The 72,089-nt window shown below is 43.4% G+C and overlaps 2 protein-coding genes across 7 annotated transcripts in view; both read right to left on the minus strand.

Moving 5' to 3' along the window:
* Positions 1 to 12,412: 12,412 nt before the first annotated feature.
* RIPK4 (receptor interacting serine/threonine kinase 4) lies at positions 12,413 to 55,827 on the minus strand. Of its 3 annotated transcripts, XM_056559716.1 has the most exons (9): positions 55,810 to 55,827; positions 53,332 to 53,572; positions 34,480 to 34,771; positions 23,195 to 23,343; positions 22,422 to 22,471; positions 20,339 to 20,497; positions 15,791 to 15,897; positions 14,780 to 15,032; positions 12,413 to 14,587 (listed from the first exon to the last, which is right to left on the minus strand). In XM_056559716.1, the coding sequence occupies exons 2-9, from the start codon at positions 53,511 to 53,513 to the stop codon at positions 13,656 to 13,658; spliced, it is 2,124 nt and encodes a 707-aa protein (XP_056415691.1). In that variant the 5' UTR covers positions 53,514 to 53,572; positions 55,810 to 55,827; the 3' UTR covers positions 12,413 to 13,655. The 3 variants fall into 3 exon arrangements, with proteins under 3 accessions (XP_056415691.1, XP_056415690.1, XP_056415692.1); XM_056559715.1 differs by lacking the exon at positions 55,810 to 55,827 and having other exon boundaries at positions 53,332 to 53,816; XM_056559717.1 differs by lacking the exons at positions 53,332 to 53,572; positions 55,810 to 55,827 and adding an exon at positions 37,993 to 38,104.
* Positions 55,828 to 66,635: 10,808 nt separating this feature from the next.
* Positions 66,636 to 72,089, minus strand: part of PRDM15 (PR/SET domain 15) — a 57,510-nt gene continuing 52,056 nt past the window's right edge. For 2 of the 4 annotated variants that reach the window (XM_056559720.1, XM_056559718.1), the window contains exons 24-25: positions 69,241 to 69,438; positions 66,638 to 67,624 (exon numbers count right to left, since the gene is read on the minus strand). In XM_056559720.1, coding sequence (XP_056415695.1) covers positions 67,112 to 67,624; positions 69,241 to 69,438 — 711 coding nt within the window. In that variant the 3' untranslated portion in view covers positions 66,638 to 67,111. Of the gene's footprint in view, positions 67,625 to 69,240; positions 69,439 to 72,089 lie in introns of all 4 variants that reach the window. The other 2 variants (XM_056559721.1, XM_056559719.1) reach the window with 2 other exon arrangements.

Here is a 72,089-nt window from a genome sequence, read left to right on the forward strand (position 1 = left end):
GTTTTAGTGTAGGTGTTTTCCGTTGTTTTCTGTAGTGTATTTATTATATTTTGGATATTTTCTGTGATTTTTGTATATATTGTGTTTTGTATTTATATTGTTTTATATTATATAGTGTATAGTGGCAGTCGGGCCAGTAGTAAAGTGGTGTCATATGTGTTTATGTATATATATGTGTGCGTTTATGTGTATATACATGTGTATGTATATATATATATGTATGTGTATGCTTGTGTATATGCATGTATACATGTTTGTGTATAAAAAATGTTATACATTTTTTTCCCTCCTTGGGGGGGCTGCTCCCCTCCGGTGTCTCTGCTCTCCTCGCCTCCGGCTTCGCGGTCTCGCTTTTCGGCGGTGTTGTCCTTTTCTTCGGTTCTGGCTTGCTCTTTTTGGGTCCGACGCAGGGGCGGTGCGTGGGGCTGGGCTCTTTGGGCCCTCTCTCCGGCCGCATCTCCGCGCTGCTTTTCCTTGCCCTTCTTTCACCTGTGGATCTCTGGCTGGGAGGCAGAGGGTTGTTTTTTTAGCAAGTTGTGCTGAGCTATTTTTTTTTTCTTTTTTTCTCCCCTGGGTAAGGGTAATTTTTATGTTATAGCCAAGTTGTGCTACTTTTATGTTCCTTTTCTTTTGGTTTGTTTTTATAGCCAAGTTGTGCTGAATTTTATGTTTATATATTTTTTATAAGCCAAGTTGGGCTTTTTTTATGTTCATTTTTTGGAATGCGTGTTTGTGTGTGTTATTTTGGTATGGGGAAAAAAGTAAAAGTATATTTTAGTAAATTTGGGCTGGCCGGTTAGGCAGAGTTTGTTTTTGTAATTTTATTTTTGTTATATTTGTTATAGCTGGTTAAGCTTGTTTTTGTTTTATGTTTTGTATTGGATGTGTTTTGTATTTTTATAATAAAAAGAGTTACAGGATATAACTCAGGGTCAGTACAGGATAATTAATGTAATGTATGTACACAGTGACCCCACCAGCAGAATAGTGAGTGCAGCTCTGGAGTATTATACAGGATATAACTCAGGGTCAGTACAGGATAAGTAATGTAATGTATGTACACAGTGACCTCACCAGCAGAATAGTGAGTACAGCTCTGGAGTATTATACAGGATATAACTCAGGGTCAGTACAGGATAAGTAATGTAATGTATGTACACAGTGATCTCACCAGCAGAATAGTGAGTACAGCTCTGGAGTATAATACAGGATATAACTCAGTATCAGTACAGGATAAGTAATGTAATGTATGTAAACAGTGATCTCACCAGCAGAATAGTGAGTACAGCTCTGGAGAATTATAAAGGATATAACTCAGGATCAGTACAGGAAAAGTAATATAATGTATGTACACAGTGACCTTACCAGCAGAATAGTGAGTACAGCTCTGGAGTATAATAAAGGATATAACTCAGGATCAGTACAGGATAAGTAATGTAATGTATGTACACAGTGACCTCACCAGCAGAATAGTGAGTACAGCTCTGGAGTATAATAAAGTATATAACTCAGGATCAGTACAGGATAAGTAATGTAATGTATGTAAACAGTGATCTCACCAGCAGAATAGTGAGTACAGCTCTGGAGTATAATAAAGGATATAACTCAGGATCAGTACAGGATAAGTAATGTAATGTATGTACACAGTGACCCCACCAGCAGAATAGTGAGTACAGCTCTGGAGTATAATACAGGATATAACTCAGGGTCAGTACAGGATAAGTAATGTAATGTATGTGCACAGTGACCCCACTTTTTTGTAGGGTAATCCTACACATATATCCCCGTTCTCCAGGTGAATTGCACATTTAATTATAATGTTATTTTTAGGTCAGGGCTCAATAGACAATAATGAGTCAGACAATCGTGGATGGTTGTACCTGGTAATTAGTTAATATGGAGATGTCCACATGAGAGGGTTGTTGGCGTCTGTACGCACAGCGCCCGGGCAGGAGTCACATTGCGCATATGTAAATAATTGCAGCTTTAGAGGAGCGGCTGCAGCAATGTAAACATTCTGTGACTGCTTAGTCACATCACCACAGGCCGGAGCTGGGGGTGACATCACCCACGAGTGTCAAATAGTCGTGACTCTGTACTAAGAAGCTTGAATAACCGAGAGGAAAGGGTCCAAATATGTGCAAATGGCAGCACTTGGCTATTGTCTACCATAGATGGAGGCTGTACAGCTGCTGTGTGACCCATGGAGAGAGGGACTGAACCCTGGTCGGTCCAATACCCTTGATACTCAGAGTAGGGTCGCCACCTTTCTTGCAAAAAAAAAAACCGGCCATGCTAATTTGCATAAATAATTATATATGCGTGACATCACAGGATACACATATGCTGGGGAAATTTTGTCCTATTCTGACCCCTATAACTTTTTCTTTTCTCCTTATACAGGGCCTGTATGGGGGCTCATTTTTTGCACCCCGATCTGTAGTTTTTTTTAACAGGACCGTTTTTGTTTTGATTTGACTTTTTGATCGTTTATTTTTTTTTTTTCAATTTAATTCGGGAGTTGCAATGAGTTACTAACTACAACTCCCAGCATGTCCTGATACAGCCTGTGGCTCAGCAGCTGCCCAAAATGAAAATTACAACTCCCAGCATGTTGGACTATATAGTAGTATATAGTATAGGTCAGTGTTTCCCAACCAGGGGTGCCTCCAGCTGTTGCAAAACTACAACTCCTAGCATGTTGTACTATATATTAGTATATAGTATAGGTCACGGTTTCTCAACCAGGGGTGCCTACAGCTGTTGCAAAACTACAACTTCCAGCATGTTGGACAATATTGTAGCATATAGTATAGGTCAGTGTTTCCCAACCAGGGGTGCCTCCAGCTGTTGCAAAACCACAACTCCCAGCATGTTGAACTATACAATAGTATATAGTTTAGGTCAGTGTTTCCCAACCAGGGGTGCCTCCAGCTGTTGCAAAACTACAACTAAGAGGATGTTGGACTAAATAATAGTATATAGTATAGGTCAGTGTTTACCAACCAGGGGTGCCTCCAGCTGTTGCAAAACTACAACTTCCAGCATGTTGGACTATATTGTAGCATATAGTATAGGTCAGTGTTTCCCAACCAGGGGTGCCTCCAGCTGTTGCAAAACCACAACTCCCAGCATGTTGAACTATACAGTAGTATATAGTATAAGTCAGTGTTTCCCAACCAGGGGTGCCTCCAGCTGTTGCACAACTACAACTCTCAGCATGTTGAACTATACAGTAGTATATAGTATAAGTCAGTGTTTCCCAACCAGGGGTGCCTCCAGCTGTTGCAAAACCACAACTCCCAGCATGTTGAACTATACAGTAGTATATAGTATAAGTCAGTGTTTCCCAACCAGGGGTGCCTCCAGCTGTTGCACAACTACAACTCTCAGCATGCCTGGAGAGTAGAGCCGGTGGCCGGTAGAGCCGGTTCAGAAGACCATGTTCTCCTCTCGTTGTGCTTCAGACTCAGGGAAGGTGCAGGGCTCTAATTCTATTAGGAATTCTACTTAGTGAAGGGAAGACCTGTCCTACGATGTATTGTATGTTAAAGGGATAATTCCTATAATATCTGATAAGTGGTGGGGTCCAAACCCTGGGAGTAGTGGAGGAACAGTGGTCTTCTCCTACCTATAGAGCCTGTGGTGGCCACATCCAGAAGACTAGATGAAGAGGTCTCCACGCAGAAGAGCCCATTGAAGCCTATAGTGAAATAAAGCAGCTGCAAATCTATTTTGGGGAGGGGGCTCACGTCATTCATTGGTTCAGGGTCTACAAGAGCCAACGCTGTGTGTATTATGATGTTCTGCAGCAGCTGGGTGTGTATTACAGAGTTCTGCAGCAGCTGGGGTGTGTATTATAAAGTTCTACAGCAGCTGGAGTGTTATGATGTTCTGCAGCAGCTGGGTTATGTATTAGAAAGATCTGCAGCAGCTGGGGTGTGTATTATAAAGTTCTACAGCAGCTGGAGTGTTATGATGTTCTGCAGCAGATGAGGTATTATAAAGTTCTGCCGCAGCTGAGGTGGGAATTATTAAGTTCTGCAGCAGCTGGGGTGTGTATTATAAAGTTCTGTAGCAGCTGAGGTGTGTATTATGAAGTTCTGCAGCAGCTAAGATGTGTATTATAAAGTTTTGCAGTAGCTGGGGTGTGTATTATGAAGTTCTGCAGCAGCTAAGATGTGTATTATAAAGTCCTGCAGCAGCTGGGGTGTGTATTATAAAGTTCTGCAGCAGCTGGGGTGGAAATTATAAAGTTCTGCAGCAGCTGAGGTGTGTATTATAAAGTTCTGCAGCAGCTGGGGTGTGTATTATAAAGTTCTGCAGCAGCTGGGGTGGAAATTATAAAGTTCTGCAGCAGCTGAGGTGTGTATTATAAAGTTCTGCAGCAGCTGGGGTGGAAATTATAAAGTTCTGCAGCAGCTGGGGTGTGTATTATAAAGTTCTGCAGCAGCTGGGGTGTGTATTATAAAGTTCTGCAGCAGCTGGGGTGTGTATTATGAGGTTCTGCAGAAGCTAAGATGTGTATTATAAGGTTCTGCAGCAGCTGTGGTGTGTATTATGATGTTCTGCAGCAGCTAAGATGTGTATTATAAGGTTCAACAGCAGATGTGGTGTGTATTATGATGTTTTGCAGCAGCTGAGGTGTGTATTATGATTTTCTGCAGCACCTAAGATGTGTATTATAAAGTTCTGCAGCAGCTGGGGTGTGTATTATAAAGTTCTGCAACACCTAAGATGTGTATTATAAAGTTCTGCAGCAGCTGGGGTGTGTATTTTAAAGTTCTGTAGCAGCTGGGGTGTGCATTATAAAGTTCTGTAGCAGCTGAGGTGTGTATTATGATGTTCTGCAGCAGCTGGGGTGCGCATTATAATGATCTGCAGCTGGGGTGGGTATTAAAATGCTCTTCAGCAGCTAGGGTATGTATTATAATATTCTGCAGCAGCTGAGGAATAGTCCTGTATAATATCTACCACAGTTGCTGCAGAAGCTCTTTGAAGAAAACAAGATGTCCCTGTCCGTCATTTCTTTTTTCTACAGCTGCATCAACACTGAACACCAGCTGCTGCAGCAATTGTGTCCCATAATGCCCTCGAAACACTGCCACCTACAGGACAGCACCTGAAAAATTGCACCGTACACAGACAATACCATCCATACTGCATCCATAAGAATACCTTTTCTATGCCCCCCTCCCATCTGTTGAAGGAGAGATAAGCGGCGCCCGCCTCCTAGGTGACTTCTCTTTATCGTCATTTAATGGTCTGTCAGTGTAATGCAAAGACGAGCTTGGTTCTCCAGACGGGGTGGGGTAATCTAGGATTAGAGGAACAGTGCCACTGTTGTCCTCAGGTTGTATGTGGCATTGCAGCTCAGTCCCATTGAGGTAAATGGAGCAAAGTTGTCATACCACACAACCTGGGGACAGGTGATGTTTTTAGAAGAAATTTGCTCAGTTTTTTTTTTTCTATTCTTGGATAACCCCATTAATTATTATCCAGGGAAAGATATTTAAGATTAAGGGAATTCCCCTGAGGGAAATTACCAGCCAAGGAAAACTGCAAACAAGTCAAAGGTCTCCTTCCTGTCCTGCACTTTACCCTCTGATGTTTTGTTTCCCAACCAGGGTGCCTCCGGATATGCTGGGAATGGTAGTTTTGCACCAGCCGGACACACCCTGCTCTGGTGACATCTCTCTTATACCTATCCCTATCTTATATGAAGGATAGCCTTATGCCTATCTCTCTCTTATATGAAGGATAGCCTTATGCCTATCTCTCTCTTATATGAAGGATAGCCTTATACCTATCCCTATCTTATATGAAGGATAGCCTTATGCTTATCCCTATCTTATATGAAGGATAGCCTTATGCTTATCCCTATCTTATATGAAGGATAACCTTATGCCTATCCCTATCTTATATAAAGGATAGCCTTATGCCTATCCCTATCTTATATAAAGGATAGCCTTATGCTTATCCGTATCTTATATGAAGGATAACCTTATGCCTATCCCTATCTTATATGAAGGATAGCCTTATGCCTATCCCTATCTTATATAAAGGATAGCCTTATGCTTATCCGTATCTTATATGAAGGATAACCTTATGCCTATCCCTATCTTATATAAAAGATATCCTTATGCCTATCCCTATCTTATATGAAGGATAGCCTTATACTGTTCTCTATCTTATATGAAGGATAGCCTTATACCTATCTATATCTTATATGAAGGATAGCCTCATGCCTATTCCTATCTTATATGAAGGATAGCCTTATGCCTATCCCTATCTTATATGAAGGATAGCCTTATACCTATCTCTATCCTATATGAAGGATAGCCTTATGCCTATCTCTATGTTATATGAAGGATAGCCTTATGCCTATCCCTATCTTATATGAAGGATAGCCTTATGCCTATCTCTATGTTATATGAAGGATAGCCTTATGCCTATCCCTATCTTATATGAAGGATAGCCTTATACCTATCTCTATGTTATATGAAGGATAGCCTTATGCCTATCCCTATCTTATATGAAGGATAGCCTTATGCCTATCTCTATGTTATATGAAGGATAGCCTTATGCCTATCCCTATCTTATATGAAGGATAGCCTTATACCTATCTCTATGTTATATGAAGGATAGCCTTATGCCTATCCCTATCTTATATGAAGGATAGCCTTATACCTATCTCTATGTTATATGAAGGATAGCCTTATACTGTTCTCTATCTTATATGAAGGATAGCCTTATACCTATCTATATCTTATATGAAGGATAGCCTTATGCCTATTCCTATCTTATATGAAGGATAGCCTTATGCCTATCCCTATCTTATATGAAGAATAGCCTTATGCCTATCCCTATCTTATATGAAGGATAGCCTTATGCCTATCTCTATGTTATATGAAGGATAGCCTTATGCCTATCTCTATGTTATATGAAGGATAGCCTTATGCCTATCTCTATGTTATATGAAGGATAGCCTTATGCCTATCCCTATCTTATATGAAGGATAGCCTTATGCCTATCTCTAAGTTATATGAAGGATAGCCTTATGCCTATCCCTATCTTATATGAAGGATAGCCTTATGCCTATCTCTATGTTATATGAAGGATAGCCTTATGCCTATCCCTATCTTATATGAAGGATAGCCTTATGCCTATCTCTATGTTATATGAAGGATAGCCTTATGCCTATCTCTATGTTATATGAAGGATAGCCTTATGCCTATCCCTATCTTATATGAAGGATAGCCTTATGCCTATCCCTATCTTATATGAAGGATAGCCTTATACCTATCTCTATGTTATATGAAGGATAGCCTTATGCCTATCCCTATCTTATATGAAGGATAGCCTTATGCCTATCTCTATGTTATATGAAGGATAGCCTTATGCCTATCCCATACATGCTTAAACTTCTTCATACAAACAGTATTACCAGGAAGGGGACAAAAGAAGACAAAATATGAGAGGGCATGAAGAACACGAGGGCGTCATAGCCGGGTGAAGCCTCCATGAAGTTCCAGCCCAGATGGAGTAGAAGAGATGAAGCAAACAAGTCCCATCACAGAAGCCACGGACGGCTCCAGAAATGCCTATTGTGCAGCCCTTTGTAAATGCACGAGAACATTGTGAAGACATGGTGACTGTTCCTGGACAAGCCCTTCTTTTTTCCTGGGTGGTTATAATCCGCTGACTTGCTCCGACTTGCAGCGTAGCAGGTGTTGCTGACTAAACCCATCGAGAACTCTCCCACAGCCGTAATAACCGGGGATATGCCAAAGCTGCCCGTCCTGCTGCCATTCACCAGCAATGTAGCTGAGCATAGGAAGGGCAAGGAGCGTCTCATTAACATAAACACGCCTCCTCCAGGATGAGTCCCGCCTCTCATGTGCAGACCTACCAGAGGATACAGTATGTCTCACCCATTAGCATTAGAGAATCAATCCTTGGATTCTGCACTTAAAAGGGGTACTCCGCTGGAAAACATTTTCTTTTAAATCAACTGGTGCCAGAAAGTTAGAGAGATTTGTAAATTACTTCTATTAAAAAATCTTAATCCTTCCAGTACTTAACAGCTGCTGCATACTACAGAGGAAGTTTTGTAGTTCTTTCCTTTCTGACCACATTGCTCTCAGCTGACACCTCTGTCCATGTCAGGAACTGTCCAGAGCAGGAGAGGTTTGCTATGGGGATTTGCTCCTACTCTGGACAGTTCCTGACATAATCAGAGGTGTCAGCAGAGAGCACTGTGGTCAGACAGAAAGGAAATAAATAAAAAAAAGAACTTCCTCTGTAGTATACAGCAGCTGATAAGTACTGGAAGGACAAAAGATTTTTCTTTTATAGAAGTAATTTACAAATCTGTCAAACCTTCTGGCTCCATTTGATTAAAAAATTTTTTTTCCAGTGGAGTACCCCTTTAAGCGTCATACAGAGTGACCAGGGACTACTTGGGCCACCGTACAAGGTCTACAGCAGTTTTGTTTTTTTCAAACAGAGTGCCTCCAGCTGTTGCAAAACTACAACTCCCAGCATGCCCGGACAGCCTTTGGCTGCACCCACCCCGACCATGGTCGTCTTGCACCCTTGCTTTCCCAACCAACTTTTGTTACTTAACGCTATATAAGAAGGAATTGCAACATGACTGACATTTGGGACTGTGGGTACCAAGGGGGGTGTTGGGACATAACTTAATCACCCACCCTCTATGATTAAGGGTTACAAATCATCCCTTTGTGTTGTAACACATATGTGGCTTTGGCCCATTGTATTCATACTGTGTGCAGAGTCTGCATACTCCCCTGAGGACGCCACACTGTGACAGAAACACGTCGAGAGTGACGCATAGGAATAGCACAGAAGAGATAGAGACATGATGTTTTGGTGAATTTTAATATCGATTAATAAAAGGTTATTTTTATTAGGCACTTCCTCCTGTACTTGTCATTTAGACTCCATAAGTACTTTTATACTTTATAGTATTGTTTTTATTGTTTAGGGCAATGATCTAGATTTTCCCACAGCCACCTGCTGCTGTTATCAGCCCCGGCGTCTATAAATACACTTCACCTTCGCCTGCTGACAAGGCTTTTCGCTCGCTCCTCTGTCCCAGTGGAATAAGAACGGGTATGGGAACACGTGAGGAGGCAGCGCAGGCGTGCAATGACTTGCGAAAGCGTCAAAGACTTCCAGCATCTAAATGAGCAACAGCAGACAAGCAGCTACACCTCCCTGAATAAATATCTCCAGAATAGCCTCCACATAGGATTTATTGCTGCTTTGTAAGATCGCCTGCGGACATTTGGTGTTCACGTGGCAAGCGACGGAGACTTGTACTGCAAATACAGAGACGAATAGAAAAAACCCATAGGAAGGTGTAGGATCAGTCATAGGTCTACGCCATATAGTTTACTCTCCAAACCCATCCTCATCCTTGATCTTTCACATCCTTTTGGGATGCCCTCATTTTGTTAGCCATAGTGCCCCATTGATGTTCCAATAGGGCAGTGGTCGCAAACTGTGGCCCAACAGATGTTGCCAAAATTCAACTCTCAGCATGCCCGGACAGCCGTTGGCTGTCCGGGCATGCTGGGAGTTGAAGTTTGGCAACATCTGATGGGCCACAGTTTGAGACCAAAGCTATAGAGGGGTGCAGAAGATGCAGTTGAACCCATGGCCTTAAAGGGGTACTCCGCCGCTAGACATCTTATCCCCTATCCAAAGACGCAACCCCCGTAATCTCCATGCTGCGCCCAGTGTTCGCTTAGAGCGTCGGGTGCAGCTCCAGAGGCTCGTGACGCCATGACTGCGCCCCCTCAATGCAAGTCCCCCCCCCCCCCTCGAATGAGTGAATTATCCGCCGCAGCACGCTGTCCCCATATCGGGAAACTAATCATATGTGACCCGCGAGCGCTGTTCTGCTTTTCTTCCACTCCCCAATGAATCAGCTGCACTGTCCCCACGTCATGTCACCCGCAAACCTTCCCCTGTTGGTCCTAATTCCACCCATCACAGGCCTCACTTGCTTCCTGGGGATGGGAACGTCACAAAGCCGTCAGCCTATCATTGGCCGCAGCGATGTCCCGCCTCGGCCGCTGATAGGCTGAGCGCACCGTCATGTAAGGAGGCCGGCTCCTTACATGACAGTGCGCTCAGCCTATCACCGGCCGAGGCGGGACATCGCTGCGGCCGATGATAGGCTGGCGTCTCTGACTTTCCGGTCCCAAGTAAACAGCAAGAGGATCGCAGCGCAGGACAGTGAAGACGGTACCATAGCAACGGGGGAACGTAGGCAGGTTAAAGTTTATTTTATTTATTTTTGCAGCCCGGGAAACTTTCCTTGTAGTACAGTACAGATTTCTAGCGCCGACAGCCCACAAATCTTAGGAGGATGAGCAGAGGAGCGCTTGCGGGTGACATGACGTGAGGACAGATGTGTTGGGAGAGAAGCGGCGCCCAGGTCATATGAATGGGGGGGGGGGTATGGGGAGGAATACCGTTAAATACCGTGATACACGTTTTTGATCATACCGCCCAGGTCACAAGCGGGCGTGACTGTAACGTCACAACCCTCCGCCCCGCATCGCCGGTCATCCGGCACGGAGCCGAGTTTGCTCCATGCACCGGATGTCTGAGGTGCCGCAGCAGGAATCGTGGGCGTCCCCAGCGGCAGGACCCCCTCAATCAGACATCTTATCCCCTATCTTTTAGATAGGGGATAAGATGTCTAGGGGCGGAGTACCCCTTTAAGCTTTAAAGGGCCCAGAGGTCCCATTATCCCATAGGAGACTATAATAGAGTACTCAGGTGAAAATTAACTTCTCCCCTATCCACAGGATAGGGGATAAGTTGCTAATAGCGGGGGGTCTGAATGCTGGGGCCCCCTGCTATTACTGGGACAGGACCCCGACACTCTCAGTGAGGAGCATGTGTCAACTACCAGTAGACGGCACGTACTCAATTCATTTCTTTGGAAGCGCCGATGATACCCAAGAGCTTATCCTGTGGATAGGGGATAAGTTATTTATCGCCGGAGATCTCCTTTAAGCAGTCCTATTACATTTTGTACTTAAAATTTACATATCGATTAACATGTTGATCTTAAAAAGTACTCGCTAGTTGACCCTCCAACGTCCCACTCTTCATAAACCCTGCAAGGCACTGCAGAAGAAATGTATCATTACATGGCGGCCATTTAGATATAAGGTTGTCCATGTCAAACAAGGAGGTCGCGAGTCCACCCCAACAGGAGCCACCTGTACAAAGTCAGATTCCGTTCTGGGGGCCCCCTCTATAAATTGCCATATGCCGTAATAGACATCTCCCTTTAAAGCCACCGCTAGACCGCCATGACATCTTTTCCCAAAAAGCTTCTCCCAAAATTCTTTACAATAAATCTTACATCAATACAGCCATCAGGGAGTAGTAGGTGCGGATTTTATATTCGGTAATATAAGAAAGTCCGGTGTCAGCCATATTGGTTTTCACCCATTCCTTCCCAGCTATAACAATAAAGCCCAGACATCTAGGATCCATGGTAGTAAAATAGTTTATTTGTAAAAATGACTATAATACAATGCAGTAAAGATGGAAACAAAAATATATCAAATAAGTGTACTAAAACATACACAACTCATCCAAGTTCACAATGCGGTTCTGTCATAGAAAGAGTTACATAAGGGGTTACAAAGATGGGTTATAAATGATATACACAGTATATTCATAGCATCTGTGTATTAAAAATACAGTCCTATGTACAAAAAGGTAGTAAAAAAATAAAAATAATAATATATGGAGGTGCAAAGAAATCAAATCTATGGATTTGCAATAGCAAATAGACACGTGTCCTCCCGAATCAGCTGCGATGTAAGAGACATGACACAAGTCTAGGTGAGGTCTAAATCTATAATTTGGATGAAGGGCGTTAACCGGGCACAGCTGAGCAGCATTGACATCCTTTAACTATTGCTGCCCTGGGAAAGTTGAATGGCAGGAGTGTAACTACTAGAGAGACAAGCATAGTAGCTATGAGAGGGCCCAAAAGTGCCTAAACTACTGGGACTAATGGTAGCAAAGCAAAAAGAAACCTTCGGATGGCGCTGCTGGTTCCAATGATAAGGGTAACAAACCGTAGCCAGAGATGTAGGAAATACAAAACACTAGACAGTTTATTCAGTATTACATAAAATAAAACAGGAGGATAACACGTTTCGGGGGACTCTCCCCCTTCTTCAGATCTGAAGAAGGGGGAGGCTCCCCCAAAACATGTAATCCTCCTGTTTTATTGTTTTATGTAATACTGAATAAACTGTCCAGTGTTTTGTATTTCCTACATCTCTGGCCAAGGTTTGTTACCCTTATCATTGGAACCAGCAGCGCCATCTGAAGGTTTCTTTTTTGCTTTGCTACCATTGGTCCTGTCTCAGGAAACTGTTTCACCTCTCCAGCAGCGATTCCGGCTTGCTCTTTAAACCCCTTTGTGGGTTGATACGCAAGTTTTTACTTGCTGCAAGGTGAGCAGCTACTACCTAGGGGTCGAATAGGCCCCACTATCTTTCCTCCTCTTACCAGCCTTACGGTATCACACGAGGCCCCCCCCCCCCCCCCCTCTGGTTATCCTATTATTTTCTCCACTTACAGATAAACTACCGGGAGGCAGGGGCAATAAGGCACAAAGGTCATACCAAGTTCTCCAGACTAGGAGCAGCTCTTCCACACTGGCATACAGAAGAGGTCTCCTTACAGCCCATGAGAAGAGGATGACTATGCCATCCTAATGAGTTGAGATAACCCATAGTCACACCCTAATACATAGGACACAAGTAACAGAACAAAAGTGGTAGATGACTTCTAATCCTAAAGCCGGTCATACACATCAGATAGCTGACAGTTTGGCCGACAGCTATATCTCCCGATCCCTATCCACCTGCGTGTTGGGCTCGGCCAAGTGTGCATGTGTTTTCAATAGTGTGTGTGTGTGTGTTGTGGGATTGGTTTCGTCTTATCCCCCCTGCTTCCCTCAAAGAAAAGAGAAGGACAGGGCATCTGATGTCAAACATGCCTGATCTTTCTCTCCCGCAACATATGGTCAGCGGGTTCACTCGACACCTATCTATTGTGTAGGGCCAGCTACGACTTGTTCCTTGAGGACCTGATTTCTGATTTGAAGACCATGTTGGGCACCAGACAGTGGTCATTGACCATACAAGCGAGCACATTTGTGCTTATTCAGTATTACATTTGTTGAGGGACACTGACCAAAACAAAGAGTAGTCCTGGTGATCACAATCCAGGTAGAACTGAACAAATGCAGAAATGTTTATATAAAAAATAAAAAAAGCAAAATCCAAACCAAAAACTGGACATTGTAATAACCAAAATGCACATGGATTACGAGAAGGATTGTCATTGCTGATTCCTTTTACATTATAATGTCCTTATGGTCGATGTCCCGTGTTTTTAGGTAGTGATGTGGATATATTTTCTCCACAGAGATTATTATTCCATCCACGTGTGCCGACCAAGTCCACACAAGATGATTGAGATCTCTTTTTGCCTTTGATTGAAAATACTTGAAAGTTGCTGGAGAAATGATCATCTTGTTACAAAACCTGAGGGATGTCCCTCATCCATACAATCTCATGTCATACGTTTTCCACAAAAAGGATGGATTCCTCACAAGTGAGCACTGGTCTGGCATCCATCAGAAGCTTAACAGCAGAATAATGTCGGTAATGGCCAGCCAGGTCTAGGGCAGTGTAGCCCTCTACCGTAGCAGCATTGATATTGGCACCATGATGGATGAGGAACCGGGCTGTGCTGGTATGACCAGTCTCGGCAGCGATGTGCAGAGGCGTCTTTAACTGCATGTTCGCTATGTTCACGTCACAACCAAGTTCCACCAGAATTCGAGCCACTCGGTAATGTCCTCGTTGAGCTGCTAGATGCAATGGGGTTCTTCCGTCAGATGTCTGGCAGTTGAGATTGGCCTGACATTGCTTGGCAAGAAGCTTCACGATATTTAAGTGACCCTGCCAGGCAGCATAGTGTAGGGACACCCAGTTCTCCAGTCCTGAGACATTAATGTCCGCGCCACGCCGGAGGAAAAGACGGACAATACTCTCTTGACCATGTTGGCACGCAACATGAAGAGGTGTCCGGCCTTTAATGTCAACCTCACTCATAGAGGCGTTTTTCTCCAACAGCAACCGCGTTACAACCTCATCTCCATTCTGAGCGGCAAAGTGAAGAGCTGTAAAGTGATCTTCATCCTTGGCATTGACGTTGATCTTCTTCGAAAGGAGTAGTTCCGCAATGCCTTTCTGTTTCTTTTCCGCAGCAATGTGGAGTGGGGTGGAACCTTTCAAGTTGGTCATGTTGGGGCTGGCATTGTAGAGAAGAAGCAACTTTGAACACTCCTCCTGTCCGGCCTCGACTGCCAGGTGAAGAAGGCTGGACCTCCCTTCCAACACCAACTCAACATCCTGAGGCTGGAGAATCTTCAGAAGCTTGGCATTGTCTCCATTCAAGATGGCATCAATCAGCTTCTTTTTCTGGATCTCAGTGGTGCTAAGATCTGTAATGGGAAGAGAGAAAAAAATTAAGTCAATAATAAAAAATCTCATGCTCGATTGACAACTTTCGTTTTAGAAAAAAAAAAAAGGAACATAATAGATAGATGGCATAAAAAGACTAGTCCCGTTTGTCTGCCCTTATATTAATGACAACTACTTGGAGGTTATTCTGTCCTAATTCAACGCCAACCTACCTTCTACTGAGCCATCTTTTTCGAAGGACAAGTTGAGGGATCCTCTGGATGAGAAGGCGGAGTCAATTGAGGAGATTCCAGACAGACGCTTGTCACTTGGCGCCAGCTCTGGCTCAGAAGCACTATGACACAAGCTTTCCTGACCTTCTATAGTTTGGGAAATTCCAGAATCCAGTTGGGAGAGAAGCTCAGAGAGACTGTAGTCTTTATCATACATCGGATATCCTTTGGGTTCTGACTGGTTGGCCAAATCCTTTAGAGTGGAAAAAAACAAAAAAAACATAACATAATAAAAAATCACCTTAGGATATCTGCTTACCAATGTGTATCTTTAAAGGGGTACTCTGCCCCTAGACATCTTATACCCTATCCAAAAGATAGGGGATAAGATGTCTGATCACAGGGATCCCGCAGCTGGGGACCCCCACGATTTTGGCTGCGGCACCCCAGACATCCGGTGGACGGAGCAAACCTCGCTCCGTGCCGGATGACTGGCGATGTGGAGCGAATGCTCGTGACGTCACAGTGACGTCATGGCCACGCCCCCTCAATGCAAGTCTATGGGAGGGGGCGTGACGGCAGTCACGCCCCTCCCATAGACTTGCATTGAGGGCGTGTGGCCGTATGTCATGAGTGGGGTGTGGCTGTGACGTCAAGAGCCTCCGACGCTGCACCTGACACTCTAAACGAATGCCGGGTGCAGCAGGGAGATCCCCAGCGGTGGGACCCCCGCGATCAGACATCTTATTCCCTATCCTTTGTATATGGGATAAGATGTCTAAGGGCGGAGTGCCCCTTTAAGACTGACTATGAAAGCAAATGCAGACCCTCACAATCAGGAAATAGCTGCTAAGTTTAGGGCCACTAGATTTGGCTAGGCCACTAGCAGCGTCATAAGAAGCCCAATCTATCTTAGGGGTATTTCACACATCAATCCCATAAAAAAAAAATGGCATGGATGGATGGAAAGTGTACTACAACTATAGTTCATACAACCACATAATACCGTACCTGTTCTTTGGTGTCTGCAGTTGCTTGGGCCTCCGATTCTTGACCAGTGAGTGAAATGGCCTCATCTTCATGTTTTGTGCACAACAGCTCTGTCTCCGAGGTAATTTCTAGTAAAAAGAATAAAACATTTTTTTTTTTAAATGGTCATAACATATTTCATGTAGGATGGATAAATCTTGAATGAGTAGTATGGGAGTGATCAAGAGACATGGGCCTCTCCATTGAATAAAAGGACTGACATTTTTTATTGCTATATTATGCCAAATGGAAAAAAAGAAGCAACCTTGAAAAATCCTACCATTTTGTGTATACAGCGCCAATTCACATTGTAGTCTGCAAACATGGAGATACCCCAAACTTACCCTAGCATAGTTTAACATAGTTGTGTTTTTCCGTTCTAAAGTAAAGGGGTAATTGGAGCAGAATAACAAGGTCAGACTACACAGGGGTTTGTTTTTGTAGTCTGTTACCATGGAGATATCCAAGCCTGCATAGAAGCTGTATGTGTAAATCAGGAGGAGATTTAAAAAAAAGATTATTATTAAACTATTATTAAATTATATTATTATTATTAGTTGTAGTAGTAGTAGTATATCAGCAAACAGGTGAAAGTCCAGCTCTCTCCCAAGCCCGTAGCGCGCGGACTGGCGTGGGCAACGCCTGTAGCACGGTAATGTGAGTGCAGAAGATGTCCAGGGCAGGTAGATCAAACAAATTCTTTATTGAATGTAGCTTCAGCACATGGAAAACACACAGTTTGACGCGTTTCAGCCTGAACGTAGAGCCTTAGTCATACCACCATACCATATGACTAAGGCTCTACTTTCGGGCCGAAACGCGTCGCTGTGTTTTCCACGTGCTGAAGCTACATTCAATAAAGAATTTGTTTGATCTACCTGCGCTGGCCCTCTTCACTCACATTAGTAGTAGTAGTGAATTATTATTATTATAAAATTATTTTTATTGTTATAAAATTATTATTTTTATTATTTTTATTACATTATTAATTATTATTAACCCCTTGCCGCAAATAGACATTCATTAAAAAACATTTGCGGCTCCCGAGGTATGAGGCACGATCAGCAGGTGAGCGCGCATCATACCCGGTGGGTCCCGGTTGCTATAAGCAACCAGGACCCACGGCTAATGCCGGACATTGCTGATCGGGCTGATGTCTGGCATTAACCCTTTAGATGCGGCGATCAAACTTGATTGCGGCGTCGAAAACTAAAGCAAACATTGCCATTTAGCTCAGTGGTGCTGTTAGGGACCGCCGCGGTGAAATCGCGGCATCCCAAATAGCTTGAAGGATGCAAGGAGGATCCCTACCTGCCTTCTCGCTGTCCGATCGCCAAATGACTGCTCCGTGCCTGAGATCCAGGCAGGAGCAGTCGAGTGGCGATAACCCTGATCAATGCCATGCTATTGCATGGCAGTGATCAGTGTAGGAGATCCTTGTGTGCAATGTTATAGTCCCCTATGGGGGATATAGCATTGCAAAAAAAGAAATAAAGTGTTAGAAAAATGTTATTTATCCCCTTCCCTAATAAAAGTCTGAATTGCCCTCCTTTCCCCTTTTAAATTAAAGTGTGTAAATAAAAATAAACATATGTGGTATCGCCGCGTGCGTAAATGTCCGAACGATAAAAATATATCGTTAATTAAACAGCACGGTCAATGGCGTACACGTAAAAAAAAATCCAAAGTCGAAAATAGTGTATTTTTGGTCACTTTTTATACCATACAAAAATTTATAAAAAGTGATCAAAAAAAGTCCAACCAAAACAAAAATGGTGCCGATAAAAACTTCAGATCACGGCGCAAAAAATGAGCCCTCAAAAAATAAAAAATTAAAAATAAAAAGTTATAGGGGTCAGAAGAGGAAATTTTTGAATGTATTAATTTTGGTGCAAGTAATTATAATTTTTTTTTTTCTAGTAGTAAACTAAAATCAAACCTATATAAAATGGGTATCCTTGCGATCGCATGGACATACAGAATAAATATAAGGAGCAATTTTTACCGAAAACTGCACTGCGCAGAAACAGAAGCCGCTGAAAATTACAAAATAGCTTTTTTTTTTTTTTTCAATTTAGCCCCACAAATAAAATTTTGTGGTGAAATTATTAATGTATTACAAAGTAAAAATGTTGGCGCAAAGAACAAGCCCTCACATGGATTTTTAGGTGGAAAATTGAAAGTGTTATGATTTTTAGAAGGTGAGGAGGAAAAGTGCAAAAATGAAAAATCGCCAAAGAGGGAAGAGGTTAAATTATTATTATTTATTAAATTTATTATTATTTTGTATTATTCATTTGTATTATGTTGTATTATTATCCTCATCATCATCCTTTAAGAAGCCAAAGTGAACACGACCTTTCAGCCTGGCTGATCTGCAAGACTTTTTCAAAACCCCTGTATTAGACCTTTAACTATTGCAACACGGACATTCCAGGTACACAAGAGGCGCACTGTCAGGACTTGTCGTGGTGGATCGTCCACATTCCTGACTGTGAGAACCAGGTACAGAAGTTCAGTCTTAAACTTGACGATTGAGGTAATAAAAAAAAACTTTAAAAAAAAACCTGCAAAACCAACAACAACGCCGCAACCACATCCAGCAAGAACTATATTTATACTGTATTCAAATGTAGAGAGAAAAGAAAACCAGGGCGACTCGCCATGTACGTATACTTCGAACTTCTTTATTAGTCCATGAAGGGTGTAAACAGTGCAAGACACGGGTGGACAAAACACAGGGGGACGTTCGTTCGGGGCTACGGTGCCGTTTCGCAAGATATGCTTCAACTGGCCCAGATGGGCCAGTTGAAGCATATCTTGCGAAACGGCACCGTAGCCCCGAACGAACGTCCCCCTGTGTTTTGTCCACCCGTGTCTTGCACTGTTTACACCCTACATGGACTAATAAAGAAGTTCGAAGTATACGTACATGGCGAGTCGCCCTGGTTTTCTTTTCTCTCTACATTTGAATATTTGCATTGGACTTTGCTATTACCAGTGAGCACCACCAGACGTGGTTTAGCCAGCAGAGGCAGTGGAGGACCGGTGCTAGTGATTAGGCGAGCTGTGCCGAGTTTTTCTCTACTATTGAATGCTATATTTATACTGAATAAACTTGTATTCAACTCTGGAGATCAACAAGAGGAAGATAACGCCTCCTATCTAGGTGTCTGCTATCGACATTTGTTATTTACTTACTTTAAAATGACACAAAAACACTGGGTGTGTAGACAAGGTCATTGGAAATATTTAGGTGCTGCCCTGCCAGGACCTTCCTCCTACACCTTCACTAGTTGGATAAAATCTAATCCGGCCAACAGCTATCCTCCCAAATCTCCCATTTCCTTCAATGGTGTCAGGAGAAGAAGCCGCAGGCAGATACTTCTGTCGGGAGCTTATCTCGAGCAAGAAATTAAGGATTAGGTCCCGATCCTTCTTTCCCCGGACATCATCCATAAGGGGGGAAAGCATACAGGGCTCAAGTCCTGCAGGAACATATGGGAACTGAGTTCCTGCACTTTTTCCACAGCTAGAACACCCTTCCCATTAGCAGGAGTACTGCAGGACCAGTCTGAGTGGGAAGAGTTCCCACACTTTTTTTTCCCCCCCCAGAACTTGACCCTTGCCCCCCATATATATCAGACAGACAGTCATGACGAAATCAATGGGTTCACCCAACTATTCTCTATGGGGTCTTTATGCTCCATTGCACGGACATGGCAGGAGAAGAGCTCATTAAAAAACAGGCCATTTGGAGTCTATGAAGATGCCACCTCATGACTATGAAGTATAACACACATAAAAAGGCTTGGGAAGTAAAAATATGGCTAAAATAAAACTAACTGGGTGTCCACTGGAAACATCCTACATAAGAGAATTGGTCTTCAGTTGCTGCAGAACTACATCTCCCAGAAGGAGACTCTATAATTGCCATGTTTTCCTACAAGGTGATTAACCCATTGAAAGAGGTTCTCTTATCCACGCGACAGATAAAGCCAGCTCAGAGATCAGCTGATACTGGTCGCCATATTGACTGAGGGAATTCTGCGGCACCCCTGTAAGGTTATGTTCACATGACATAAAATATGGGACAAGTCCACACAGAAAACACCCGCAGACGTTCCACATATTTGAGTTATAGGACTGCTGGGAAATGCACAGTCTCATAGAATTGACAAGTCTATTCTTTCAGTCGACGCTGAAGTTGGGATTTCTGTGGCAGAAATATCGGATTCCACCGTGTTCACAGTGCAGCAGAATCCCTATTAAATCAATGGGACTCTGCTGCAGCGGAATGTCTACATAGGCATTCCGCAGTGTGAACGTACTCTAAGGCTCTCCCTGGTTGGGAATTCCTTCCCCAAGCAATACATTTTAGCTGCAGTGGCCACTATAGGTGAAATGCGGGATTACCTGTAGTCTAATCTAATGACTGTCCATGTAATACACCTATACGGGTGGGGTCCTCCACAGCTAGATCGGCTGACACCATAGGGTCCCCACTATTTCAACATTGCTGTTACCTACCTTGAAATGTTGGCCGTTTGTTGGGCTTGTCCTGCCAGCACCGCTGCATCAGTTTGATCATCTCGTCGCACTGTTGGGGTCGAGCTCTCGGTATGTGCGATAAGTCGGGGCGCAGACCCCCTCCTACTTTTACCATAATATGCAAAATGTTTTTCTCATCTGCAAGGACAGAAAATGTATTATTTAATTTTTGGGAAAATTTAACAAATTTACCACAAACTATTACAGCATGTAAAAACATCCCCCTGCCCACGCACGACACGTCAGACGCCTCCTCACAGCCTAGAATGGGTCTGTGTCTCAGCTTGTAGAAAGACAACCTCCAAGAAAAGTGCTGACTCTGTGCAGGGTGTTACGCTCCAGAACGAGTTCAGTATGTCCTTGGAGATTTAAAGCGTACCTGTCAATCAGGAAAACTTTTGGACATGTCTGGGTCCCGGTGCAGGAGAACGTGTGGGGAGAAGCACACAGTGACACCCTGGCTTGCAAAGTTCTCTGTCCAACTTCTCTGGATGACCCCATTGTAAGTCTATGGGGGGATGGCGAGCAATGTGAGCCGAGGAGTGAAGTGCACTACTGCAAGCTTCTCCCCTCTTGTTCTCCCGATCTGTGGGGGTCTCGTCTTTGAGACCCAGACTCATCATAACTTTTGACGCCTCTACCACATGTAGTGTGCTTCACTCCCCATAGATTTAAAGCGTACCTGTCAATCAGGAAAACTTGACAGGTCTGGGTCCCGGTGCAGTAGAACGTGCGGGGAGAAGCGCACAGTGACACCCTGGCTTGCAAAGTTCTCTGGATGACCCCATTGTAAGCCTATGGGGGGATGGCGAGCCATGTGAGCCGAGGAGTGAAGTGCACTACTGCACGCTTCTCCCCTCTTGTTCTCCTGATCTGTGGTGGTCTCGTCTTTGAGACCCAGACTCATCATAACTTTTGACGCCTCTACGACATGTAGTGCGCTTCACTCCCCAGCCTGCAGTGATCTGCATCCTCCCCTAGACTTACAATAAAGCTGGACAGATCTCTGCAGCTGTGGAGTCACTGTGTGTTTCTCCCCTCTTGTTCTCCTGATCCGTGGGGGTCTCATCCCTGAAACCCCGATCCTTTAAAACATTTCATGTCTCTACGACATGTAGCGCGTTTCACTCCCCAGCTTGCAGCGATCTCCATCCTCCACTAGTCTTACAATTTAGCTAGACGGAGATTGCTGCAAGCTGGGGAGTCACTGTGTGTTTCTCCCGGCTCGTACATCTGATCGTTGTGGTATCTCAGGATGGAGCAAAACTTTTGTGAGATGTCAATAGTTTTTCTAAATGACAGGTACACTTGAAAATAAGTAAGTAAATAAACAACAACAACCACAACCACAAAAACAACCACAACCACAAAAACAACCACAACAACAAACAGCAAAAACAACCACAACAACAAACAACAAAAACAACCACAACAACAACGACCACAACCACCACCACCACCACCACATGTATTAAAAGGTTTTTTTTGGCAGGATTTCAGTGTCTAATTCAAAGAAGTGCAAAAATGGAAGGAAAAAAAAGGCAAAGTTGGCCCAAACTGAAAAAAATAAAAAATAAAATTGCAAAAAAAATAAATCATAAATAAAAGGCACACACACACCTACCAGGATAGAAAAAAAACAAACACCACAATAAATGCCAAAAGAAATAGGAGGAATACAATGATAACTGCCCCCTAAGTTGCACAATGTTTTATTACTCTATAATTAAAAGGGATTGTAGAAATTGCTTGTTTTCCCATAAACACCGTCAGTCTTGTCCAGCGGCTATGTCTGGTTTGGTATATCAGCCCCATCTAAATGAATGCTGCAATACCAGACACAGCCACACGGGCAGGAGTGGTGCTGTTTCTAAATAGATAATATGAAAAAAATCTAGTTTATCAGTCTGATGAAGTTTTTCAACCAGGGTGCCTTCAGCTGTTGTAAAACTACAACTCCTAGCATGCCCGGACAGCCAACGGCTGTCCGGGCATGCTGGGATTTGTAGTTTTGCAACAGCTGGAGGTGCCCTGGTTGGGAAACACTGGTCTAATGGCTTACCTGCAAAGGGCTTCTGCTGGGTGAGGATCCCCCAAACAACGATTGCGAAACTGGAGGAAGGAAGAAAAATCGAAATTACTCTTCTACAAGATGAACTAATCCAGGGTAAGACCGAGACAAGGAATCTTCATATCACACGGCTCTACATGGCAAGTCACCAGATGTCCCCCCCAAAAAATTTTTAAAGGGGTATTCCACGAAAAACTTATATATATATATATATATATATATATATCTAAATAAAAAAATAAAAAATGTTATAATTAGATTTGTTATATATATCTCAACTGGCTCCAGAAAGTTAAACGGATTTGTAATTTACTTCTATTAAAAAATCCCAATCCTTCCAATAATTATCAGCTGCTGAAGTTGAGTTATTCTTTTCTGTCTGGCAACAGTGCTCTCTGCTGACACCTCTGTATGTCTCGGGAACTGCACAGAGTAGAAGAGGTTTGCTATGGGGATTTGCTTCTACTCTGGACAGTTCCCGAGACAGGTGTCATTAGAGAGCACTTAGACAGAAAAGAACAACTCAACTTCAGCAGCTCATAAGTACTGAAAGGATTTAAAAAAAATTTTATAGAAGTAATTTACAAATCTGTTTAACTTTCTGCAGCCAGTTTTTTTCCTGGATAACCCCTTTGGATATTCCAAATGACCAACATTACAGAACTACAGTCTATGGCTACTCTATGTCCCAGTGGCCCTATGGCAGAGCTTCCTACTAAAAAAGTTTACAGATATCACCAAGATGGCTCCCTGGTGGTATTCACCTGTATACATCATGCTTGGGGTCAAAGCTTCTGTTCTTCTCCTTGAAGCGTTCAGGTGGGAGGTAGGCGATGGTCCCACAGATCCCGTCCAAGCTCAACTCATGGGAATTAGACAAGCCGTTCCACTTGGCAAGTCCAAAATCGGATATCTATAATAAACAAAATGGACGAGATGAGAACAAAATTTAAAAAAAAAGGTAAAAAATTAGGTTTCTATCTCCATTCATAGCTTAAAAATGCTCACAAGATGGCAGATAACCCCACTCTTATAACATTCTAAGGCCGGGTTCACACCACATTTTTTTGCAATACATTTCCCATATACGTTTTCCAATCTGAAAACTGTCCGGAACCGTATTGAAAACCGTATGCATTGACTCTCTATTGAAAACTGTATGCCAAACGTTGCATCCGGTTGTGTCCGTTTTGCGTCCTGTACGGTTTGGTCAGTTTTTTTCCCCGTACCCAAAACCGTAGCCTACCACTGTTTTTGGTCCGGGGGAAAAACCGTATTGAAACTTATACGTTTGTTTGTTTTTTCAAACATGGGAGTCAATGCGAACCGTACAGAACCGTATGTGCGTACGGTTCCATCCGGTTTTCAACATATGGTTTTTGACTTTGCACAGTTTTTTTCTTGGAATTTCAATCAAACAAGTGAAACTTTATTCATAATGGAATGAAAACTTAAAAACTTCTAAAAAAAATTTCTTAAATAACAGATGCAACCGGACATCATTTTTCAAACCGTATACGGATTAAAATTTGTACACGTTTTGATACAATTTAATCCTGTTTTGAGGAATCCGTTTATCAAAATCCTGATACGGGAAGTGTATTGCAAAAACGTGGTGTGAACCCAGACTAAGAAGCCCACACACATTGGGGGAGACTCATCAAAACCTGTCCAGAGGAAAAGTCGCTGAGTTGCCCATAGCAACCAATCAGATCACTGCTTTCATTTTTGAAAAGGCCTGTGTAAAATGAAAGAAGCGATCTGATTGGTTGCTATGGGCAACTCAGCAACTTTTCCTCTGGACAGGTTTGGATAAATCTCCACCTAAATGTTGATGTTAGCCTCCTCGCGCCGTAGATTAGCGCCTATACACGGTCAAGGAGTCAAAGATGGATTATATTTGGGGGAGATTTATCAAAACCTGTGCAGAGGAGAAGTTCACCAGTTGCCCATAGCAACCAATCAGATCGCTTCTTTCGTTTTTCACAGGCCTCTTTATAAATGAAGGAAGCAATCTGATTGGTTGCTATGGGCAACTGGTCCACTTTTCCTCTGCCCAAGTTTTGATAAATCTCCCCCAATGGGGGAGATTTATCAAAACTTGGGCAGAGGAAAAGTTGACCAGTTGCCCATAGCAACCAATCAGATCGCTTCTTTCATGTTTAAAGAGGCCTGTGAAAAACGAAAGAAGCGATCTGATTGGTTGCTATGGGCAACTGGTCAACTGTTCCTCTGCAGAAGTTTTGATAAATCTCCCCCATCGATTCAGGAAAGTGACCAATTTGTAATGGAAAAGATCACAGTTTTCTCTCCATGTCTGGTGGGACAACCCCATCATAAAGTAACCCAGGTCTTAGCTTCCTGGACCCCTGTGAGGTTGACCTACAAACATCTCCACCTACCTATCCCAGGTATATATAGTAATATAGGAAACTATTACCTTTCACATTAAAAGCCTCCACCACCATATATTGCCACATATAGAAAAGTGTCTGGGCATAGGTTCAGACAAAGATAAAAATAATACCTGGAACAAAATCTGTCCTACCCGAAGCCCTGGTGAGATAGCAAGAAAAAGGTGACCTTCACGCAGGCGCTCGGAAGTCCAGAGAGATCTCACAGCCAAGTCATGGAAGTGGATAAAAGTTCAAGTTTTTTTGATTCATAGCAGCAATAACGCATTTCGGGGTGTACATACCTCTTCTTCAGATTGACAGACTAATCTGTTAATCTGAAGAAGGGGTATGTACACCCCAAAACGCGTTATTGCTGCTATGAATCAATAAAACTTTAACTTTTATCCACTTCCATGACTTGGCTGTGAGATCTCTCTGGACTTCAGAGCTCCTGCGTGAAGGTCACCTTTTTCTTGCTATATCCATTCAGTCTATATACAGGATCTCCCTCTGAGACCTGTGGGCTTGCACAGAATCCTCCTTTTGCACCTCAAATGGAGGTTACATGCATATTTAATATACGCTCCAGGTGAGCGGCCATCTACTAGACCCCTTACCCACCCCCACTTCTTGTGGGGAGCTTCATTTCTCCCGGGGTAATGCCATAGGCACCTTTTTTTAGCCTCTTGCTTTACCGAAGCCCTGGTGAGACTAGTATGATAGGTCATTGCTCCTCTGTGGCGGGCTACTCATGCTTACCCCTCCCCCAGGGAACTCCAGTGCCCTCACAACCTTTCCATTTTCAGTGTTTTAGATTATTTTCTTCACTTCATAAATGACATCATCTCCATTTGTTATTTTTGTGTGTTTTTCTAGAAGTTTCTTCCAGAAAAATGTTGCAAAGAAAACGGAAGCCAATCCAAACTGTTGATGGGTATGAAGGTGACAGAGACCGCTATGTATACACCGGCTGAGGAACAAGTTTTATCAGAAGAGGAAAAAGTTTGTTTTGAGATCCAAGATAAACTTATTTTTACCCTTTAGAGGCCATTTCTACACGGGAGAGACCGGGCAACTAAAAAATATCCTCAGAGTAAGGCTAGGGTCACACTGCGGAGATTCCAAGTTCGGCCAGGACCGACTGAATCAGTCGGCGCTAGGAACGCGCTGACACTGAAGTCTCCGATAGACTGCAATGTGTTCCGCGAGTATTTCCACCTGAAGAATGAGCAACGCCATTCTTCTTCAGGTGGAAATTTTAAAGCGTGTTTTCCGTTCACAAATTCTGAAGTGTGAATTTGTGAACGGAAACCCATTCACTATACTATACTATACATTTTAGTAAGCGGAATTTCTGCCTACAATTGCAAAGCAGAATTGCAGGCAGAAATTCCGTAGTGTGAACCTAGCCTTAAAATAAGCTTATAGGTTATTGTCAGATACATCTCAATGATGGACAACCGGAAGATGAAGGTATGTTGCCAAAAAAGCGTTAAGAGGTTTCCATTCATACACACCACTAGTATTCTAATCCTTAAAGGGGTACTCCGCCCCTAGACATCTTATCCCCTATCCAAAAGGATAGGGGATAAGATGTCTGATCGCGGGGGTCCCACTGCTGGAGTCACCAGTCTAGCTTCAGAATTTGTTCCGGGTCTGCATCATAAACCCCGTTATTGCCTTGGGGATGACAACTACTGCTATGAGCATCAATAAGTGCTCCGAGAGGTTGACACTTCTTTTCCCACGCATAGCATAACACAAAAAAGTGGACAAAACAGGTCTTAGCAGGAGTACCATCATGGCTTGTAGAACACCCACCAAAAACATTAAAGGGGTACTCCAGTGGAAAAAAATTTTTTTTTTTTTTTTTTTTTTTTTTTTTTATGAACTGGTGCCAGAAAGTTGAAACCGATTTGAAAATTACTTCTATTAAAAAAAAAAATTTTTTTAATGCTGGGGACCCCCGGGATCTACCATGCCGCACCCACTTTTAGTGGCTTCTGGAACCACTGGAGGTCCTCAGGCTGAGTCCATCTCGACCGCGAGGACGGAGCATAGTGACATCACGACTCCGCCCCCGTGTGACGTCACGCTCCGCCCCCTCAATGCAAGTCTGTTGGAGGGGCGTGACAGCTGTCACGCCCCCTTCCATAGGCTTGCATTGAGGGAGCGGAGCGTGACATCACAAGGGGGCAAAGCCGTGACGTCACTTTGCTCCGTCCCCGTGAATGCCAGTAATCAGACCCACAGGGAACACGCTCCGGGGACTGATTCTTACAGGGTTCAGCGTGGAAGATCACGGGGGTCCCCAGCGGCAGGCACCCCGCGATCAGGCATCTTATCCCCTATCCTTTGGATTGGGGATAAGATGTCTTAGTACCGGAGTACCCCTTTAAAAAAATAAATAAATAAATGTTTTCTACCGGAGTATCCCTTTAAGACAATTTCCTCTAATGTGACATCTACCTATGAATGATGCGTCTAGGTAGGAGTATATTGGTGCCTAATAACATATGTAAAGTACAGGACAAGGACACAACAGGGGTGGAAGACCAAAAACTTTGGTAAACCAATTAGACATTGCCCTCACTACTTGTGGTGACTCATTAAGTCGTTATTATAAAGAATGATAATTTTATGGCCCTACAGAGCATTCCGCTCATACCGATCTAGTTATAAAACATAGCTGCGGCCAGGACATGGTGTTACATGAAAGCCTTGGAACCAAAAGAAACTCAAGGAGATTAACAAGAGCCCTTCAAAATGTCTAGAACTTACTACATACACAGTAACAAATCTGTAGCAGCACAGTTGTAACAAAGGCAATTCAACCGGTTCCTGTAAGCGTGCCTAGGGTGCCAAAGTTGAGTCCCAAAGATAAAAAGCCTTACATTCTAGAGGACATTTTGGAGACCCAGGCACACGTTACTGTCTTAGTTCTGTTGGCCAAAACCGACCCAAAAAGTTGAAGGGTTCCAAATGTTTCACTAATCTGGAAAACCAATGGGTTGGTGTAAATGAATGAACAGTGGCTTGAATAATTCTAAATCTAGAATGAGAGTCAAACGTATTAAAGGGGTACTCCGCCCCTAGACATCTTATCCCCTATCCAAATAACGGGATAAGATGTCTGATCGAGGGGGGTCCCTCCGCTGGACCCGTTGCTGCATCAGCGTTCTTTTAGGGCGTCAGGTTCAGAGCCGGAGGTTCGTGATGTCAGGGCCGCACTAAGCTTGTGATGTCATGGCCACACCTCCTCAATGCAAGTACATGGGAGGGGGCGTGACGGCCGTCACGCCCCCTCCCATAGACTTGCATTGAGGGGGCATGGCCGTGACGTCGCGAGCTGGGCGTGACTTTGAAGTCACGAGCCTCCACTCCACATCACCAGTCAATCGGCACGGAGCGAAGTACGCTCCGTGCACCGGATGTCTGGGATGCCGCAGCCAAGATTGCGGGGGACCCCCAGCTGCAGGACCCCCGCGATCAGAAAACGTATCCCCTATCCTTTGTATAGGGGATAAGATGTCTAGGGGCGGAGTACCCCTTTAAAAAAAAATTATATCAACTGGTGCCAGAAAGTTAAACAGATTTGTAAATTACATTTATTAAAAATTCTTAATCCTTATAGTACTTATTAGCTGCTGAATACTACAGAGGAAATTCTTTTCTTTTTGGAACACAGTGCTCTCTGCTGACATCACAAGAACAGTGCTCTCTGCTGACATCTCTGTCCATTTTAGGAACTGTCCAGAGCAGCATATGTTTGCTATGGGGATTTTCTCCTACTACTCTTAAAGGGGTTAGCCAGGAAAAAACTTTTTTTTCTAATTATTTTTTTTTTATATATCAACTGGCTCCAGAAAGTTAAACAGATTTGTAAATTACTTCTATTAAAAAAATTGCTGACGTTGAGTTGTTCTTTTCTGTCTGGCAACAGTGCTCTCTGCTGACATCTAGTAGTAGGAGTAGAAGAGGTTTGCTATGGGGGATTTGCTTCTACTCTGGACAGTTCCCGAGAAAGGTGTCATCAGAGAGCACTAAGACAGAAAAGAACAACTCAACTTCAGCAGCTCATAAGTACTGAAAGGATTAAGATTTTTTAATAGAAGTCATTTACAAATCTGTTTAACTTTCTGGCACCAGTTGATTTAAAAAAAATAAAAAATAAAAAAAGTTTTCCACCGGTGTACCCTTTTAAGAGACTTTAGGAAACCCATGAGGGGACCCAACTAGACATTTCTGGTGGACAGACGATCAGAACAAAGGACGTGGAAATCAACAGTAGACAACCCTGATAGGTAGAGGACGGTAAAACTTTTCCAGAAGCATTGACTACCAGGCTCCAGGGATATAGTCATCTCTTGAGTAACCTGAGACACCAATGGGCTTTGTGGAAGGTGTTGAAGTTGGTTACGTAAAAACCCAAGACACCAAGTTCAAAACAACAGATACATCTAGTAAAAAAGGGGATACAATTAAAGGATTGGCCTTTGGTGATTAGACAACCAACAAGAGTTAAAGCCCCCCCCCCCCCCCCCGACTGCAGTGCCTGACTATAGAGAGAACGACAATCACATCAAAGAAATGGAGAAGTAAAACGCTGTAATCCTGAGATCCTACACGGGCTCCGGAGAGCAGGACGCAACATGTAACCGGCCCACATCAAATACAAGCGAAAAACGCACCAAGTTGGGTTATTCAGCCCTCAAAGTTCTCATTAGCTGCAATAATAAAAATCTACAATTCAAAGTAGAAATTATAAGTAACTAGCTGAATACCCGGCGTTGCCCGGTTCAACAAAGGAGAAAGCTTTTGACTTCATATCCCGTCCTCCCATCCCGTCCTCCCATCCCGACCTCCCATCCCGACCTCCCATCCCGACCTCTTATCCAGATCTCCCATCCCATCCTCCCATCCCGACCTCCTACCTGACCTCTTATCCAGATCTCCCATCCCGTCCTCCCATCCCGTCCTCCTACCTGACCTCTTATCCAGATCTCCCATTCCGTCCCCCTACCTGACCTCTTATCCAGATCTCCCATTCCGTCCCCCTACCTGACCTCTTATCCAGATCTCCCATCCCGTCCTCCTACCTGACCTCTTATCCAGATCTCCAATCCCGACCTCTTATCCAGATCTCCAATCCCGACCTCCCATCCCGACATCCCGTCCTCCCATCCAGACATCCCGTCCTCCCATCCAGACATCCCGTCCTCCCATCCAGACATCCCGTCCTCCCATCCAGACATCCCGACCTCCCATCCAGACATCCCGACCTCCCATCCAGACATCCCGACCTCCCATCCAGACATCCCGACCTCCCATCCAGACATCCCGACCTCCCATCCAGACATCCCGACCTCCCATCCAGACATCCCGACCTCCCATCCAGACATCCCGACCTCCCATCCAGACATCCCGACCTCCCATCCAGACATCCCGACCTCCCATCCAGACATCCCGACCTCCCATCCAGACATCCCGACCTCCCATCCAGACATCCCGACCTCCCATCCAGACATCCCGACCTCCCATCCAGACCTCTCATCCAGACATCCCGACCTCCCATCCAGACATCCCGTCCTCCCATCCAGACATCCCGTCCTCCCATCCAGACATCCCGTCCTCCCATCCAGACATCCCGTCCTCCCATCCAGACCTCCCGACCTCCCATCCTAACCCGTAATATGTGACCAGTTATTGAAATTTCTCCAGCCGTACGGAAATTATATGAGAACATTCATTTCCCATTGATTTGCATGAGACTTTAAACAAAAATCCCGACCCTCACACTTGGGGGTAGTTAAGGGTTAAATTAACTATCCTATATTTTAAGTGGACATATAAGTAACATTTGACCAAGTATTATCGAAATATCTCCAGCCGTTTGGAAGTTATGCAGTAACATATATTTCCCATAGACTTGTATGGGACTTTAAACATAAGCCCCGCCCCTGGCAAATGGGGGTGAGTAAGGGTTAAATCACGTATCCTATGTTTGTTGTTGACATAAGTAACATGTGACCAAGTTTCATGTTAATATCTTTAGCCGTTTGAAAGTTTTTGTGGAACATACACACACACACATTTTCACTTTGAACAACCCCCATCCAGCTGGGGCCTCCCCCCCAAAAAATGGATGGATCCATTTAGGATAGTGGTCTCAAATGGTGGTCCTCCAGATGTTGCAAAACTTCAACTCCCAGCATGCCCGGACAGCCGTTGGCTGTCCGGACATGCTGGGAGTTGAAGTTTTGCAACATCTGGAGGGCCACCGTTTGAGACCACTGAGCTAGGACAAGTGAAGAACGACTCCATTGAAATAACTAGACTTGCAATGTTAGGGTGTATTCACACTGAGGAATTGGAAAGGAATTTACTCAAGTTAGGCTGGGTTCACACTACGTTTTTGCCATACTGTTTTCAATCAGTTTTTCTAAAGAAAACCGTATGGCAAAAAAACGGATGGAACAGTATGGGAAAAAGTAAACCGTATGCGTTTTTAAACAGTATACTGTTTTTAAAAGGGCATACAGTTCCATCAGTTTTTATAGAAGAAAAACCCATACGTTTTTGAAAATGTTGTCCATTTTTATGGGAGTGGTCTTGGGTCCATGCTAAAAAAAAAAAAAAAAACGTATGGGGTTGCAGTACGGTTTTTAAACCGGAGTCAAAACCGTGGTTGACCACGATTTTGTCTCCGGTTTAAAAACCGTACTGCAACCGCATACGTTTTTTTTTTAACATGGACGTCAATGGGAAACGCACATGTATACGGTTCCATACGGGAAAAACGTATACGTTTTTACTTTGCACTTGCGCATTTGAATCCTAAAGTCCCCACCCAACACCCCTCCCATTAAAAATGGACAACATTTTCAAAAACGCATGGGTTTTTTTTTCTATAAAAACTGACGGAACTGTATACACTTTTAAAAAAACAGTATACTGTTTAAAAACGCATACTTTTTTCCATACTGTTCCATCCGGGTTTTTTTTGCCATACGGTTTTCTTTAGAAAAACGGATTGAAAACAGTATGGCAAAAACGTAGTGTGAACCCAGCCTAAGGCTGGGTCCACACTACGTTTTGTCCCATACGGGAGCGCATACGGCAGGAGGGAGCTAAAACCTCGCGCTCCCGTCTGTGACCGTATGCGCTCCCGTATGTCATTCACTTCAATGAGCCGACCGGAGTGAAATGTTCGGTCGGCTCATTTTTGCGCCGTATGCGCTTTTACAACCGGACCTAAAACCGTGGTCAACCACGGTTTTAGGTCCGGTTGTAAAAGTGCATACGGCGCAAAAATGAGCCGACCGGACCGAACGTTTCACTCCGGTCGGCTCATTGAAGTGAATGGCATACGGGAGCGCATACGGTCACATACGGGAGCGCGAGGTTTTAGCTCCCTCCTGCCGTATGCGCTCCCGTATGGGACAAAACGTAGTGTGGACCCAGCCTAATTCCGCTCGCTTATTCCTCTCCAATTCAGTCAGCAGTGAAAAACCCCATGGAGTTTAACTGTATTTCCGTTCCTCAGTTTACAATGAGGAATTCCTCCTGCAAGCTGAACATGTCCTTTCTTCATGCGGAATCCGCGTCTTTGTCCCATTGAAATCAATTACATTTTTTTTTTTTTCGGCCCAATGTCGTTCAGCGCGGAATTTCCGCAATAAAAAAAAAATTTATAAAATTAATAAAATTCTAATTGGTGGTTGTTGTCCAGCAAAAAAATAAAAAATTAATAACAAAATAAAAAAAATAAAAAAAAGTTAAAAAAATAATTAATTCCTCAGCAGAATTTTTAAGCGAGAATTCCTTGACAATTCCTCAGTGTGAACATACCAGAATTCATAGATTATTAGGTACTAAATGGCAAAAGTTGGTCCTTGTTGAAGTTTTTCGGCCTAAGTAACTTCCTTTAAAAGACAAGTATTATGTAAAAAAAATTTATATATATATATATATATATATATATATATATATATATATATATATATATATATATATATATATATATATATATATATATATATATATATATATATATATTATATATATAAAAAAAAAATTTTTTTTTTTTTTTTTTTTAAACATATCCCCTATCCCAGGCTCAAATGACTCTGGACACACACACACACACACACACTAGGCACAACATGACTGGACCTCAGCTCAGCAGAAAGAGCAGAGCTCAAAGAGAGAGAGAGAGAAGCTCCACCCAGGGCTTATATGGGGGAGACCAGCAGGGAGCCCATAGGTCACTATTGGGGTCACCTGGTCACTGGTACCTCCTGGGTAACAATCACATGGTATAACTCTTAAATCAACAACACATTATATATTATAATACAAAAACATACAAAAAAAAATAAAAAATTATATATATATATATATATATATATATATATATATATATATATATATATATATATATATATATACATACATACATACATACATACATGGGGAAAATAAGTACAAGGAGCCCAGGGGACACTGAAGGGAGGCTGCCGGACAGGGCAGCAAGGGTACGGGGTAACACCTCCCGTACTGGTCCACCATATCAGGAACTGTCCAGACTTAAAGGGGTATTCCAGGGGGAAAAAAATTATTATATCAACTGGCTCCAGAAAGTTAAACAGATTTGTAAATTACTTCTATTAAAAAATCTTAATCCTTTCAATAATTATCAGCTGCTGAAGTTGAGTTGTTCTTTTCATTCTGGCAACAGTGCTCTCTGCTGACATCTCTGCTCGTCTCCGGAACTGCACAGAGTAGAAGAGGTTTGCTGTGGGGTTTTGCTTCTAAACTGGGCGGTTCCCGAGACAGGTGTCATCTGAGAGGACTTAGACAGAAAAGAACGACTCAACTTCTGCAGCTCATAAGTACTGAAAGAATTAAGATTTTTTTAATAGAAGTCATTTACAAATCTGTTTAACTTTCTGGAGCCAGTTGATATATATATATATATATATTAAAAAAAAAGTTTTTTCCTGGATAACCCCCTTTAAAAGCAAATCCCATAGCAAACCTCTCCAGCCCTGGAAAGTTCCTGACATGGGCAGAGGTGTCAGCAGAGAGCACTGTGGTCAGACTGAAAAGAAAAACTCTACTTCCTTTGAAGCATACAGCAGCTGATAAGTACTGGAAGAATGAAGATTTTTAAATAGAAGTCATTTACAAATCTGTTTAACTTTCTGGCACCAGTTGATTTGAAAAAAAAGTTGTTTTCCACCGGAGTACCCCTTTTAACCACTTTCTCTATGGCATTGTGAGCCAACATAGAGCCCCAAGGGATAAAATCGTACTCCTGGGCTCCAATGTAAACTTTGAAGCTTGGCTCCCACCTATCAAGTGCTATTTATAACACTGGTATCTTCTTAAGTGGCAGAAGGGACTTTGGGTCCAATCGGGCATCAGGTCCCGGGTGGGACTGCTATCTCTGCCCCTGCGAAGCCACTCCGCTCTAGGATTGTCAAAATAACGAAAGAGGAACTTTTTGTGAAGGTAAAGCCATGTCTACCACAACCCAAGGCTGAAGGTCAACTTGACCACAGCCCAGAGGCCCACATACAGGAGTTTTGCAATAGGAGGTCATACAGTTTTGGGAAATCCAACATCATCATGTAAGAACAGATTGCTACCTTGACATGGTAATGTTCATCAAGTAGGATGTTTGCCGGCTTGAGGTCAAGGTGAAGAAGAGGAGGATTCATGCAGTGAAGGAAGTTCATCCCTACGGCCGTCTCATGAATAATCCTAAATCTTAAATCCCATGGTAGACGTTCCGAAGCCAAGAGCTTCTCCAGAGATCCGGCCTCCATATATTCCATGACAAGACCAACTGGGTCACTGCAGATCCCGTACACTGGTAAGATACAACGAAATTTGGCCATCTCCATCTTCTTGGCCTCTTCGACCAGCTCGACACGTTCTCTGTTGGGGAAGGAGACACCAGAGATCAGACGTGGACCATAGATAAATTACATAGATTATCAGTTTTTCTTATATTTTTATTTTCTCGACAAACCTGTTGGCCCGAGATACAACCGAGGCACAAGAAATACAGAAACTATATAGTTTAGGTTTGCGTTAAGTTTAACCGCGGCAAAGCCAAATCAAATGTAAAATACATCAGTATGCGCCAGCTACACATCCTGCGCTATGTTCCCATAGGTGTATCTACCATCATCGTCAAAGCCCACGGCTCTTTAAATATTCATCAGACAGGTAGGGCAGGCGATCCACCCAAACACTTTCTCCCGACCTGCAGATTAACTTGTCAAATGGTATTTATTTAAAACCTTCCACTGTATGGTGACTACAGCTCCTATCCAGACCAAGGTGTCTCCATGGCAACAGACTACAAAGCAAGCCTGTGTAGTCCTGGTCCTGTAGACCTACTTCAATCGTTTTGTCCTCTGTTCCTTCCTAACATAGTTTTAAAGGGGTATTCCGCCCCTAGACATCTTATCCCCTATCCAAAGGATAGGGGATAAGATGTCAGATCGCCGCGGTGCCGCTGCTGGGGAGCCCCTGGATCCCCGCTGCAGCACCCCGCTATCATTACAGCACAGAGCGAGTTCGCTCTGTGCGTAATGACGGGCGATACGGGGGACGGAGCAGCGTGACGTCATGGCTCCGCCCCTCATGACATCACAGCCCGTCCCCTTAATGCAAGTCTATGGCAGGGGGCGTGACGACCACCACGCCCCCTCCCATAGACTTGTATTGAAAGGGTCGGGCCGTGACATCACGAGGGGCGGATCCCAGGGGTCCCCAGCAGCGGGAACGTGGCGATCTGACATCTTATCCCCTATCCTTTGGATAGGGGATAAGATGTCTAGGGGCGGAATACACCTTTAAGGTTAAAAAGGGGTACTCTGGGGAACACATCTTATTCCCTGTGTGTGTGTGTGTGTTCCCCCCACGCAATCACTTGTACAAGTGCCTGGTCTCACCACTTAAAGGGGTATTCCACTGCTCAGGGTTTGGAACAAACTGTTTCGAATGCTGGAGTCGGCTACGGGAGCTCATGATGTCAGAGCCCCGCCCCCGCATGACACGCCCCACCTCCCTCAATGCAAGTCTATGGGAGGGGGCGTGACGGCAGTCACGCCCCCTCCCATAGACTTGCATTGAGGGGGGCGGGGCATCATTGTTCCAAACGCTGAGCAGCGGAGTACCCCTTTAACTTACCATATTACTCCAGCCCCCACTTTCAGAGAAGAGCAGGAGTGAGGGACTTCTCAGCTAATCACCAGCCGAGACCATCTTAGACGGTGATTGGCTCAGCGGGCCGTCAATCTTACACGTCTCCAAAAAGGGTGTGTGCTGGAGCGCACCGGGGACTGGTAAGTAGCCGGGCCCCGTACAAGAGATGGCTATGGTTTACAGTGATTGGACAACCCATGATCAAACAGAGTACCCCATCACTAAAGGACTAAAGAAGGGTACATGGTATGACTGCAGGATCAGACTACACTAAATGTGTTTGTAGTCTGTTACCATGGAGACACATTGGACAGCGTAAGAGTTGTAGATGGAAAACAACAGATTTTTTTTAACCAAGACTTTGAAACGCTGCTTTATTTTCTCATTTGGTTGCAAAGTTGGACAGAACCTCTCTTGTTCAAGGGTTAACTCCAACAGCAGATCACAGCATGTCCAGCGACCATCTATAATCCGTGTGAGAACCCAAGAGCGGGGGGTTGGTTTCCCTAACATTGATGCCATTAAAACTTATCATCCAGCTCTCTCAGACTCCAGAACAGTAAGGCTGGGTTCACACTACGTTTTTGCCATACTGTTTTCAATCCGTTTTTCTAAAGAAAACCGTATGGCAAAAAAAACGGATGGAACAGTATAGAAAAAAGTAAACCGTATGCGTTTTTAAAAGTGCATACAGTTCCGTCAGTTTTTATAGAAAAAAAACCCATACGTTTTTAAAAATTTTGTCAATTTTTAATGGGAAGGTCTTGGGTGGGGACTTTAGGATTCACATGCGCATGTGCAAAGTAAAAACGTATACGTTTTTCCCGTATGGAACCGTATACATGTGTGTTTCCCATTGATGTCCATGTTAAAAAAGACGTATGCGGTTGCAGTACGGTTTTTAAACCGGAGACAAAATTGTGGTCAACCACGGTTTTGACTCCGATTTAAAAACCGTACTGCAACCGCATACGTTTTTTTTTTTTTTTTTAACATGGACGTCAATGGGAAACGCACATGTATACGGTTCCATACGGGAAAAACGTATAAGTTTTTACTTTGCACATGCGCATTTGAATCCTAAAGTCTCCACCCAAGACCCCTCCCATTAAAAATGGACAAAATTTTCAAAAACGTATGGGTTTTTTTTTTCCTACAAAAACGGACGGAACAGTATGCACTTTTAAAAACAGTATACTGTTTAAATACGGTTTACTTTTTCCCATACTGTTCCATCCGTTTTTTTCCCATACTGTTTTTGATAGAAAACGTATGTGGGAACCGTAGTTGAAAAACGTAGTGTGAACCCAGCCTAATTTGGGTTAGCTGTCCAGTGACCCAGGAGTCTGGGAGAGCTGGGTGTCAGTCGGCTTTCAGATAAGTAACAAATGGTTGGACTCCTGTATCCGGGTGATTCTCTTCAATAAGTTTTTGCAGAAGAAGAACCATCAGTCATCTCCTTGTCATCATGGTTCTTTATGTCGATTTACTTCAGGTGGTTGCTAGGTGCAAAAAAAATAAAATAAAAAAAAAAACATCTGAAGATGATAAAAATAGACCTTCCGCAACAAAACCGGATCTGGGGAATATTGTTCCTTCTGTGGCGGCTCCATCTCAGACTTAATGTTCAGAAGCATCTAGTATTATCTTTAATAGATAGAACTAATACAGAGATCAGGTGACCATTACAGAACTAATACAGAGATCAGGTGACCATTACAGAACTAATACAGAGATCAAGCGACCATTACAGAACTAATACAGAGATCAGGTGACCATTACAGAACTAATACAGAGATCAGGTGACCATTACAGAACTAATACAGAGATCAGGTGACCATTACAGAACTAATACAGAGATCAGGTGACCATTACAGAACTAATAGGAGAAGACAATAGGGTGGAAGCCGGATCGATTACACTGTTGAGTCACTGACCCATACCTGGTTACTGGAACGCTGCACGTTTCCGGACACAACCACAAAAAGGTGTTAGGTTATATGTACACTCATTTTTAGGTCGGAATCTTTTTTTCATGCAAAAACAGCTAAAAATTTCAGCCTCTCTTTTTTTGCCTAAGGCTGGGTTCACACTGCAGAATTTCTGGGCAGAATTTCTGCCAGCGATCGAGTCAGCGGCGCTAGGACCGAGCAGACTGCATTGCTGCCCCCATAGACTGCAATGCATTTCTGGGTGGATCTTTTGGGAGATCTGCTCAGAAATGCATTGCCATCTATGGGGACGGCAATGTAGTCCTCACGGTCCTAGTGCCACCAGCTCGATCTCTGGCAGAAATTCTGCTCAGAAATGCCATAGTGTGAACCTAGCCTTATTGTCCTGGTTTTTGAGCAGCATTTTGAATTCTCTCTCTTTTTTTTGTAGGTAGTAGCAGCCCCCCTTCCTTTAAAGGGCAGTGTTTTCCAACCAGGGTGCCTCCAGCTGTTGCAAAACTACAACTCCCAGCATGCTGGGAGTTGTAGTTTTGCAACAGCTGGAGGCACCCTGGTTGGCAAACGAGGCACCCTGGTTGGCAAACATTGTTATAGGTAGTAGCAGCCCCCATATGTAATAACAGTCCCCCCCCCCTTGATAGTAGTAGCCCCTCCTATATGTGGTACCAGCTCCCCCTTCCTTATAGGTAGTAAAAGCCCTCCCCCCCACCATGTAGTAGCAGTTCCCCTTTATAGCAGTAGCACCCCCCCCCCCCTTCCTTATAGGTAGTAGAAGCCCCCATGTAGTAGCAGTTCCCCCTTGATAGTAGTAGCAGTTCCCCCTTGATAGTAGTAGCACCCCCTTTCTTTATAGGTAGTAGCAGTCCCCCCCCCCCTTGATAGCAGTAGCACCCCCCTTCCCTATAGGTAGTAGCCAGCAGCCCCCCCCCATATGTAGTAGCAGTCCCCCCTTGATAGTAGTAGCCCCTCCTATATGTGGTATCAGCTCACCCCCCCCCCCCCTCACCCCGTAGGTAGTACCCCCAGGACTTACTCATATACTGCACTACAGCCCCATTCTTTGTAAAAATGTAAAACATTTATGTCACTATGGTATTTTCTGGCCATCAAACAACTAGGTGAACATGGGCTTTTGGGCAATAGCAAAGATGGGCAATGCCAGGATCAGAGGGCGGCATTGTACCCATGGTAGGAGCCTGAATGGACCCATTAGGTCTCTTTCTTATATAAAGGAGAAGAGTACTATAAATAAAGCATGTTTTTAGGGGCCCTGTTACAGATTTGCACTGGGAACCATAAAGTGGGGTCACAAGCAGGGGGACCCCATATACAGGGTGGGCCATTTCTATGGATACACCTTAATAAAATGGGAATGGTTGGTGATATACTAATGTGCCACAAACAGGAAGTTATCACCAACCATTCCCATTTTATTAAGGTGTATCCATAGAAATGGCCCAGCTTGTATCCGAATCTTCTGTCCTAACGCAGTTTTCTATAGCAGCAACATAGTGAAGCGTTGTACACAGATAGCTAGGACTTTTACGAGTCCCGTGACCCCCGCTGAGGCTGAGAAGTTCACGTCCCTGTGTCCCACACATAATAGGAAACCAATCAGTAATATCTAGGGAGGAATACAGGAAACCCCGGTTACTAAGGTCCTGTTGCCCGACAACCCCCGATATATAGAAGACAGTGGTTGTTAGGCAGCATCTCCCTAGCAACCAGCTGACCAGGAAGTGAGGGTGGGGGGTGAATTGGCAGTCACACCTGTCGTTCTCCATCCGGTCTGCATTATTAATCAGATTTTTCTACCGATAGAATTAGGATTACTGATAAGAACCATCAGCAAATTTGTCGATCTGGGATCATAGGGGCTCGACAACAAAAAGTATCAGCACCAAATAAAAGCCACAGACATTTTTATACTTGAAATTTGTTTTGTACTGTAACATTACTACGGGAGTTGTTAGAGAAACATGGCTGCCCTCTTTGGGAAAACAGTGCCCCACTCGTCCATGGGTTGTGCGTGGCATTGCAGCTCAAATCAGTTGTAATACCACACACCACCCGTGGTTAGGTTTGCCATCTGGACGGTATTTTAGCGGCACAGCTGGTATTTTGGCCACCCAGACGGTATTTTTATATTAAAAATATCGCCAATGCAATGGCCGGTATTTATCCAACCAATCCTCCAACTCCCGGAATGATGTACCATAACCTATACCAGTGTTTCCCAACCAAAGCGCCTCCAGCTGTTGCAAAACTAGAACTCCCAGTATGCTTGGACAGCTAACGGCTACTACATATGGGGGGGGCTGCTACTACCTATAAGTGTTTTCCAACCAGGGTGCCTCCAGCTGTTGCAAAACTAAAACTCCCAGCATTCCCGGACAGCCGAATGCTGGGAGTTGTAGTTTTGCAACAGCTGGAGGCACCCCTGGTTGGAAAACACTGACCTATACTGTATACTACTATATAGTCCAACATGCTGGGAGGTGTAGTTTGAGGCAGCTGCTGAGCCACAGGCTGTATCAGGACATGCTGGGAGTTGTAGTTCGCAACTAACTGCAACTCCCGAATAAAAAAAGAAAAAACATCAACGATCAAAAATTCACATCAAAACAAAAATGGTACCGTTAAAAATTACAGATCGGGGAGCAAATAATGAGCCCTCATACAGGCCCGTATAAAAAGGAGAAATAAAAAGTTATAGGGGTCAGAATAGGACAAAAATTTCCCCCGCATAAGTTCATCCTGTGATGTCACGCATATATAATTAATTATGCAAATTAGCATGGCCGGTATTTTTATTTTTTTTGCAAGAAAGGTGGCGATTATGTTTTTTATTTTTTTATTTTTTTTTTGGGAGGTGGAGGAAGCAACCATATTTTCATACAGTAGTTCACCTCACCGGACCAGTCCCTGATCACCGGGCCAGTCCCTGATCACCAGGCCAGTCCCTCCTTTGTTATCCAGATGTCCCTACTGTGTAGTGATGACATATACATCCGAAAGGGTGTGCAAACTACACGACTGTGTGCAAATCCATTCACACTCTACTAGAAGTCTGAACATCCATAAGGTAATGAAGGTCACACAACAGAGGTGCAAATGTCTACAACCAGTTCTCGTTCCCACGCTGTAGATCCCTCTGGGTTCTTTAGCTGTACGTGATGACGTCATGTGATTGCATGACATCATCAAGGCTCTGGAATGTCTTCATATAGGCTGCTGCGATCATGTGATGTCACCAAAATGGATAACCATGGGGGGGGGGGGGGGGGGGATAATCAGGACTGGTAGGGACCAGCAGCACAAAATTACTCAGGTATATAACGTCGAATTGTCTACAGCGCGGCTCGCGGGGCGGCACCATTTGTGTACCTTCTACCAAAATTAATTGGTTACACATATTGGGGAATATTTATCAAAACCTGTGTAGAAGAGAAGTTGTCCAGTTGCCCATAGCAACCAGATTGCTTCTTTAAAAGGGGTACTCCGGTTAAAAAAAAAAAACAAAAAAAAAAACATTTTCTATCAACTGGTGCCAGAAAGTTAAACAGATTTGTAAATTACTTCTATTAAAAAATCTTTACCCTTCCAGTACTTATCAGCTGCTGAATACTACAGAGGAAATTCTTTTCTTTTTGGAACACAGAGCTCTCTGCTGACATCTCTGTCCATTTTAGGAACTGTCCAGAGTAAGAAAATCCCCATAGCAAACATATGCTGCTCTGGACAGTTCCTAAAATGGACAGAGATGTCAGCAGAGAGCACTGTGATCGTGATGTCAGCAGAGAGCTCTGTGTTCCAAAAAAAAAAAGAATTTCCTCTGTAGTATTCAGCAGCTAATAAGTACTGGAAGGATTAAGATTTTCTAATAGAAGTAATTTACAAATCGGTTTAACTTTCTGGCACCAGTTGATTAAAAAAAAAAAAAATAAATAAAATAATGTTTTCCACTGGAGTACCCCTTTCATTTATCTCAGGCCTCTTTGAAAAATGAAAGAAGTAAACTGATTGGTTGGTACGGGCACCACTCTTTCGGCTTTCCCAAGCACTGCAAACAAATGAAAGTAAATCTGAATGCGTACCCTTAGGACAATTATCAAACAAAAATGGCAACATCTCCCTGTGTAATAGGGCTGTTCATATGTTCAGCAGACAAACAAGTGTAAAAAAAAAAATAAAAATAAAAATATATATATTCGTTTGCATCAAGCCATCTAATAGGGTGCTTAGGGTATGTTCACACGGCGGAACTTCTGTGCGTAATCCGGTGAAAACATTCAACACTGCTTTCCGGGCATGCTGCGAGTTGTAGTTTCACAACATCTGGAGGTCTGCAGGTTGGAGACCACTGATCTAGAGGGTCACAGTTAAGACACCAATGGCTTACACAAATGGTGCATCGATTTGCATTGGTCCACTGGGTTTCCGGTACAGATGCGGAATTCTTCTTGTCACCCAACAGCCTGAACTGTACAATCTGGGTTGATCCAATTATACCGACACACGGTAGCAACCTATAAAAGGGGCAGAAGAGGTCTGCTGACTTGTTCACTAGACGCAACTGCAACAAACACTCTGCTGCGAGGACTGTTAGGTCCTTACAAGGTTCACAGCTTCTGGATATAAAACAAGAATATTCCCATCCACTCGTTGCAAGATGAGATCTTGAAAATGTTGAGCAACGTGCGTTTAAAACTTGTTTAACAAATCTACAATACAATCAGGGCTCAAGTCCTGCAGGAACGCATGGGAACTGAGTTCCTGCACTTTTTTCTAAGCAGGAACACTGTTCCCATTAGCAAAAGCCCTGAAGGACCAGCCCTTGAGTGAAAATCTTGGATGAGTTCCCTCCCTTTTTTTTTCCAGGACTTGACCTCTGAATACAATACAAAAATTGTGAAAACATATACAATTCTAAATGTTTTATTTACAAAAAACAGGAAACCCCCTGGTTAGTGCAAAGCAAATCCCAAAATCCAGAGCCTCCCGTGGTATCAGGCGTCCGACCAACACATCTACATCGCATGTCAACATTAGATTTATATAGGGTGTGACTTGGGGATCGGTAAATCTTCCCCTCCTCCCGGGCCCGGAGCTGCATGTATCATCTGTACAGATGGGAAAACAAGTCCAGGCAGCCTTCGCCTCCATTATAGGAAGCTGCGCCAATCACGGGATTGATCGACTAGAAATTAGGATCGGTGTTATGGCCCCACAATAGGTGTATGGAGACCAGCCTTGCATCAATATGGGGCAAACTTTCCCAAGTCAAGGGTGAGATAGACAAAGGGGCCACCGTGTGGCTCCCCCAAGGGCCTATATACCTAGAGACATTTCCCTATAGGGGACCAACCAATATGGCTTCCCATCCATGTTGTCGCCCATTTTTACCCCCCATCAGAACCCTATTACATACTTGCCAACAGTCCCAATTTTAGCTGGCTCTCTCTGATAACCCTGTAACAAAAAATACATTTTTGATTCTTGGGGGGCATTACCAAATAGCTCATGGGTCGGCAAATATGGTATTGGTGAAGATGCCAAACTTTGCAGTGATGCATCTGTGATAGCCTAGGGGAGTGTAGCTGTGCGGTTATTGAAGGGTGCTTGTTAACCCTTGCTATTCGTGATGCCAGGGTGTGGGCTCCTCAGTAATGCTTGTCCTGCCCCCACCCTTCCCAAGAGCGATAGGGAAGTAGATAATAATGGAATGTCCACAACCGGAGAGTTTTCTGAAACAGTTATAACTTTTACTGCAAGCTTCATAACCGGAACAGTCTCTATACATACAACTGCTTTCTTTGGAGATTGACAAAGGTTGGGACTTTAGCAATTTAGAGTCTTTAAGGTATTATGCACTTTTCCACTGGATTTAGTTGCGGTCCAGTAGTCACGCTAGCTTTAGCGGGGGTAGATTAGAACTCACGGTTTTAGTTCCGCTAAGGTCGGTAGGTTTTCAGGCCTAGCGTCTTTGAAAGTTGCGTAGATCCGTCCTGCTAGTCCGGCATCCACGAGAGCAGCAACCCAAGAGAGCGATCATTGGCTACAGCTCCCTTATATGGGCAGGGGCTGGACTAATGCTAATTGGTCCATACTGATGTCAATCACCATTACAAAGTCTTGTGGGTAACACGTGACCCAAGGACCTCCAAAGGTCCTCCAACATACCATAGAGGATATTAACATAGTCACATGACCGAAGGTTCTGCGACGCTAAACAAGGTAAATACTATACATTATATTAGATATACATTAGTATCAAATATATATACACAGGTATTATCATTAGAGAATTAGACTTGAGGAGAGGCGACTAGGGGCTGTCCCACCTGAGGGACCCTACCTGAGCATAGTTACTCTGACTTTGGGGACCTCTACACTAGGTACGGTATGCAATACGGTACCGGGACACCACACATCCTCCTGCCCCCCAAAAAGAATACCAAGAATTTGTGGACACCTCCAAAATGTTACATGTCAATGTATTTAACCCTTAACAACAACATTGGGATTTGGGCTACTAGTGCACATGTAAAGTTTACATTCTCAGAACCATGGCACTGTTTGCTCCTACACCATATATTTCAGGACACTGGGAAAGCTGGGTAGGAAATATGCTATGTGGAGGTCGGATATGGTCTCTGCAAAAGGTGCCCAGATTTGGCACAAATGGTCAGCCAGAGCCATGTTCCAAGACTTTCTGAACAGAAGCACCATAAGACGCATGTTAAGCGGCAGTATTTTCCAACCAGTGTGCCTCCAGCTGTTGGTAAACTACAACTTCCAGCATGCCCGGACATGTAAGGGGTTCCCAGTAGAGATGAGCGAACTTACAGTAAATTAAATTCGTCACAAACTTCTCTGCTCGGCAGTTGATGACTTTTCCTGCATAAATTAGTTCAGCTTTCCGGTGCTCCCGTGGGCTGGAAAAGGTGGATACAGTCCTAGGAAAGAGTCTCCTAGGACTGTATCCACCTTTTCCAGCCCACCGGAGCACCGGAAAGCTGAACTAATTTATGCAGGAAAGGCAGCAACCGCCGAGCCGAGAAGTTCGTGACGAATCGAAATTACTGTAAGTTCGCTCATCTCTAGTTCCCAGCAATACCATACACAACCTTAAGACAAGAGTGGCGCTCTTTCCTTCCTGAAAGAGCGCCACTCTTCTCCTAAGGTTGTGTATGGTATTGCAGCGAAGTTCCATTCAAGTGAATGGAGCCAAGCTGCAATACAACATGCAACCTGAGGACAGGTGTGGCGCTGTTTTAGGAAGAAATTTGCTTTGTTTGCTTTTTTTTCTAATCCTAGAAACACTAAAAAGCAAATAATCTGGGGATAATAGGGTGTCGCTTATGTCTGGCAGCGGCTTATATCCTGTCCTGTATTGAAAGTAACACGCACATGCATGTTCATGGAGATGGGGGGGGGGGGGGGAATCAATGCACAAGCACAATTATAATGGAGACTATTAAGTGGATAGATCAGTGGTCTCCAATCTGTGGACCTCCAGATGTTGCAAAACTACAACTCCCAGCATGCCCGGACAGCGTTGGCTGTCCGGGCATGCTGGGAGTTGTAGTTTTGCAACATCTGGAGGTCCGCAGGTTGGAGACCACTGGGATAGATGGCAAGTGGCAGAAGCTATCAAAATATTTACACAGTTTTTTGGTATAAACAAAACAACAAAGTAGCAGATTACAACGTGCAAGAAGTGCGAAACAAAAACCGGATGAAAAAAACAAAAAAAAAGTTTAGGAAAACGTTCTAAATTGGTGCATTTTACTGCAATATTACAGTATAGTACTGTAGAATAAAAAAAATAAAATAAAAAACTTTTTAGTTTATTAGCCTTTTGAGATCTCTGCTTGCTGTCAGTGAATGGGATAAAGTTAGGCTATGTTCACATGGCGGAATTCCGCTGAAGAATGCCGCCAAAATGTACTACCAATTGACTTCAATGGGATTTCCGCAGTGGAAATTCCGCAAAATTTGAAGACCTGTCTTTAAAGGGGTTATCCAAAAAAAAAAAAATAATAATGTTTATGTATCAACTGGCTCCAGAAAGTTAAACATATTTGTAAATGACTTCTATTAAAAAAAAAATCTTAATCCTTTCAGTACTTATGAGCTTCTGAAGTTAAGGTTGTTCTTTTCTGTCTAAGTGCTCTCTGATGACACCTGTCTTGGGAAACACCCAGTTTAGAAGAGGTTTGATATGGGGGATTTGATTCTAAACTGGGCTTAGACAGAAAAGAACAACCTTAACTTCAGAAGCTCATAAGTACTGAAAGGATTAAGATTTTTTAATAGAAGTAATTTACAAATCTGTTTAACTTTCTGGAGCCAGAAGGTTGAGAACAACCTTAAAAGGGGTATTCCAGGCAAAAAAAAAAAAAAAAATTTATATATCAACTGGCTCCAGGAACTTAAACAGATTTGTAAATTACTTCTATTAAAAAATCTTAAACCTTCCAATAGTTATTAGCTTCTGAAGTTTTCTGTCTAACTGCTCAATGATGATGTCACGTCCCGGGAGCTGTGCATGATGGGAGAATATCCCCATAGGAACTGCACAGCTCCCGGGACGCGAGTCATCAGAAAGCAGTTAGACAGAAAACAACAACTCAACTTCAGAAGCTAATAACTATTGGAAGGATTAAGATTTTTTAATAGAAGTAATTAACAAATCTGTTTAACTTTCTGGAGCCAGTTGATATATATATAAAAGCTTTTTTTCCTGGATAACCCCTTTAATTTTGCGGAATTCCGCGGCGGAATCCTTTTGAAGTCAATGAGGCTTTGAGTTTCAACAGAATTTAGTATTTTGAGAACGCAGAATTCCGACAGAATTTTAGCGTAATCCCACGATTCAAGGCTTGCTGAACGGAATTTGTGCAGAATTGCGGATGAACAATTTTTTTTTTTTAAGCTAAATACATCCCAAATCTCTCTCTTGTAAATTTGATACATCACAAACTTCTCGGCTCGGCAGTTGATGACTTTTCCTGCATAAATTAGTTCAGCTTTCCGGTGCTCCCGTGGGCTGGAAAAGGTGGATACAGTCCTAGGAGACTCTTTCCTAGGAATGTATCCACCTTTTCCAGCCCACCGGAGCACCTGAAGGCTGAACTAATTCATGCAGGAAAAGTCAGCAACCGCCGAGCTGAGAAGTTCGTGATTAATCGAATTTACTGTAAGTTCGCTCATCTCTAGTTACAATGCATCAGTCTGGGGTCCACAGAAGAGAGAAAAAAAATAATAATTTATATATATATATATATATATATATATATATATATATATATATATATATATATATATCTATATATATCTCATGATGAAAACATGAACAACATGAAAGCTTTGCAGGGAATTTGACAACGCTTCAGGGCACTCACAAATCTTTAAATGACTTAATAGCGGAGGAGAATATGAGCGGCAGCACGAAAAGCGAGAAAAATCCGGATAATTATCTCCTCAAAGACATAAAGCGATCGGGGGGATTGTCAGACAAGATGTAAGTAGACCCAGGGATCTCACTCCACCTCCTAGAAGAAGAGAATACATGTGGAGATGGAGCCTGTGCATACACATGCTGCCTGAGCCGCCCCAATGGACGCTCACAAAGAGAGAGCACTCATGAGTACTGCCCTCAGGGGAGAGTGTATCTAACTTATGTATCCAAGTGCTGCTCTGGGGTAAGTCTCTAGAGCAGTCTCCATGTGTTTGGAAATAGAGGTGGTCTCTTTGCAAGGACCTGCTCTCCTATACATTGATGGAAGAGCTGTCTATTCGGGCATGCTGGGATTTGTAGTTTTGCAACAGCTGTAGGCACAATGGTTAGGAAAAACACTGCCATAGAGCCCTAAAGCAAGCTAAATTTGCTTCAGTATAAGTTCATTGGGCTGCAATAGAAAAGCTTATAACGTGGTACTCAAGTACTTATCAGCTGCTGTATGCTCCACAGGAAGTTGTGTAGTTCTTTCCAGTCTGACCACAGTGCTCTCTGCTGACACCTCTGTCCGTGTCAGGAACTGTCCAGAGGATCAAATCCCCGTAGCAAACCTCTCCTGCTCTGGACAGTTCCTGATACAGACAGAGGTGGCAGCAGAGAGCACTGTGCTCAGACAGAAAAGAACTACACAACTTCCTCTGGAGCATACAGCAGCTGATAAGTACCACGTTATAAGCTTTTCTATTACAGCCTAATGAACCCCAATTAACTTATACTGAAGCAAATTTAGCTATTTATTTTTTTTACACCTATTTAATTTCAAGACCCCTTAAATGTCAGTACCACCCCTTTACCTTTCGGCCCATTAAAGGGGTTATCCAGGGGGGGGGGGGGGGGGAACACATATACACATATATCTCAACTGGCTCCAGAAAGTTAAATAGATTTATAAATTACTACTATTAAAATATCTTAATCCTTTCAGTACTTATGAGCCGCTGAAGTTGAGTTGTTCTTTTCTGTCTAAGTGCTCTCTGATGACACCTGTCCCTCGAACTGCCCAGAGTAGAAGCAAATCCCCATAGTAAACCTCTTCTACTCTGTGCAGTTCCCGAGACAAGCAGAGATGTCAGCAGAGAGCACTGTTGCCAGACAGAAAAGAACAACTCAACTTCTGCAGCTGATAATTATTGAAAGGATTAAGATTTTTTTTTAATAGAAGTAATTTACAAATCTGTTTAACTTTCTGGAGCCAGTTGAGCCAGTGCTTACCAACCAGGGGTGCCTCCAGCTGTTGCAAAACTACAACTCCCAGCATTCCCGCATGCTGGAAGTTGTAGTTTTGCAACAGCTGGAGGACCACAGATTAGAGCAGCAGATTTTACATGGGAGGAAAGTGTGAACACGTATAAGTATACATTTTTTTTTTTTTTTTTTTTTTTTTTGACATTGTAGTTCATTATGAATTGGATTCTGCTGTATCCAAAATTTTTAGCATCATTAAAAACACTGTGTGAACACAGCCTAATACACTAATTATTATTATTTTCAGCACTGCAGTAAAGCAAATAGAATGCCTCTGGGTGTATGGAATTCGATTGGTCACTATGGTAAAATTCCTTTATATTTCCTTCTGCACTAGAATGTGGGGCGGTCGGGTCCGATGATGAGCGCAATGTGTCATCACCTTGTGACCTCAATCGCATCATGTGATTACCCAATCAGCGGTGATCACATACTGTGGCCATGCGTAGGATTGTTTCGGGGTCACACATCTCAGCTAAGTGTCCAATGGCTTTGTTATGAATCACCTTGGTATGTGTGGCCGCCATTTAGGCAGTATTCACAATGTACCAGTCACCTCCGGTGTCATGGCGGATGAGCAATGCCGTAGAGGCCGGTTTCACGCAGATGCCATTGCGGCAAACATTTTGTGACATTAGACGGCCAGGAGAACCATTGGGTTACTTAGTGCTTGTCCCAACACACACACAAATATATAATTATAAAAAAATATATAATAATTATAATATAATTTTTTAAATAAATAAATAAAAAATAAATAAATAAATAAAAAATAAATAAATAAATAAAAAATAAATAAATAAATAAAAAACAAAATAAATAAAAAATAAATAAATAAATAAAAAATAAAATAAATAAAAAATAAATAAATAAATAAAAAATAAATATATATTATATATATATATATATATAGTTTTTTTTTTTGTTTTTTTTTTACAACATCTCCATTCATTACAAGCCAACTCTGTAGATTTACCTGCAGTCTTATGTAAGATGATCTGTGCCAAATCACAAACACAGCTCTGCAACACTAACCTTTATTTACTATGAATACATACACACTGTATTGCTAGTAAGATCCCAGATACCGTTGACTCTGGGGGGAAAAAAAATTATATATATATTCAAAGATACATCCACGTCCCATGTAGTTCCGGGTGTGTCAGGAACCACTAGTCTCAGCATGCCCCAAGCCTGGGGCCAATCATGAATACAAGAGTCGTCCCAGGCATTGCTTAATCGCTTAATATTCATCTTTACTCTAATAACACATTAGACGAATAATCGAATCCGCACCCACAAGACTTCCGCCCTGAGTGGTTTGTTTCTTGCTTTATTTACTTTGCATCGAGACAAAGTGACGTCCTGCAAAACAGGAGCCAATGGATATACAAAAAACAAACAAATGTAATCAAATCTATTAAAAAAATAAATAAATGAAAAAAATAAACTATAAATATACATAATATGTAAACAAAATCATACGTGCAAGATATATAGTAACTAAAATTGTATTATATGTAATTAAGATATATGTATAAATATACAAATAAGCAAAAGGTAAAATATGTATAACAAGTATAATTATATATATATATATATATATATATATATATATATATATATATATATATATATAGTTATAAATAAATATATCTAAAGATGAGCAAAGGTATAATATATGTATTAAAAATATACAAATGCGCAAAAAAAATTATATATAATATACACAAAAATTGTTCAAATGTTAAAACAAAGTCACGTAAGAAAACAAATATAATATGCAAAAATAATAAATAAAAAATTATAAAAAAAAATTAACAAAAAAAAAAGGTATAAAAATGTATAATACTAATATAACAATATTATAAAAAACTGTTAAGGGAAAACAATATGTATAAAAATATAAAAGATGTATAATGGGACAAGAATGCCAAAATATATATATCAGTATAACAAGGTGCCTTCAAGTGCAGCAAAACTACAACTCCCAGCATGCCAGGATATATTTGTTTATTGTTATATATCTAATTTTATTTATTATTTTTTATTTATTTAATTTTTTAAAATATTTATATATATATATATATATATATATATATATATATATATATATATATATATATATATATATATATATATATATATATATACTTAAAATTCTCAGATTCACCAATATTTTAGTGATGGTACGTGAGTGGTAACCGCCCCTGGGTCGCCTCACATACAAACATGCTTTGACCTTGGTCACATCTCATGGAGTCATAGAAAGTGACTGAACTTTACAGCACATATAAAACCATCACCTCGCCGCCTGCGACAACATAAAACTTTTCCATGTAGAGATGTAGCAGACCTGAGTTTGTCATTTCGCACAATACAAGGTGATTTCATAGTTTCCCATAGAAAACCCATGTAGTCATCACAAGGCTCTACAGAGAGTTCAATGACAAACTCAGCTCTGCTATATCTGTGTCACAAATGCAACCTGAAAACAAAGACTCGGTGCCATAGTGCAATCCCAGCTGTGTACCTGCAACTAAAATGTACGCAGTCCTGGGAAAACCAATAAAATCACTGGAAATGCATAAAAATATCCAACTGTGAGATCACAATAAATGTTACAAAAACACAAAATACAAACTCGGCTCTCCTACATCTGTATAGATTTATTACACATTCATAACACAACAAATGCAGGCCTACTGCATGAATTTAGTGCACATCCATAACACAACAAATCCAGCTCTGCTGCATCTCTAAACTAAATGTTCATAACAGACTCAGCTCTGCTGCAGCGGCATAGATTTAATTATAGTCTATAAGACAACAAACTCGGCTCTCCTGCATCTGTATAGATTTATTACACATTCATGACACAACAAATGCAGGCCTACTGCATCTCTAAACTAAAACATTCATAACAAACTCAGCTCTGCTGCATCTATTTACTAAATGTTCATAAACTCAGCTCTGCTGCAGCGGCATAGATTTAATTATAGTCTATAAGACAACAAACTCAGCTCTTCTACCTCTGTATAGATCAGAGTTTCCCAACCAGGGTGCCTTCAGCTGTTGCAAAACTACAACTCCCAGCATTCCCGCATGCTGGAAGTTGTAGTTTTGCAACAGCTGGAGGCACCTTGGACGGAAATTACTGGTATAGATTCATTACACACATGGTGTTTGGTATGTCCCCACATCTATCATATATATATATATATATATATATATATATATATATATATATATATATATATATATTTCAGCTCTGCTGCGTTTATTTACTAAACATTCATAACAAACTCAGCTCTGCTGCACCAGAATATATTCATTATAGTCTATAAGACAACAAAACCAGCTCTTCTACATCTGTATAGATCAGTGTTTCCCAACCAGGGTGCCTCCAGCTGTTGCAAAACTAAAACTCCCAGCATGCCCGGACAGCCTTTGCCTTTTGCAACAGCTGGAGGCACCTTGGATGGAAATTACTGGTATAGATTCACTACACATATGCTGTTTAGTATGTCCCCACATACATCTATCTATCTATAAATATATATACAATTGTAAAAAAAAAAAAACAAAAAAAAAAACAGCACTGCTGCGTTTATTTACTAAACATTCATAACAAGCTCAGCACTGCTTCACCAGAATATATTCATTATAGTCTATAAGACAACAAAATCAGCTCTTCTACATCTGTATAGATTCCCAAATACATCCATAAACTAAAACTTAGCTCTGCTGCATCTATTGACAAAACATTCATAACAAACTCAGTTCTACTGCACCGGCATAGATTCATGATAGTCTATAAGACAACAAAACCAGCTCTTCTACATCTGTATAGATCAGTGTTTCCCAACCAGGGTGCCTCCAGCTGTTGCAAAACGATAACTCCCAGCATGGACTATTTACTAAAGCATTGCATGCACAGGCATTGATTTATTATAGTCCATAAACCAACACACACTCCGCATCTGCACAGACTCAGTACACTTCCATAAGACAACAAATTCAGCTCTGCTACATTTGCACAATATTTACTATATACATCCATAGCACCAAGACAGCTCTGCTACATTTGCACAATATTTACTATATACATCCATAGCACCAAGTCAGCTCTGCTACATTTGCACAATATTTACTATATACATCCATAGCACTAGGTTTACAACATCCTTAACACAACCAAGTCAGCTCTGCTACATCAGGTAGAATTAGCACCACATCCATAAAAAAATAAAAAACATAACAATTTTTAGCAACCAACAAGCACCAATGCACAATCTGGAGTGATAGCAGAGAAGCCGCATGGAGAACCGCACGTTACTGTTCACATTATGACTGCCATGGTCACCCTGCCCGAGCTGTTGCTTCCTGTCTAAACACTTTATTTATTTTTGTAACGTTTCTATTTACAAACAATCAATTGTAACAATTCGTAAACAACAAAGATTCGAAACGGATACAAAAACGTAACGGACGATCCCGCAGAGAATGTAAATGTAGCAAGAACCGTTAACCCCTCGTCTGCCGGCGCTGTCACTTACTTCTCATCCACATGCAGGCTGGGAGGACACTTGATGGCCAGCCATGTCTTCCAGGCGATGTGCTTCACCTTGTAGACTTGTCCGAACCCTCCGGAGCCGATCTTCTCCCACCCACAGAACTCCTTGGAGTCGAAGGTCCTGAGGAGCCCCATGTCCCAGTGGGATGAGGCCTCCTTGTCCATGGTGCTGCTCCCTGTCTCCCCCTCTGTGGCAGCTCTGACTCTGTGAAGCCTCCAGCTCCCTGCCCAGGTGAATAAGGTGTGTTCATAGGAGCTGACATCATTTCCTGACTCCTCTACCTTATACTCCTCCAGGGCTAATGGAGAATTTCAGGGAAAGTGTACCGCCATCTAGCGGTGAAATGGTGCAACTGCATGACATCATGAATCAGAAAACAGGTGCGGAATGTGACCCTCCGCACAGGGACCCACTTTTCTGCTTAACAACCCGCTCCCTCTCACTCCCTAACCTCTAATAGTAACCCCTATCCCTAATCCTAACCCTTACTCCTAAATTTAACCCATAATCCTAACCCCAAATCCTAACCTAAACCCTAATCATAAACTCTAACCCTAACCCAAATCCCCAATCCTAATCATAAACTCTAATCCTAGCCCTAACCCCTAATCCTATCCCCCAATCCTAAACCCTAATTGTAAACTCTAATCCTAGCCCTAACCCAAACCCCTAATCCTAAACCCTAATCGAAAACTCTTGCCCTAATCCTAACCCCCAATCCTAACCCCTAATTCGAATCCAAACCCCCAATCCTAAACCCTAATTGTAAACTCTAATCCTAGCCCTAACCCAAACCCCCAATCCCTAATCCTAACCCATACCCCCAATCCCTAATCCTAACCCAAACCCCCAATCCTAAACCCTAATCATAAACTCTAATCCTAGCCCTAACCCCTAATCCTACCCCCCAATCCTAAACCCTAATGGTAAACTCTAATCCTAGCCCTAACCCAAACACCCAATCCTAAACCCTAATCGTAAACTCTTACCCTAATTCTAACCCCCAATCCTAAACCCTAATCTTAACACTAATCCTAACCCCTAAACCAAACCCAAACCCCCAATCCTAAACCCTCATTGTAAACTCTAATCCTAGCCCTAATCCAAACCCCCAATCCCTAATCCTAACCCAAACCCCCAATCCTAACCCCAAACCCCCAATCCCTAATCCTAACCCAAACCCCCAATCCTAACCCAAACCCCAATCCCTAATCCTAACCCATACCCCCAATCCCTAATCCTAACCCAATCCCTAATCCTAACCAAAAACCCCAATCCCTTATCCTAACCCATACCCCCAATCCCTAATCCTAACCCAAACCCCCAATCCTAAACCCTAATCGTAAACTCTTACCCTAACCCAAACCCCCAATCCAAAACCCTAATCCTAACCCCTAAATATAAACCCTAATCCTAACCCTTACCCAAACCCCCAATCCTAAACCCTAATCGTAAACTCTAACCCTAATCCTAACCTCTAATCCTAACCCCCAATCCTAAACCCTAATCACTAAATTTAAACCCTAATCCTAACCCAAACCTCTAATCCTAACCCAAACCCCCAATCCTAAACCCTAATTGTAAACTCTAATCCTAGCCCTAACCCCTAACCCTATTCCTAACCCTAACCCAAACCCCCAATCCTAAACCCTAATCCTAACCCCTGCGATCAGCATTGAGGTCACATTCGGCTACGGGTCACAGGGGGCGATCTTTTGCTGTAAAAAGGTGCATCGTTGCGCAATTTTTTGTATTTGCGCACATTTTTGGCGCCTTTTGCTTATATGCCATTTAACATAAATGACTTAAACGCATCAATCGGCGCACATCATTTTAAAAATGCGCAAAAATAGGCCGGGGTGGAGGCAACCTTTCGAAAACGTCGGCAGAACCCGTGTACCGTTTAGTCCATTGTTATACTGCTCTAAGTACATAAGGTTATGTGTCATAACACTCATGCGTCATGTTTGGTTATGTCCTTTTCAAATTTCGGCAGAATTCTGTGTTTCGAGCATACAGAAATTACGCCAAAAATACGATCAAATTCACCAAATCTGCAAAAGTTCCGCAGGCCGGAATTTTTGCAGAATCGCAGAATTTCCGTCGTGTGGACGCGGCCAATAGAGGATCACACGGGTGCAACAGTCTAGATGCCCCCACGAATTACTGCACGGTGATCAGGGGGACCCCCATAATGCTGATAGATGGGGGGGGGGGGTCTCCATTGATATTTAAATATTTAAATGAGATCCATTGCATACAATGAGCGTCTGCACTGTGGGAATAAGGGATTGTCAGGGACATGGAAAGATGTGTGAATGGGGGGGGGGGGGGGGGATTGTATTATCAGGAGGATGTGACAATGGGGTCAGATAGTGAGAGCAGTAAAAGTGACGACCACATCAAAGCCCCCGAAACAGTGTGAACGACGCCAAACGAGGGCGAACCGGCAACGACTACCTGATAGATCCTGTCAGTGACCTCAAGTGCCCGAGAAGAAACTATGGGGTGAGGGGGGTTATCAAAACCTGTGCAGAGGAAACGTGGAGCAGTTGCCCATAGCAACCAATCAGATTGCTACTTTCATTTTTAAAGAGGCCTCTGAAAAGCGAAAGTAGCAATCCGATTGGTTGCTATGGGCAACTGCACCACTCTTCCTCTACACAGGTTTTGATAATTCTCCCCCCAATATCTTGAGAACTGGGTCCTCTCTGTTCACTATAGCAGTGTGTCCGCTACCAGGGTGCCTCCAGCTGCTGCAAAACTACAACTCTCAGTTGTACGAACGAGGACGACGAGCTGCGAACCGGCAACCTGATAGATCCTGTCAGCGACCTCAAGTTTCCGAATACTGGGAAGAAACTATGGGGGGGGGGGGAGGGGGGGGGGAGTTAGCAAAGCCTGTGCAGAGGAAATGTGGAGCAGTTGCCCATAGCAACCAATCAGATGGCTACTTTCATTTTTAAAAAGGTCTCTGGAAAATGAAAGAAGCTATTTCATTGGTTGCTATGGGCAACTGCACCACTCTTCCTCTACACAGGTTTTTGATAAATCCCCTATATCTTGAGAACTGGGTCCTCTCTGTTCACCATAGCAGTGTTTCCCGACCAGGGTGCCTCCAGCTGCTGCAAAACTACAACTCCCAGTGTGAACGACGCCGGACGAGGACGACGAGCTGCGAACCGGCAACCTGATAGATCCTGTCAGTGACCTCAAGTGTCCGAATACTGGGAAGAAGCTATGGGGGGGAGTTATCAAAGCCTGTGCAGAGGAAAGTGGAGCAGTTGCCCATAGCAACCAGACGGCTACTTTCGTTTTTAAAAAAGGCCTCTGCAAAATGAAAGAAGCAATCTGATTGGTTGCTATGGGCAACTGCACCACTTTTCCACTACACAGGTTTTGATAAATCTCCTATATCTTGAGAATTGGGTCCTCTCTGTTCACTATAGCAGTGCTTCCGCTACCAGGGTGCCTCCAGCTGCTGCAAAACTACAACTCCCAGCATGCCCGGACAGCCGAAGGCTGTCCGGGCATGCTGGGAGTTGTAGTTTTGCAGCAGCTGGAGGCACCCTGGTTGGGAAACACTGGCCTATGAGACCACCGACAGCCAAATGTGACCGCCGATCCATGCCGATGGGAGACTAGGGAGGGACCCCCCATTATTCTCCTGATGGTGTGGGGTCCCAGTGTACATGTATCCTCTATCATGTGGAGATATGTGTCGCTCCTGGAACTATTTAACAAAAAAGTTTCTATGAGATTAAAGAGTACCTGTCATGATCTTGCTAAATGTTATAATCCTCCCATTCCACTGCCCCCATTTTGATAAACCACCCCCCGTCCTTTTTTTTAAATTATTTTTTAGTTTTCTACCTTGATATGGTTCTGTATTTTCTGCTCAGTCTCAGTCAGATTCACAGACTGGGAAGGGGCGTTCCCCAGCAGGTGTGACATCATCTGAAGCCACACAGGGGAGAACTTCCTCCCTCACTCTGCTACACACAGCCCAGAGCAGTTCAGTGTGAGACGAGCTATGAATGGCTAAGGCTGCACCCAAAGCCCCCCTCAGCACTCCAGACTGTATTTCCTGATTTTGGACTTCTACCAGGCCAGCAGGAGCCCAAAGTCTGTGCAAGAGATGGGGGAAATGTGCTCTGGACAAGTAGGGAGACACCTAGTGGGAGCTTTTTTTTTTTTAACACAAATAAAAAATAAAAAAAATGTTTAAGTACATTAGAAAGATTTTTTATTTGCCATAAGCAGTGCAATAGCAAACATTTGTCTTATTGAGAGTGCCCATTTTTTTTTTCTTTTCTTATGAAGAGCGCCACCCCTGTTCACAGGTTATATCCGGTATTGCAGCTCAGCTCTTATCAAGTGAATACTGCAATACCAGATGCAGCCTATGCCAAAGGCTGTATGGGCATGCTAGGAGTTGTAGTTTTGCAACAGCTGGAGGCACCCTGGTCTATGGGACCGCTCTCCAATTCACACCACTCCAATAGACAATGAATGAAGCGGCACTATGCAAGTACGACTGCCGCTCCATGCAGATGGGAGACCGTTCTAGAGCTTGTGTTGGGTTCTTAAGAGATACATTTTGGTGAAACAATTAAAAAAAAAAAAAAAGGTTTTTTGTAATTAAGTTTTTTATTTTTATAACCTAAACAGCGCCACCCCTCTTCATAGGTTGCATCTTGTATTGCAGCTCATATGAAGCGAGAGTGAATACTGCACTACCAGATGCAGCCTAAAGGACAAGAGTGGCATCCTTTGCGGAAACCTCACACTAATAAAAACATGGCTGCTTTGTTCCGAAACAGCGCCACACTTGTCCGTAGGTTGTGTGTGGTATTGCAGCTCAACTCCGTTTAAACGGCTTTGCAGTAGTAGACGCTGTCCGTGCACATGTTAACAGAACAGCTTTTCCAAACTAGGGGGCTCCAGCTGTAGCAAAACTACAACTCCCAGCATGCCCAGACAGCCTTCGGCTGTCTGGGCATGCTGGGAGTTGTAGTTTTGCAACAGCTGGAGGCTCCCTGGTTGGAAAACGTTGGACTAGATGTAGGATTCGCTGTATATCTGTGTTTGCAGAGTGTGTACGCAGAGTTCTTCGTCTGTCAAGTGTTTGGACGGATTGTAGGTCTTCCTGATATCGCTTATCTGGGCTCCAGCGAGGAGATAGGATCCGGACATCAGTCGCTCCATGTATCAAACAATAGTCGTCTATCAGATGTGACCCAGTGCACACAATGGAATAGTCACACACAGGTCAATCATGTCATCACATTTACATACAACCATCACCCAAACCATAAAAATCTACTTACTGTTTGCTGTCAGTGAATGGAAACCTTCATGGTTTATATCCAGAGGGTGAACCCTATCCTGTCCTCAGCAAAACCAGACTTGTTTATAGAAGAGAGGAGCCCTGAAATAATAATTTACTGATTGACAGGTCACTGAAACCCGCAGTTACCCAGCACCGCCACTATTTATTTAGGGGGTCTGGATTTACTTAGGAAGTCTGGTCTGTTATTAGTGTTTATTTGGAAGGCTTGATCTAGGGTCTGTGTTTAGGTGGTCAGGGGGTCTGTATTTTTTTTTTTTTTTTTTAGGAGGTCTGGTTTGGGGTCTGGTCTAGGCTCTGTATTGGTTTAGGTGTCTGATCTGGGGTCTGTATTTATTCATTAGGTCTGGTTTGGGCTCTGGTCTGGGCTCTGTATTGGTTTAGGTGTCTGATCTGGGGTCTGTATTTATTCATTAGGTCTGGTTTGGGGTCTGGTCTGGGCTCTGTATTGGTTTAGGTGTCTGATCTGGGGTCTGTATTTATTCACTAGGTCTGGTTTGGGGTCTGGTCTGGGCTCTGTATTGGTTTAGGTGTCTGATCTGGGGTCTGTATATATTCACTAGGTCTGGTTTGGGGGTCTGGTCTGGGCTCTGTATTGGTTTAGGTGTCTGATCTGGGGTCTGTATTTATTCACTAGGTCTGGTTTGGGGTCTGGTCTGGGCTCTGTATTGGTTTAGGTGTCTGATCTGGGGTCTGTATTTATTCACGAGGTCTGGTTTGGGCTCTGGTCTGGGCTCTGTATTGGTTTAGGTGTCTGATCTGCGGTCTGTATTTATTCACTAGGTCTGGTTTGGGGTCTGGTCTGGGCTCTGTATTGGTTTAGGTGTCTGATCTGGGGTCTGTATTTATTCACGAGGTCTGGTTTGGGCTCTGGTCTGGGCTCTGTATTGGTTTAGGTGTCTGATCTGGGGTCTGTATTTATTCACGAGGTCTGGTTTGGGCTCTGTATTGGTTTAGGTGTCTGATCTGGGATCTGTATTTATTCACTAGGTCTGGTTTGGGGTCTGTATTGGTTTAGGTGTCTGATCTGGGGTCTGTATTCATTCATTAGGTCTGGTTTGGGGTCTGGTCTGGGCTCTGTATTGGTTTAGGTGTCTGATCTGGGGTCTGTATTTATTCACGAGGTCTGGTTTGGGCTCTGGTCTGGGCTCTGTATTGGTTTAGGTGTCTGATCTGGGGTCTGTATTTATTCACGAGGTCTGGTTTGGGCTCTGTATTGGTTTAGGTGTCTGATCTGGGGTCTGTATTTATTCATTAGGTCTGGTTTGGGGTCTGGTCTGGGCTCTGTATTGGTTTAGGTGTCTGATCTGGGGTCTGTATTTATTTCAAAGGTCCATATTTTGTGGGCTCTGGTGTGGGATCTGTATTGTTTAGAACGTCTTGTATTTTTATGGGGTCTGCATTTGTTTAGGAGGTCTGGGGATTGTATTAGTTTAAGCAATCTGATCTGCATTTATTTAGGAGCGTCTGTGGTCTGTATTTATTAAGGAGGTCTGGTCTGGGGTCTGTATTTATTAAGGAGGTCTGGTCTGGGGTCTGTATTTGTTTATTTAGAAGGCTTGGTCTGGGGTCTGTATTTGTTTATTTAGAAGGCTTGGTCTGGGGTCTGTATTTATTAAGGGGGTCTGGTCTGGGGTCTTTATTTGTTTATTTAGAAGGCTTGGTCTATATTTGTTTAGGAGGTCAGGTCTGTGGTCTGTATTTGTATACGAGGTCTAGTTTGAGGCATTTGCATTGAGGGTCTGATCTGGGGCCTGTATTTATGATGTCTGATTTGGGATCTGTATTTGTTTGGGAGGTCTGGGGTCTGTATTCATGATGTCTGACTTAGAATCTGTATTTGTTTAGAGGTGCTGCTTTGTGGTCTGTATTTATTAAGGGGTCTGGTTTGGGGTCTGTATTTATTAAGGGGTCTGGTCTGGGGTCTGTATTTGCTTAGGGGATCTGATCTGGGGTCTGTATTTGTTTAATAGGTCTGGGGTCTGTATTTATGATGTCTGATTTAGAATCTGTATTTGTTTAGAGGGTCTGCTCTGGGGTCTGTATTTATTTATGATGTATGGTTTGGGGTCTATATTTATTTAGGAATTATGATTTGGAAACTGTATTTGTTTAGAGGGTCTGGTGTGGGGTCTGTATTTATTCACGAGGCCTGGTTTGGGGTCTATTTTGGTGCCTGCATTTATTTTGAGGTAGTGTAAAAGGTATCATATTAAGTAACGCAAATGCTTTTGGGTAACATCAAGGTATACAGTTAAAACATTTTGTTCACGACTTAAAAACTTGATTTCTTGATGTCACTTCAAAATCCCAGACCTGGCAAAGAATAGAAGTCTGGGCCTCACATTTGGCACTAGTCCCCATTAGTCCTGAAATCCCCTTTCTAAGGATAAACAAAACCCCGTACAGGTAAAGCAGAGCCCGGGGCGTCACATCCAGAATATGCGCAGGAGAAATTCTTCTTGAGGATGTGACAAATATAGTAACAATTAATGTCACAAAACAAATAGAGGAGACAAATATAGCAACAAGAAATGTAAACGAGAAGGTAAAACACCCGGCGGCACAAATCTCAGTCCTGGCTTGAGATTGTTTGTTACAGTGCAGGTAAAATGTATTAGTCTAGAACAGTGTTTCGGAACCAAGGTGCCTCCAGACGTTGCAAAACTACAACTCCCAGCATGTCCGGAAAGCCAAAGGCTATCCAGGCATCCTGGGATTTGTAGTACAACAGCTGCTGCAGATTATCATACACATCTTGGCTCCTGCAGACTATTACACTGCTCAAAAAAACATAAAATGTAACTCCAAGTCAATGACACTTCTGTGTCCACTCAGGAAGAACACTGATTGACAATCAATTTCACATGCTGTTGTGCAAATGGAACAGACAACAGGTGGAAATTATAGGCAATTAGCAAGACACTCCCAATAAAGGAGTGGTTCTGCAGTTGGTGACCACAGACCACTTCTCAGTTCCTATGCTTCCTGGCTGATGTTTTGGTCACTTTTGAATGCTGGCGGTGCTTTCACTCTAGTGGTAGCATGAGACCGAGTCTACAACCCACACAAGTGGCTCAGGTAGTGCAGCTCATCCAGGATGGCACATCAATGCGAGCTGTGGCAAAAAGGTTTGCTGTGTCTGTCAGCGTAGTGTCCAGAGCATGGAGGCGCTACCAGGAGACAGGCCAGTACATCAGGAGACGTGGAGGAGGCCATAGGAGGGCAACATCCCAGCAGCAGGACCGCTACCTCTGCCTTTGTTCAAGGAGGAGCAGGAGGAGCACTGCCAGAGCCCTGCAAAATGACCTCCAGCAGGCCACAAATGTGCGTGTGTCCACTCAGTTTGGCAAATTCGCCACTGGCGCCCTGTGCTCTTCACAGATGAAAGCAGGTTCACACTGAGCACATGTGACAGACGTGATAGTCTGGAGACGCTGTGGAGAACGTTCTGCTGCCTGCAACATTCTCCAGCATGACCAGTTTGGCGGTGCGTCAGTAATGGTGTGGGGTGGCATTTCTTTGGGGGGCCACACAGCCCTCCATGTGCTTGCCAGAGGTAGCCTGACTGCCATTAGGTACCGAGATGAGATCCTCAGACCCCTTGTGAGACCATATGCTGGTGCGGTTGGCCCTGGTTTCTTCCTAATGCAAGACAATGCTAGACCTCATGTGGCTGGAGTGTGTCAGCAGTTCCTGCAAGAGGAAGGCATTGATGCCATGGACTGGCCGCCCGTTCCCCAGACCTCAATCCGATTGAGCACATCTGGGACATCATGTCTCGCTCCATCCACCAACGCTCAAAAATATAAAGGGAACACTAAGATAACACATCCTAGATCTGAATGAATGAACTAATCGTATGAAATACTTTCGTCTTTACATAGTTGAATGTGCAGACAACAAAATCACACAGAAATTATGAATGGAAATCAAATTTATCAACCCATGGAGGTCTGGATATGGAGTCACACTCAAAATCATAGTGGAAACCCCACTACAGGCTGATCCAACTTTATGTAATGTCCTTAAAACAAGTCCCAATGAGGCTCAGTAGTGTGTGTGGCCTCCACTTGCCCTTATGACCTCCCTACAATGCCTGGGCATGGTCCTGATGAGGTGGAGGATGGTCTCCTGAGGGATGTCCTCCCAGACCTGGACTAAAGCATCCGCCAACTCCTGGACAGTCTGTGGTGGATGGAGCGAGACGTCCCAGATGTGCTCAATCGGATTCAGGTCTGGAGAACGGGCGGGCCAGTCCATAGTATCAATGCCTTCCTCTTGCAGGAACTGCTGACACACTCCAGCCACATGAGGTCTAGCAATGTCTTGTATTAGGAGGAACCCAGGGCCAACCGCACCAGCATATGGTCTCACAAGGGGTCTGAGGATCTCATCTCGGTACCTAATGGCAGTCAGGCTACCTCTGGCAAGCACATGGAGGGCTGTGCGGCCCCCCCCCAAAGAAATGCCACCCAACACCATTACTGACCCACCGCCAAACCGGTCATGATGGAGGATGTTGCAGGCAGAAAAATGTTCTCCACAGCGTCTCCAGACTCTGTCACATGTGCTCAGTGTGAACCTGCTTTCATCTGTGAAGAGCACAGGGCGCCAGTGGCAAATTTGCCAAACTTCCTGCAGTGTTGGGCTGTAAACACAACCCCCACCTGTGGACGTCGGACTCTCATACCACCCTCATGGAGTCTGTTTCTGACCATTTGAGTGGACACATGCACATTTGTGGCCTGCTGGAGGTCATTTTTCAGGGCTCTGGCAGTGCTCCTCCTGCTCCTCCTTGCACATAGGTGGAGGTAGTGGTCCTGCTGCTGGGCTGTTGCCCTCCTATGGCCTCCCCCACGTCTCCTGATGTACTGGCCTGTCTCCTGGTAGTGCCTCCATGCTCTGGACACTACGCTGACAGACACAGCAAAACCTTTTTGCCACAGCTCGCATTGATGTGCCATCCTGGATGAGCTGCACTACCTGAGACACTTGTGTGGGTTGTAGACTCAGTCTCATGCTACCACTAGAGTGAAAGCACCGCCAGCATTCAAAAGCTACCAAAACATCAGCCAGAAAGCATAGGAACTGAGAAGTGGTCTGTGGTCACCACCTGCAGAACCACTCCTTTATTGGGGGGTGTCTTGCTAATTGCCTATAATTTCCACCTGTTGTCTGTTCCATTTGCACAACAGCATGTGAAATTGATTGTCAATCAGTGTTGTTCCTGAGTGGACAGTGTGATTTCACAGAAGTGTCAGGGACTTGGAGGTACATTGTGTTGTTTTAGTGTTCCCTTAATTTTTTTTGAGCAGTGTATACACCTCAGCTTCTGAAGAATATCATACTACGCACCTCAGCTTCTGCAGAATATCATACTACGCACCTCAGCTTCTGCAGAATATCATACTACGCACCTCAGCTGCTACAGAATATCATACTACGCACCTCAGCTGCTACAGAACATTATAACACACACCTCAGCTGCTGCAGAACAATATAATACTTACCTCAGCGTCTGCTGAATATTATAATACATACCTCAGCTGCTGCAGAACATTATAATACTTACCTCAGCGTCTGCTGAATATTATAATACATACCTCAGCTGCTGCAGAACATTATAATACTTACCTCAGCTTCTGCTGAATATTATAATACATAGCTCAGCTGCTGCAGAATATCATAATACCCATGTCAGCTGCTGCAAACCTCATAACACACACCTCAGCGGTTATTTACCATTCATCACCCCTGGCAATGTATGTAGGCACCATAATAGCAGAATGTGCGAGTGTAACTTTTGCCCCCGGGTATATCATGGCATTACTGTCACTGACAAGGCCACAGGCTATATAAGGTGAGAAATGTGCCTGTACAGGGAATGATGCAAGATATAAAAACAAGGAATGGCCTGCTGGGCTACAGGAACACATTCAAAAAAGGGGCCACACCTGCTGACAGGTAACACCGCCACCCCTGGGGCTCTATGTACACTTTGGGCTGGGTCCATGAAAGCTGAAGCCTCCTCTCCATAGACCCTATAGAAGCTTTAGGGGCCACTCTGGTGTTACCCGACTCCTACTAGACCAGTGTTTCTTCAAACAGGGTGCCTCCAGCTGTTGCAAAAATATTATTCCCAGCATGCCCAGACAGCCTCCGGCATGTTGGGAGTTGTAGTTTTGCATCAGCTGGAGGCACAGAGGTTGGGAAACACTGTTTTATGAGACCGGTAGTAATGTATAAAAAAAATAAAAATAAAAAAAAACCTTAAAGAGCGCCACCCCCGTTCACAGGTTATGCCTGGTATTGCAGCTTGGCAACACTGTTCTAGACTAATACATTTGACCTGCGTTGATACACTGTAACAAGCAATGAAGCTCGGAAAGTGACTTTTCGGAAACACTGGTCTAGTAGAACCCAGCACTGTTGGCCCAAGTTTATGTGAATCTCTTGCTGCCCCCTGGTGGCGGAAGTTGACATTTTGTTTATAAACCAGTAAAGCCTCTTACTGACACCTAATGGTCGCAGCAGGTATTGCACACAACCCTAACAATCATTCACTCTGCTCAGTGTCTATGGCAATGGTTTTCAACCCGAGAGCCTTCAGCTGTTGCAAAACTACAACTCCCAGCATGCCCGGACAGCCAAAGGCTGTCCGGGCATGCTGGGAGTTGTAGTTTTGCAATATCTGGAGGTCCACTAGGATATATTATGCAATGGGGGGGGAAAAAAAAAAAAAAGTATGAAAAATTAGCTTTATTGCTGAAGGGAGAAAGCTGGCTCTCTATCGCCACCTATGGGAGGAAATTAGACTGTAGAGAGACGCTGCACTTGTATCCATCCTCCACAGCGAGATGGATTATTTTATTAGGAATTTCACACTTTCCAGGATGTGACGCACACTGTCCACAATAAATTATATTTTACATGGTGAGAAAGAAAGAAGGCTGCACGACAATATTTTGTTCCATGATCAGTCCTGGAAGTGTCCTTAAAGAAAGAGCATTTACACCTTTAAAAAAAATAAAAAATAAAATGTAATAAAAAAAAAAAAAATCACTAGTAAATATAAGTCACCAAGTTGTCCTCTGGGAAAGCTGGATGACTACTAATATGGCCACCCCCTGCACTGTCGGCCATATTGGTTGTCATCTGCTGCACTGGACTGGTGACAACCCCCTGCACTGTCGGCCATATTGGTTGTCATCTGCCGCACTGGACTGGTGACAACCCCCTGCACTGTCAGCCATATTGGTTGTCATCTTGAGCACCAGGAGGGTGACAACCCCTGCACTGTCGGCCATTTTGGTTGTCATCTGCAGCATCGGGGGGGGGGGGGGGGTGACAACCCCTGCACTGTCGGCCATATTGGTTGTCATCTGCTGCACTGGACTGGTGACAACCCCCTGCACTGTCGGCCATATTGGTTGTCATCTGCCGCACTAGGTGGGTAACAACCCCCTGCACTGTCTGCCATATTGGTTGTCATCTGCCACACTGGACTGGTGACAACCCCCTGCACTGTCAGCCATATTGGTTGTCATCTGCCACACTGGACTGGTGACAACCCCCTGCACTGTCAGCCATATTGGTTGTCATCTTGAGCACCAGGAGGGTGACAACCCCTGCACTGTCGGACATTTTGGTTGTCATCTGCAGCATCGGGGGGGGGGGGGGGGGGGGTGACAACTGCCGCACTAGGTGGGTGACAAACAATATGGCAGACAGTGCAGGGGGTTGAAATCTGCCACACTAGGTGGGTAACAACCCCCTGCACTGTCGGCCATATTGGTTGTCATCTGCCGCACTGGACTGGTGACAACCCCCTGCACTGTCAGCCATATTGGTTGTTATCTTGAGCACCAGGAGGGTGACAACCCCCTGCACTGTCGGCCATATTGGTTGTCATCTGCAGCACTGGGAGGGTAACAACCCCCTGCACTGTCGGCCATATTGGTTGTCATCTGCAGCACTGGGAGGGTAACAACCCCCTGCACTGTCGGCCATATTGGTTGTCATCTGCAGCACTGGGAGGGTAACAACCCCCTGCACTGTCGGCCATATTGGTTGTCATCTGCAGCACCGGGCGGGTGACAACCCCCTGCACTGTCGGCCATATTGGTTGTCATCCAACTTTTACAGTAAAATGAAAAACAAATGAAAAACTTGAATTTCCTTTTTTGTTTTTTTAGTGGGAAATGTTCTTACCTTTTTTAGGGGGAAATGAAAACATCTGTAATACTGAGAATTTTTTTATGGTCTTTTCAACCTTTTGGCTTTCGCAATTTCATGATCGCATTGCATTAGGAGAAAAATAATAATAAAAAAAAAAAAAAAAAAATTCTTATAATTTAGCAGTAACCGTTATTCCAGTTCGTAGTTTTAGTCGTCGACTAATTGATAAGTTTAGTAACTGTACACCTGCTCCTGCGAGTCCGCTTCTCCCGGCTGTCCGGCCCGCGTGGGAGAAGAAGTGTGAGGTCCCGGGTCTGTCTGCTCCGAGGGCGGGTCTTCCTCTGTTGGAGGCGGAGTCTCACCCACAGGCACCGCCCTCCACGTCAAAGGTCCCTCGGTCGCGATCTGCCCTCCCAGCGGGGCTATGGAATTCACGAAGGTGGTGAGGTTGATAAAGTGGGCGACGGGGTGCGGGCCGGCGGTCTCCTGGGCAGCGGTTATTGCCAGCTCGGCTGGCCTGTTGTGGAGCACGGCACTGCCGCTCACCGCGTCGAAGGTCACAGTCAATATGGAGCTGTCGAGCTGAAGCTGGCGGTCTGGAGCCGTCAGGTGGCCCACCGCCACCGGCTGTAAGCTGGCAAACTGCGCCCCTGCCGTGGTGGTGATGGGGGTGACGGTGATGTTGGTTAGACCCACGTTGCACGATGGAGCCGGGACATTTCCATCGCTGATCGTCACCACAACCTAAAATAAAATAAAAAACGGAGGTTCTATAAATTTTTCCTATACTGTTCTAAATAAATGTATTTTCATACTCCCCCATACCAGTGGTCTCCAAACTGTGGCCCTCCAGCTGTTGCAAAACTACAACTCCCAGCATGTCCAGACAGCCGTTGGCTGTCTGGACATGCTGGGGGTTGTAGTTTTGCAACCAAAGTTTGAAGATCCCTTCCCTATACTGCGGATTTCTTCCAAAAAACAGTGCCACACCTGTCCTCAGGCTGTGTGTGGTATTGCAGCTCCACTCAACAGAAATCAATAGAACTGAATTGCATTACCACACACAACCTGAGGACAAGAGTGGCGCTGTTTCTGGAAGAAAGCATGTCTAAATATATATATATATATCAACTGGCTCCAGAAAGTTAAACAGATTTGTAAATTACTTCTATTAATTTTTTTTTTTATCCTTTCAGTACTTATGAGCTTCAGAAGTTGAGTGGTTCTTTTCTGTCTAAGTGCCCTCGGATGACACGTGTCTCGGGAACCGCCAAGTTTAGAAGAGGTTTGCTATGGGGATTTAGTTCTAAACTGGGCGGTTCCCGAGACACGCATCATCACAGAGCACTTAGACAGAAAAGAACATCTCAACTTCAGAAGCTCATAAGTACTGAAAGGATTAAGATTTTTTTAATAGATGTAATTTACAAATCTGTTTAACTTTCTGGAGTCAGTTCATATATATAAAAAAGTTTTTCCCTGGAATACCCCTTTAACAGCATCAATGGAGGTGCAATGGTTCAGATCGCCCAGCTGGGGGCAGAAGATAGATATATTGATAGAAATAAACTGTGTAAGGCTGGGATCACACCACGTTTTTGCCATACTGTTTTCAATCAGTTTTTCTAAAGAAAACCGTATAGGGAAAAAAAACGGATGGAACCGTATGGGGAAAAAGTAAACCATATGCGTTTTTAAACCGTTTACTGTTGTTTTTAAAAAATAAATAAAAAAAAAAACATACGTTTTTGAAAATTTTGTCCATTTTTTATTGGAGGGGTGTTGGGGGGCGGGAGTTTAGGATGTAAATGCGCATGTGCAAAGTAAAAAACGTATACGGTTTCCAGTATGGAACCGTATACATGTGCGTTTCCCACTGACGTCCATGTTAAAAAAAATAAAATAACGTATGCACTTGCAGCACAGTTTTTTTTAAACCGGAGACAAAACTGCGGTCAACCACGGTTTTGACTCCGGTTTAAAAACCGTACTGCAACCGCATACGTTATTTTATTATTTTACATGGATGTCAATGGGATACGCACATGTATATGGTTTTTACTTTGCACATGCGCATTTACATCCTGAAGTCCCCACCCAACACCCCTCCCATTAAAAATGGACAAGATTTTCAAAAACTTATGTTTTGTTTGTTTTTTATAAAAACTGACGGAACCGTATGCACTTTTAAAAACAGTATACGGTTTACTTTTTCTCATACGGTTCTCATCAGTTTTTTTTTTTGCCATTCGGTTTTCTTTAGAAAAACTGATTAAAAACAGTATGGCAAAAACGTGATGTGAACCCAGCCTAACCCCTATATAAATTAACCCCTTCCATAATAAAAGGGGGACACTCACCTGTTGTAGGGTCTCCACAGCGGAGCCATCTTCCTCTCCGGGGCCACTGAACTCCACCCCCTTATTACTATATTGCGCATACTCCACATCCCCGTGTACCACCTCCTGCACTTCGGCGCCGCACTTGTCGTGCTCAGTCACCAGCCGCAGCGGTTTACCCCTCGGTAGGTCGTCTTCATCCTCTTCATCTAACCCTGGCTGAGAGGAGACACAACTGTCCACATTACGGTCACCGGGTAAACCCCCACAAATGGACCCGTACACTGCGGGATACGGACGCATCCCATCCTGCAAGCGGATTGGTCAGTTGTGTAATAGAGGATTATATACCGGTGAGGATAGACAATACAGGTTTAGTAAAATCCAAATAGTGTTAGGCTGCGTTCGCACGGCCGTCTAGACTAGAGATGAGCGAACTTACAGTAAATTCGATTCGTCACGAACTTCTCGGCTCGGCGGTTGCTGACTTTTCCTGCATAAATTAGTTCAGCTTTCCGGTGCTCCGGTGGGATGGAAAAGGTGGATACATTCCTAGGAAAGAGTCTCCAGCCCACCGGAGCACCTGAAAGTTGAACTAATTTATGCAGTAAAATCATCAACTGCCGAGACGAGAAGTTCGTGACGAATCGAATTTACTGTAAGTTCGCTCATCTCTAGTCTAGACCCATCCCGTTCTTCTCCCGTCAAAAAATAAAAAAATAAAAAAAATAAACAGACAATAACGGATGTTATCCGTTTGTATTCATTATTGTTCAGTTACTAAACCAAAAAAAATATATATTTTTTTTGTTCTGAGCATGCTCAGAAGTAAGAGCGGATCGGAAAAACGTATTCAACGTTTTTCATAGACTTCAATGTTAAAGGGGTACTCCCATGGAAAACTTTTATTTTTATTTTTTAATCAACTGGTGCCAGAAAATTAAACAGATTTGTAAATTACTTCTATTAAAAAACTGTCCAGAGAAGCATATGTTTGGACGGTTCCTAAAATGGACACCAGTGGTCAGCAGTGAGCACTGTGCTCGTGACAGACGGAAGAGAAATCCAAAAAGAAAAGCATTTCCTCTGTAGTATATAGCCCATAAAAAGTACTGGAAGGATTAAGATTTTTTAATAGAAGTAATTTACAAATCTGTTTTACTTTCCGGCACCAGTTAATTTGATTAAAAATAAAAAATAAAAGTTTTCCACCGGAGTACCCCTTTAAATTTACTGTATCCTTTTTTTCGACGTCCAAAAAAACGGAAATGAGTGCAGACGGGTACAAACGGATGTAAACGGATTGTAAAAAAAAAACTCATTGACATGAATGGGATTTTTTTTTAAACAGTTTTTAAACCATTTACAGCCTGCAAGAACGGACCCGAAACAGGCATAAAAAAAAAAAAAATGGGACAGGCGGCCGTGTGAATGCACCCTTAGTCCCTGCTAAGTTTACCATTGACATACCACTGACCCCCCTCTACACCACTGGTTGGTAAGGGGCCCCAACTCTTAAAACACAGTCATTAAAGGGGTACTCCGGTGGAAAACTATTTTAAATCAACTGGTGCCAGAAAGTTAAACAGATTTGTAAATGACTTCTATTAAAAAATTCTTAATCCTTCCAGCACTTATTAGCTGCTGAATACTACAGAGGAAATTATTTTCTTTTTGGAACACCGTGCTCTCTGCTGACATCTCTGTCCATTTTAAGAACTGTCCAAAGTAGGAGAAAATCCCCATAGCAAACATATGCTGCTCTGGACAGTTCCTAAAATGAACAGAGATGTCAGCAGAGAGCACTGTGCTCGTGATGTCAGCAGAGAGCTCTGTGTTCCAAAAAAGAAAATAATTTCCTCTGTAGTATTCAGCAGCTAAAACGTACTGAAAGGATTAAGATTTTTAATAGAAGTAATTTACAAATCTGTTTAACTTTCTGGCACCAGTTGATTATAAAAAAAATAAAAATAAATAAAAAAAAGTTTTCCACCGGAGTACCCCTTTAAGTGTGATTTGGATAACAATCAAACCCGCATTTATTAGTAGTCACTGCAGAAATCCAGGTTGTTTCAAAGTGTTCACTTACCTTTTCTACCTGCACCATGGATGTTTACTTAATGTGCTCAATAAAAGACATGGGGGGGGGGGGGGGAGAGAGTTATCAAAACCTGTCCAGAGGAAAAGTTGCTGAGTTGCCCATAACAACCAATCAGATCGCTTCCTTCCTTTTTGAAAAGGCCTGTAAAAAAATGAAAGAAGCGATCTGATTGGTTGCTATGGGAAATTCAGCAACTTTTCCTCTGGACAGGTTTTGATAACTCTTCCCCATAGAGCTTCCAGCAAAAAAACAACAAAAAAAAAAAACCCCGAGCCCCATCAATCACCCATTGATGGACTATTGCAGCCTCTTTTTTGTCGCAGTTTAAAGTGAAGCCCAAACCATACAAGATATTTGAACAGTGTTTCCTAATCAGCGTGCCTCCAGCTGTAGCAAAACTACAACTCCCAGTATTCCCGGATTCCTCTTTTGGGAATGCTGGAGGCTGCCTGTTTGGGAAACATTGTATTAGAAGATAACGAGAAGTTTAAAGGGGTATTCCAGGAAAAACATTTTTTTATATATCAACTGGCTACAGAAAGTTAAACAGATTTGTAAATGACTTCTATTAAAAAAAAAAAAATTCTTAATCCTTTCAGTATTTATGAGCTTCTGAAGTTAAGTTTGTTCTTTTCTGTATAAGTGCTCTCTGATGACACCTGTCTCGGGAAACGCCCAGTTTAGAATCAAATCCCCCATAGCAAACCTCTTCTAAAATGGGCGTTTCCCGAGACAGGTGTCATCAGAGAGCACTTAGACAGGAAAGAAC

The sequence above is a fragment of the Hyla sarda genome, chromosome 2 (assembly GCF_029499605.1).
Source record: "Hyla sarda isolate aHylSar1 chromosome 2, aHylSar1.hap1, whole genome shotgun sequence".
In the NCBI taxonomy this organism is placed as follows: domain Eukaryota; kingdom Metazoa; phylum Chordata; class Amphibia; order Anura; family Hylidae; genus Hyla; species Hyla sarda.

What these genes read in the sequence shown, in the direction of transcription:
- RIPK4 (XM_056559716.1), bottom strand. Translation starts at nt 53,513, where the DNA reads ATGGACAAGGAGGCCTCATCCCACTGGGACATGGGGCTCCTCAGGACC. An exon ending in CCAGCAGAAGCCCTTTGCAG is followed by an intron (nt 20,498 to 22,421) that starts GTAAGCCATTAG and finishes CTGTCCTTGCAG; the next exon opens with ATGAGAAAAACATTTTGCAT. An exon ending in CAAACGGCCAACATTTCAAG is followed by an intron (nt 15,898 to 20,338) that starts GTAGGTAACAGC and finishes TCTTTTTACTAG; the next exon opens with AAATTACCTCGGAGACAGAG.